The sequence below is a fragment of the Gracilinanus agilis genome, chromosome 1 (genome assembly GCF_016433145.1).
Source record: "Gracilinanus agilis isolate LMUSP501 chromosome 1, AgileGrace, whole genome shotgun sequence".
Classification (NCBI taxonomy): domain Eukaryota; kingdom Metazoa; phylum Chordata; class Mammalia; order Didelphimorphia; family Didelphidae; genus Gracilinanus; species Gracilinanus agilis.
The window spans coordinates 496,840,504-496,912,592 of record NC_058130.1 but is presented as its reverse complement, the minus strand read 5'-3'; the positions used below and the strand labels follow the sequence as shown (position 1 = coordinate 496,912,592).

At 36.7% G+C, this 72,089-nt stretch overlaps 2 protein-coding genes across 3 annotated transcripts in view; one reads left to right on the top strand and one right to left on the bottom strand.

Moving 5' to 3' along the window:
- Positions 1–17,903: 17,903 nt before the first annotated feature.
- Positions 17,904–58,521, bottom strand: LACTB2 (lactamase beta 2). Its single transcript, XM_044665909.1, has 7 exons — positions 58,363–58,521; positions 54,511–54,674; positions 44,337–44,463; positions 32,790–32,968; positions 24,289–24,437; positions 19,372–19,453; positions 17,904–18,218 (listed from the first exon to the last, which is right to left on the bottom strand). Exons 1-7 carry the CDS (start codon positions 58,482–58,484, stop codon positions 18,175–18,177), a joined length of 867 nt encoding a protein of 288 aa, XP_044521844.1. The 5' UTR covers positions 58,485–58,521; the 3' UTR covers positions 17,904–18,174.
- Positions 58,522–63,567: 5,046 nt separating this feature from the next.
- XKR9 (XK related 9) overlaps positions 63,568–72,089 on the top strand; it is a 28,194-nt gene continuing 19,672 nt past the window's right edge. For both annotated transcript variants that reach the window (XM_044657970.1, XM_044657969.1), the window contains exon 1: positions 63,568–63,839. In XM_044657970.1, the coding sequence (XP_044513905.1) occupies positions 63,568–63,839 (272 nt within the window). The remainder of the gene's footprint in view (positions 63,840–72,089) is intronic.

The window sequence follows — 72,089 nt, the reverse complement described above, 5'->3', positions numbered from 1 at the left end:
CAACCACTTGAAGGTTGGAAACGTAACTCAGTTTTTCAGATAGCATAACAAGCCATGCTTCTGCCATGATTTTTTTACCCTGACCCCTCAGGCAGAACTCCAAGAGCATTCCAAATCCTCTGCGGAGCTGTGGACCTGCTCTTGCCCTTTTTGTGCTTTTCTTTTTGGCCACTTTGCTCAGTTCTTTTGAGTGACTTTTTGAAAGGGAAAAGTCATTTTTCCAGAAGCCTATTCCTGCCTGCCCTTTCTTACATTCCTGCTCCCCATGGCCTTGGATCCAGCTGTTTCAGGCAGCCCCTGCCCTGCCTCCCCTTTCCTGGGTGGAATCTGTTTCTGACCTCGCCTGAGTGCTGATCCCAGATCCTAGCTGATGTTCCTGATTCTGACTCCCAATCCTCTCAGATGCAGGATGCCTGACCTCAGCCTAAACTCCAGCTGCTCTTACCTCCCCCCCTGCCCTCTCCCCCCCATGGCTGAACTCCAGCTGAGGTGCCTGGAGCTGCTGCTGCCTCCACTTGAAACTTGGGAATTATAAAACCCCTTCTTTCTCATTGTGCATACCAGAGAATTTCCCAGGTGTGTTTGAAGGGAGCTTCTATTCCCATGAGCCCCTCCACATGGTTTTGTCAAATCTGATCTAGCCATTTGTCTACTCCCCCCCCACCCTACCCCCATGAGCCTGCTCCTCGTGGGTTTCCCAGCCAGCACCTCTTTTAGTCCTTACCCCAGGCTTTTCCAGTCCTTACCACAGTTGGCTTCCATGCTCTGCCTTTGGGTTAGCAAGTGGGCCCTAGCATACCCCAGTTCTGGGATGCTTTTTTGATTCTTACCATTCCTTGTGATTATCTTGCCTGAGACTCAGGGGAGAGAGTCACCCTGCTACGCATGCTGGCCATTTGGGCCAAGGGAACTTAAATGGAATTTTTAAAACTCTGGAGGTAAAATTAGCAAGCCTCCTCAGACTCCATGGTTTTTTGAAAGTCTCTGTGTCTTTTTGTATTTTGCTGATTGTTTGTTTTATGATTTAATTTTGCTGTTTTAAGTTCATATATTAATCTGATCAATATCTTTTTGTTATACTAAATCATTTAAAGCTAATTTTTGGCTGCTAGATAAAAATTCTGTTTGTAATTTTATTGTAACTCCTTAATAGTGAACACATTTATTCTGACTGGTAGAAAGGTTTTTTAAACTAACTGCTTGTAATTTGTCATTCACTTATATTATTGTATTTCCTGATTTCTTTAAGGTTTAAAATTTTTTTTAAGTTTAACTGTATTAAGCTTAACTGATATCTATTCTGTTATATGATTTTTATCTGTACCATTTACCTATAATTTTACTAAACAACATATCATTGTAAAAAGACCATGAACATCTTAAACACATTTTTTTTAAGTTGTAAAAGCCCATAAATCCTATGTATACTGAATTTGTCATCTCAACTATAGGTTCACATATTGCCTCAACAGTTTTTATTCTATGTTGACAATTGTATACAACCTTGAAGATTATGTAATTCCTTAAGAATTTATATTGTATTTTTATAAGAGGTCTTAAAAATTGACTTTAGGATTTTATAGTAACTTCTGATGAATGATAGGTTTATATATATATATATATATATATATATATGTATATTATAAAGAATATTGTCTTAAAAAGGCAGAGAAAACAAATTGAAGTTTCCTACCCAAACTTTTTATATATTACACAGGAAGGCAAAAAGAGCTCCTGTATGCTTGATATTTTAACTCTTTATTTTAATTTACTTTATCATCAGAAGGAGCTAGAATTCCTGGTGATATTTTATACCCAGAAGGTTTTTTTTTTTAATCATATTTTTTTAGGCTCTGCCCCACAATTGGGATGGATGCAATAATAGATTTTGTTAAACATATCTCAGCTAAGGTTGAATGATTTGCTATACCTGTTGAATTTGTGACAAGTATACAATTTTAAAATAAAAGTATACATGTAAACATCACAGCTAGTGGTTATAATAATGGGTTCATTTGCTATTGCCTTTAAATGTATTATTGTAATTTTGGAAAATTTTGGTACTTTATTTAAATTGCATTATAAATTTCTGCTATTTTATGAAAGCCATTTACACTCACAGGAGCTCATGGAAAAGTTTAACAAGAAATGGATCTCATTTTGGGGTGAAAAGCCGTTCACTAATTCTAAATTATATATATATATATATATATATATATATATATATATATATTTTAAACATTCTTTTCCCTTCTACATACAATACGGTATTTGAGATTTTTTCCTCTCATTTTTGTATTTGACATTGTATTTTTTTCCCTAAATTTTTATTTTCTTATTGCTTTTTAAAAATTTTTAGTAGAATAATTGACTCTTTTCCCTTTTTCTCATTTTTTGTACTTAAAGTACAAAGTAATCAATATTAATCGTTTTTGATTTTACAGTAATATAATTTTAATGTAAATATATAAATCCTGTAATATTAATGCATACCCCAAAAGCCTTAGACTATGGTAACTCGTCAATTATTGGTAAATATTATGGGACTGTGATTAATGATTCTGTCTGATTCCAGGAGAAGGGAACAAAAGAGCCTCAAGGTCAAGGAGACCACACAGTCCCAAATGGGATTGGTGAGAAACTGCACAGTTCCTAGCAGCAAAAGGTCAAAGAAGACCATACCAATCCAGGTAGGATTGACAAAACTTTCTCATGCCAATATTGAAGGACTTAACCTTATTGTCTGGGGTTGCAGCTTTTTCTGACATATGTTAGAGGCCAGACTTCCCTGAGCTTCAGCCTAGTCAAGTACAAAAGGTTGGCTATCATCCTGGCTCACCCTATTCCTAAGAAATTCAGGCAAATCAAACCAGGGAAAGACACTTCCCTTGCACACAAATTTGGTCCTTTTCTTTTATAAGTGTGGCAACTTTCTGTAGTCATGGCTACTGAATGGGTAATTGCAAAATTGCTTAAATCACTTTAATTGGGCCTTGATTCAAGGACTTGTTATGCTTATTTTTCCTTACATTTTTTCACATGGGACTTTGATATTTTGCATTTCATTCACAAGTTGTTTTTTCTCTTTTATTTGGATTTTTTATTTTTTTAAATTTCTTTTGCCAATTGACTCATAGAACCCCATAACTCAGCCATGTATCCTTAGCTGATCTGGGTGTTGGCCTTAACCCTCTTCAGGGGAGAATGTGTTATTAATTCTCCTCAGGGGTGTGTGTATATTTTATAATCAGAATGTCTGTATTATAATCTATAATGTAAAATTTAAATTCTTTTGAGAGTAATTTCAGGGGCATGTAAATACCCTTATTTTTATCACCAAAACAGTGTTGAGGCTGCCATTTGTCCACTTAAAATTGGAGGTGGATGCAAGAAGTGACAAAATATGCTATCTTTTAAATATGATTGTAACTTCCTCTGGAGGCAGTTGGCACTTTGAACTTGGTGTTGAAGGATCTCTGGGGAGACCTCAGACTGTTTCCCTTTGAATTGTCATGTGGATAAATTAGGCTGACTCTTTTTCTTCCCTTGGCATTTCTGGAGGCTCTTGCCTCAAGGAGGCCACTCTTCTCTGAGGAGGCTTTGTGGCTAGAAGTCTTTTAAATTCACCTCTGTGCCCTTCTGCTGGGGCCTTTAAATTCCTACCTGGTTCGGGACTCTGACCTGGGCCAGAGTTTCTCCCTCTAAACTTCCTGTGGACATTTAGGGCTCTTTCAAACTACATTTCCCATGATCCAACTGGCTTCCTGTCTTACGTGGTGATGTAAGACAGTTATGTAATAATGTAAACAGAAGGATAAATAGTGAGTGCCTTGGTTGGTACTTCTTCTTTTCTGCCTTGGGAGCAGGAGCCAGGATGGGAGGAGGAGGCAACAGGAAGCAACTTTCAAACTGATTCAACAGAAACTTGGCTTTATTTTTCTAATGGATACCAATAAATTCTTTAAAACCATAATATTTTTAAATCTATCCTTTTATATCCATTTTATTTCTTACAAGGGTCAGTTCCACCTGTATGGGCAGAGCAATGAACTACAGCTAGGGCTTTAGGTAGCTGGAGAGCAGAAAGGGCTTCATTAATAATTTCTAATAATTTCTGCATTTGCTATAGTTTTTTCAGCTGAGGATAAAAATTCTCTCTGAAGATCTGGGTTGTCTAAAGGAGTGTCCAAGAGATTATCATGAGGCTTTTTAGCCATGGACATTAAAATATCACAACAACATAATGGTTCTCCTGAAACTGACAAATTGGGAAGTGAGGTGGCAGGGTTAAAAGTTGTACAAGGTTTTAAATTGATATTTTCATTGCTTAATAAAGTTATTCCATATCTTGTGAATCTTTGATCTGAGAATTCCTGTGTTCTATGTCTGAGCAACAATGCTTTTACTTTGTGTGGGCACATAACAGTTAATGGGCATACCAATACCAATTCAGCTGCCTTAGTTACTAATAAAGCTGTGGCAGCTATGCCTCTAAGGCATAGTGGTGCTCCTGAAGCTACTGGGTCTAGCTGGGCTGAATAGTAAGCAACCGGACACTGAACCAGTCCTAAACTTCGGGTTAAAACACCTGAAGCCACCCCTTTTCATTCATGTATGTATAAAGTGAATACTTTATTGTAATCTGTGATACCTAGAGCAGGGTCAGACAAGATAGCCTGTTTTAAATCTGACAGAGCTGACAGGTATTCTGGTTCTAATCTTAGCGGTTCAGTGACTGAATCTTTTGTTAGTGTTGTAAAGGGTTTAGTGATTTCCCCAGAGCAAGGGATCTGTTGTCTACAAAAACCTATTGCTCCTAAGATTGCTCTTAACTGTTTCTTAGTAGTGGGAACCCTTAATTTTTTAATATCTTAAATGTGTTTAGGAGAAACAGAATGGGAACCAGCAGTTAAAATGAACCCTAAATATTCCACTTTGGGGATACACCATTGAACCTTTGCCTTTGAGACCTTGTGGAATTCTAATAGAAGATGTTTGTTATCTTCTTGGTATGATGCTGCATTTGGTGAAACCAAGAGCAAATCATCCACATATTTAATTAAGTGACTAAGTTTAAATTGAATATTATCTGTATTTTGGGCCAAAATTTGTGTACTACTTTGCCTTCAAGGTCCTATAAAAAAGTTTTGAATATAGTCATACCCTTATCACAAACATAATAGTTATAATTGAAGGGTTTGAGAACAAGAAACATTAAAATAAAAATTGGAACTGCTTTGCAGTTATGAATAACAGTGTATTTTGGGAATATTTCTCATCTAGATGATTGCTTTACAATAGCTATCCCCCTGAAGAGTATATTTTTCTTTAAAAAATTAATGTTTGAAATCTTTTGTTTTTGCACTATCTTTGTTGTCCCAACTCTCTCACCTAGAGAGCCAGTCATTATAACAAAGAAAAAAATAGCTCTTTAGCAAGATTGATAGTATATGTAGTATTCCATAACCTTAGTCCCAACTTCTGTAAAGAATGGATGGAAGACAGGGTTAAGTTTGGCCATTATAATTACATAGCATTTTTTTAAATTTTATTTATCTTTCCTACATTGCTGTCTTTATATAAATTATTTTATCATTTTTTCTTCTTTCACTTTGCATTAGTTCCTTTCTTGTCCTATATTTCATGATCATGGCTTCTTAGAGCACAATAATTTTCCATCACATTCTCATCTTCTTGGAATACTATTGCACTCAAAGAAATAAAGAACTGGAGGAATTCCATGTGAACTGCAATGACCTCCAGGAATTGATGCAGAGTGAAAGGAGCAGAACCAGGAGAACATTATACACAGAGGCTGATACACTGTGGTACAATCGAATATAATGGACTTCTGTACTAGCAGCAATGCAAGAATCCAGAGCAAGGCTGAGGGACTTATGAGAAAGAAAACTAGCCACATTCAGAGGAAGAACTGTGGGAGGAGAAATACAGAGGAAAAACAACTGCTCAAACACATGGGCTGATGGGGAATTTATTGGGGATGAAGACATTAAACAATAACTCTAGTCCAACTATTAATATGGAATTAGGTCTTAATCAATGATACATGTAAAACCCAGTGGAATTGTGCGTCAGCTAAGAGGGATTGGGGGGGTTTGGGGAGAGGGAAAGAACATGAAACATGTAACTATGGGAAAATATTAAAAATAAAAATATAATTAAAAATTCTCATCTCTTTGGGGATAGGCTTGATCATTATAATTGTATGGATTTTTTTTTTGTACAGATGCAATTGTTCAGATATTTTTTTCTTTTTTCCATTTATATTATAGTTGTATGTGTTGTTTTTCTGGATCTGTTTATATTTTTAGTTGTTATACTTCTCTGAATTCTTCATATTCATTGTTTCTCTTGGTGTAATAATATTACATTAGGTTCATATATCACAATTTTGTTTATCCATTCCCCAAATGGCAAGCAGGAGATTACATTCTATCTGGAAAGGGAAAATATACAAATATAAATGTATATTAATAAATACAAAGTAATTTGCTGAGTAAGGTGGGTCAGTATGGGAGGAAATTAGGAAAGGCTTAATATAAGAGTTAGAACTTGAGCTGAACTTTAAAAGAAACTAGGGATTCAAAGAGGTAACAGAGGGTACAGACAGTTCTTGCTTTATGCAAATTTGACTCCCTGGCAACCCCATGACAAGGGTTCTCCATTTCTGCTGCTAGGGCACAGAGCCATGGAGTTCAGGGTAGGAATGGAAAGGAAAGTGACTTTCAGGTTCACTTATATTAAGGGAGAACAAGCTCTACATTCCAGTTACTGAGGAAAGTCTGTGTAGAGCAATATGAAGGAACAGCAAGAAGATCCATTTGTCAGGATTGTAGTATTTGGTGAAAGAGGAGCTAATATATGATGCAATTGGGACTGGCCCATGTGTAGAGCACTTCTGAAGGGCTCATCACATGCAGAAGAGCAAGGGAGTTAGCTTTAAGGAGAGTTGTAATGACATGTAATAGATTTTTAAATTTAATATTTGTTCCAGAAATAGAAATAGAATATTAGAAGTGCATTGGAGAGACTATGGAGCATATGTAGATATTCTCTATTGGTTCTAGATGGCTAACTGTGTAGTGAATAGGAGACTCCTTGGCTATAGGGGCATTCAAAAAGGACTAGTGATGAGCCATAGGTATCAGGTTATAAAACCCCATTGCTATGATGCCAGTATACCTAGATACTTGTTCTCCTGACCTTTGAAACTCAGAAGGTTAAAGGTCCTAATCCTTTTACCTAAAACAGAAAAGAATTAACATGAAGGCAGGTCAAGAATCCAAGAATATATTTAAAGGCCACTTTTTAACCTTGGAGGAATGAGGATGCAAGACTTTTCTCACTAGACATTGCCAGTGAAGGATAGTCCAAGAAATCCACTGAAAGTGCAACCAAAAAGAAAAATCATGAGGGCTCTTATAGGTAGTTCTTCTTGAATGACTCTATAGCCAATCAAAGAGTTTCTCATTATGAACTACATAGTTAGCTGATCAGGGCCAGTTATAGAATATATACACAAGTCTCACCTTGTCTCTAAAACATTTTCATTACATATATCTTGACTTTCCTGTGTTAAAGAGAGTTTTCCTAATCTCTCCCTCTGTCTCTTTAAGAGGCAAGGGAGCAGAAAAGATTTCTCAGTAAGAGGCTTTAACTGACAGACTTCTGTATCAGAGACCTGAAGTTTCCATTGCCTAGGAGATAAAAAGGGATATATGAGCACCTTTGAGAGTTTAAAAGGCTCTTTTGTCTTTGGAATCCTAGAGATCAGAGAGTCAGTCTATCTCTGTTTCAGTCAGACTGACAGTTTATTACTGACAGTTGGGATAGAGAAACTGAGCTAAGGAGGTGGTAGAAGATGAAGGTTTATTGATTAGGTTGGGTAGTTAGGTAGCTAGTTATCGAATATAATTTAGATAGACAGTGTAGAGAAGTTGGGCCTGAGCCTGGCTCAGGCAGAAGAACCTGCCCCTGTCGGCAGTTAGAACAGGGTTTCTAAGAAAATTTTAGTTAGGATTGGGATCTTAGGTATAGTTTTAAGATATCAGAGGAATAATCTCACCTGCTTCCTTCCTATTTCCTATATGAAGTTCTTTAGAAATAAACTAGGTGCTTTTGCATGTATAGTTGGAAAATCTTAAACCCCTAAAGACTGCATTGCCCTGAATTCCTTTCTGTATTACCTATAATGCTTTTCCTTTTGTTTACATTTGCACGGTCATGTTTTTATAAGTTCTGAGGTTCCCCCTTGTTCTTTTTTCTCTTTCGCTCCCGGGAGTGGGCTGGTTAGTAACCTTTTAGTTAGGTCTCTTTTGTTAGTTTATTATTAATAACATATTTATAAATGTAAGATTTAATATTTTGTATATTAATTTTAAAATCCACATGTGTTTTACTAAACTGCTCTCCAAACTTGTGTTAAACTCCTACCAAAATTTTTAACCCTTAACACCTGGAAGCAAGCTTCCTAGCCTTATATGGGAAAACACCATCAGAGACTCCTTTTGCATAAGCATGTTTGAAGTGCCAAATAGAGAAATTTGTATTTATATTAAGGTAATGTATGTATATAAAGGTAATGGAGAATGATTGGAGTTGATTGAGTTCCTACTCAATTAAAATGGGTGGCATAGTTACACCTGTGAGTTAGGAGTATTTCTTTGGCAGCTGTACAGATGTATAGGATAGGTTTCTTTTGTGTAAGAACAGATTGGAGATAGAAGATATAAGGCAAGGAAATCAGTGAGGAACTATGAGAACAATCCAGAATAGAGATGACAAGGGCTGGAACTAGGGTAGTGATGCTATAAATGGCAAAAAGAGTCAGCACAATTCAGCGATTGATTGATTACAATCAATAGGCTGATGGAAAGTGAGGAATAAGGATGATTCCCAGGTTGTAAATTTGTATTACTAGAATAATAATGGTGCCTTTAACAGAAATAGGATATTTAGAAGTAGACTTGTTTTCTTGGAAAACATAAATGATTCCTGTTTTAGAATCTTGATTTTGAGATATCTATGGAATAAGCATCCAATTAAAAACATTCAAAAGGTAGTTGGAGATGTGTGATTGGAATTCAAGAGAAGCTACTGGCAAAGTATTGGCACCCTTGCAGAGCCTGCACTGGGGGACCTGCTCTGTTCCTCCCTTCCCAGGACCCAAGGACATGTTTCACATGCCCAGCCCCTCTGTCTAGCTGCCCAAAGTGAGCACTTCCTCCCTCTGCACTCTGGGGTAACTTCGGGGCTCACAGGCAGCTTGAAATTGCAGTTTGGGCATGTGAACTTGAAAATCCTCATAAAGGCTGCTATGGTTTTGTGATCTTAGCATGGTGCCTTGCTTGTAATAGATATGTATGTATGTACATATGTGAATACATATGTATATATGTACACATATTTTTTAAATGAAAAAAAATCTGCTTTCTCTTTTTCTCATGTTAGCCTTCTACCCTCATCCCTGACTAAGGAGAAAAGAAAAAGAAAACTGTGACTACAAACATTTTTGAGTATTCATATTGCCCACGTCTAGGAAAAACACATCTCATTCAGCACTGTCTCATTCTCCACCTCTCTATATGAAAGTATGTGGCATGTTTCATCATTAGTTTTCTGAAATTGTAGTTGATAATTGCATTACTTGGTTCTTAATTTTTTTTAACAACTATATTTCTGTCACCATATAAATTGTTTTCTTGGTGCTGTTCATTTCATTTTCCATCAATTTATATAAGTTTTCTCAGGTTTCTCTAAGCCATTTCCTCCATTTTTTATGGCAGAATAATATGGCATTGCATTTATATATCATAATTTGTTCAGCCATTCCATGATATATGGTTAATGCCTCAGATTTCTATTCTTTGCTAACTTAAAAAGAGCCAAAAATATTCTTATTCATCTTAGAGTTGGTTTTAATTAGAATTCTGCTCAAGACCCTCTATTAAACTTCTACTAATTATTCCTTCTCTTATGTATTTTAATCCCACTTTGTGTGTAGGTGTGTATATTCTTCTTTGACTAGTTTAGATGAGAGTGAAGTTCACATGACATCTGTTTTCCTTTCCCCCACTGCATCCTATTTTTTATCAATGTCTACTTTTGACATCCTTCTTTTGGAGTTCTATGTTAGATAATGTTCCTTAAAATTTCTTTCCCTTCTCTCTCTATTGTATTCCTCATTCTATCATCAAAACATGCTAGAACTACTCTCAGATCCTCTAATTGTTGTTATTGTTTAGTCATTTTTTCTAATCCTGTCTGACTCTTCATGAACCTATTTCGTGTTTTCTTGGCAAAGAATGGTTTGCCATTTCCTTCTCTAGCTCATTTTACAGATGAGGAACTGAGGCAAACAAAGTTAAATAACTTGCTCAGGGTCATACAACTAGTAAGTATCTGAGTCTAGATTTGAACTCAGGAAATAAGTCTTTCTGACTTGGGACCTGTACTCTATCCACTGTGCCACCTCATTGCTTCCGTCTAGACTTCCTTTATGACCCCCAATGATAGGGTTCAGTGAAGGCACATTTATCATCTCTCTATTATCAATATTCAGTAAACATTTATTAAGTACCTATTTTTTTTGTCAGATGCTGTGTTAAGTACTGAGGATAAAAAATGAAAAAGACAGTTCCTGCTCTAAAGAACCTTGGAGAAGTCAAAGAAATCTAAAATCAGTACAGTTGGATATAAGTAGTTTATCATTGTTTAGACCTTTGTCACCTTTCATTGATGTTTATCTTTTTATGTTTGTTTTTTAACATCTATGTTTGAACCTTCAGAGCTTTTACAAAGTTCTGTTTTTTCTTCAGGAATTTTTGAAAGTCTTCTATTTCTAAAGTCTTCTATTTCTAAAAATCCACTTTTCATCTTTAGAATTATATCAGTTTTGCTGAGTAAATTATTCTTGGCTGAAAACCTATATCCTTATATCATATTAGCAGCAGAGTTGATGCAAACTTTTAATCATGCTCAAATAGTAAGACTCAAACATATTATTAGATATAATAATAAAAAATTTTCTGAAACAATACTATAAGCCAAATGAGATAAAATGCACTGAACTAAATAGTTAACAGCTTTTAGACAAGTCTTTAACAGTTGTGCTCTTTCTCTTGAGGAATTTTTCCTTTTTTTTAACTTTTAGTTCTCAACTAAAATTAAATCACTATGCTTTAAACATGATTTAGGATTATAAGATCTAAGAATTCTGCTTTTCATAAATAAGGACATTTTAAAGAGATTCCTGTTATGTCAAAAATCACAATAGAAATATTATCTATTGCATTTCTAAATGAACAATTGCAAACATTTTATATTATGCTTTGAACAACTGCATATAACAGCTTAATCTATAACCAAAAAGAATTTACTATTTTAATAATAGCTCTAACAAAGTAATTTATCAAATTCATGCTAGGTATTTTTATCCACAGTACAAATTGGTAAACTGAAGTAACCTATTTTAAGATTACACAATTAACACATTTTCTGATCCCTGCAATTTCCTAACACTGTCTTAATGCCAAATAGTAGAATAAATTCTGATTTCTCATAAGCATCCTATTAGGAGAGATACATTTTAATTTAAAATGAGATCAGAGTAAATTCAATGATACTTGGATCTGTTTTCCAAAAGCATCACACAAAATTTCAATTTGTGATTTCAATTATTTAGTATTTATGGGGACACTATTTCCAGTTAATCCACTGCCAAAGATTTTTAAATGGTAGTCTGATAATGGGTTTTAATCTACCCCAATCATCCCACTTAAAAGCACATTTAAATTTAATTCAAATCTAGCTGAGCTAATGGCACCATTTAAAAACTAAGAATATAGTTCCCATTGCTTTTAGTTTATCTCTAACTTTATATAACTTTAATCTATATACTTTTAAAGCAAGCTGCAATTTTAAAAATTACTATAGTTCCCAATAAAACAAACCCATGAAATTTCACACAACCTTCCCATTTAAACAGAAACAAAATGCCTTTCAAACCTTTCTGTGAATACACTCAAACCTTTTCCTTCCCTTAAACTTCCTTTTATTTTGTTCTAATTTTATGTGATGATTAAAAGACCCAGGGTTCTGGGTAAGAAAATAAATTTATTGATTAGGCCAGTAATAACCAGTAAATTAATTTGTCCATTATCTCTCTTGGTGATCAAAGACATCTTGAATTAAATACAATTTTGGAAGCTAATTATTCAGTCCTTCCCCTAGATAGCCCAAGACATCTCTAACTGGTGAATAATGAGGAAGCAGTCCAACATTCTCTTAATTTCTCCTCAATTCCTTGGTGATATTGGAAATCATATACTTAGGCTTAGGATTTCAATATCTAGTAGAAGAGATTAGCTCAAAGCTAGTTGAGTGACATTGTCTATTCACTCCAATGTGAGACTCAAGAGTGATATTCTGCTGCCCAATCTGCAAACCTGGCCCAAGCTGCAAACCTGGCCCACGCTGATTCTTATTTACCATCTAGGATAAAATTTACAATTTCACTTTTCAATTACCCTAAAATAGAAGATACTCTAGGGAATATGAAAAGCATTCCTAAGATTTGTTAGGAACAAAAGAAAAAGGAAAGAGGTTTGAAGGACAAAACTGAGTCTCTTTAAGCTTGGAAATTAGAAATAGAACATTTCAGTTACTCACTAAAAGATGGAAGCACCAAAAATCCTTTAAGATGCTTTTAGCAATTATAAAAAATCTCTGACACCTCATACGAACTTGGCCCATTCAAATAATAGTTGAGTTCTGATTTATTATTCACAGAAATAACATGAAGAATTTTTCAAACAGATATCATAAACATTTCAAGTTGTGTTCTTAAATAAGCTTCTCTTTTTCTGGGCAAGAAGCAAAATAGTTGTCAAAAGTTCAAATATATAATCTATTATAAAAAATGGGTAGGAATCTCAGGACTTATAGTAAAATTTTTCTAATTTCAAAACACACCAATTCAAAAAGTTATTCTATGACACCATAAGGAACAGTGAAGAGGAAAAGTTCAGAAAAAACTGGAAAGACTTATATGAACAAGAGCAAAGTAGGCAGAACCAGGAGAACAGTGTTAGGGACTCATGATGGAAATGTTATCCACAGCTGAAAAAGAAACTTTTGGAGTCTGAGTGCAGATCAAAGCATCCCCTCTTCTGTCATATTTCCTTCATGCGATATGTATTGTATGTACGATATGTGACTTCTATCATGACATGAACAATTCAGAAATATGTATCATATGAAAGTATGAATATAACCTATATTGGACTATTTATCACCTTGGGGAAGGTAGATAGGGAAAAAACGAATTCTAAAATGTGAGAAATAATTGTCAAAAATTGTTTCTACGTGTAACTGAAAAATTAAAAAAGTTATTCTATATCATTTTAATTTATAAAACCTTTAACTTTCCATTAGATTTTTTTTAAACCCTTGTACTTCGGTGTATTGTCTCATAGGTGGAAGAGTGGTAAGGGTGGGCAATGGGGGTCAAGTGACTTGCCCAGGGTCACACAGCTGGGAAGTGTCTGAGGCCGGGTTTGAACCTAGGACCTCCTGTCTCTAGGCCTGACTCTCACTCCACTGAGCTACCCAGCTGCCCCTTTCCATTAGATTTTCTAATAAAACTTATTCACCTAATTTATATAATCTTTTCTCCTTTCCATGAACCAGCAAAAAAAAAAACCACTTGTTCACACTAGAAAACTTATATTTTAGTAATAAATTCAGTTTTAAATTTAATTTGTGATATCAATCTCTGCCTTTACACTTCCCAAAGCTTCCCCAGATTACAGGGATGTAAAGAGAAAGAGAGACTTTGAAGACTTATAGAATTAAACATAAATAAATCAAAAGACAGAGAGAGATAGACTTGCTGGTAAAGTATTTTCCTTCTAAGCTCTGTGTACACAATTGCACATTCACCCCAATATTCCCTTTCTAGGCTTTTCTGTTACCAGCCTTTTGCACAAACATATTGCTACTCTCAATTTGGTCCTTACTAGTTGTCTCCAGAGGCTGTACTGTCTCATACACATATATGTAAACATGCACAGCACAATTAACATAAATAGCACTCTACAAAGACAGACAAAATCTGTATTAAACATATCCCCGACAGGCATCCCTTTAGGTGAACCAGTTAGAGTAGCTACTTATCTAGATTATTGCAAATTCTTTGTCCATAATTACAAATTAATCAGTTCTCCCTTTAGAAGGGCCTGTCTGAAAGGATCTGAAGTCATGGGTTATCAAACCCTTGATCAAAGAACTAAGAACTCAACCAAAAAGAGATGAGAGTTCAAGAAATTCAAAAGACTCATCCATTTTGAATTGCTCAGTCAAATCTAGGGCATACAAGGCATACACACCTGCTAGTACTGGGCATCTGGGTTTGAAAATGATGGATGCATCAAAACAATTAAATTTAGCAAAGTTACAGAATATGAAATAAACCCACATAAATCATCAAAATACCTGGGAGTCTACCTACCAAAACAAACTCAGGAACTATATGATCACAACTACAAAATATTTTTCACACAAATTAAGTCAGCTCTAAACCACTGGAAAAATATTACTTGTTTGTGGGTAGGTTGAGACAATATAATAAAAATGACAATTCTACTTAATTTACCTTTTTTCAGTGGCATACCAAACAACCCAAAATTTTTTCAGAGAGCTAAAAAAAATTAATTTGAAAGAACAAAAGGCCAAGAAAATCAAGGCATTAATAAAAAAAATATGAAAGAATGTAGCTTAGCTGTGCCAGATCTCAACTGTATTATAAAATGGCAGTCATCAAAACAATCCTGTACTGGCTAAGGAATAGAGTAGTGGATCAATGGAAGAGATTAGATTAAATATGCAGGAGTAAATGACCATAGTAATCTAATGTTTGACAAATCCGTAGATTCAAGCTTTTAGAAGAAGAACTCATTATATTCCAAAAGCTTCTGGGAAAAGAGGAAAATAATATGATAAAAATTAGGCATAAACCTCATGTCATATGCCAAGGTAAAGTCAAAATGCATACATGAGGTGCTCCTGCTGTTGGTGCTGCTGCTGGTGCTGGTGCTGGTGCTGGTGCTGCTGCCACAGCAGCTGCTTCTGCTTCCTCTTGCTTTCTCATGCCCTTTTTCCCCTCCCTCTGTCATCAGAGCCTCTTCTAGGCGTTGTCACTTCTGGCCGCTCTTTCTGGGGTCCAATCCTGTCTGGAAAATGTCTGATGACTTTTCATTGGCAGATGCTCTACCAGAACATTCACCTGCCAGAAATTCCACTGGGAGCAGTACAAAACCTGGTCACCCATCACAGGGCTGGCCAGATTCCAATCCTTAGAATAACCCAAATGCTCCGCCTTCTGTGCCATCTGGACTTCCAACAAGTGCATCACCCTCCAGTGTGCCTTTTGGACCTACGTCCGCAGGAATATACCCCTCAGCGCCCTGGACCTCCAGCACCCTTTCCTACCTCTGGACTATCTTGTCCTCCACCTGGTGGTCCTCATCTGACTCCATCTGTGCCAGGTCCTGGTCCTAACTGGGTCATATCCTACACCAAAAATGCCCTTTTCAGACCTTTCATGATCATATGGTACACCCACAGATCCAGCTACATCTGGTCTCCCAGGGCCATGGGGACCAACGTTGTTTTTTATCATCTTTACCTTCTGTCTTAGAACTGATGCTTTGGTACTAAAGCAAAAGAATAATAAGGGCTAGGCAAGTGACTTGCCCAGTTTAAGTGACTTTCCTAGGGCTAGGAAGTGGCTAGGAAGTATCTGGGGCCAAGATATGAACTGTCTCAAGGCCTGGCTCTCTATTCACTCAGCCACCTAGCTGCCCCCACTAAAAAAACTAATTATATATAACAATAATAATATAATTAATATAATAATGTATACTATATAACTAATATAATACTATAACTGGTGGAGTTGTGAACTGATACAACCATTCTGGAGAGCAATTTGGAACCATGCCAAAAGCACCATAAAACTGTAAGTGCGCTGTATCCCAAAGAGATAAAAGATAAGGACCTATCTGTACAAAAAATATTTAAAGCAGTTCTTTTTGTGGTGGCAAAGAATTGGATACTGAAGTGATGCCTATCAATTGGGGAATGGCTAAACAAGTTGTATAATGGAATTGTAATGGAATATTATTGTACCATAAGAAATGATAAACAGGACAATAAAAAAAACAAACAAACCTGGAAAGCCTTATACAATCAGAATACTGTACACACAGTAATAGCAAGCAATAAGGTACAATGATCAATTGTGAATGACTTAACTATCATGAGCAATACAAAGCTCTAGAACAGTGATGGTAAACCTATGGCACGGGTGCCAAAGAGGGCATGTAGAGAGCTCTCTGTGGGCACATGGGCCACCCTCCCCAACCCCCCCACCCTCCATCAGAGTTCATTGCTAGAAGGGCAGGGGGACTCAGGCAGAGCTGCTCCCCTCCCCGTCTCTACCATACTTGATGGCATTTTTTCATATCACTTGCCCCTCTGTCCTGCAGCCCAAAGGGAGCGCTTTCACCCTCCCCTGTGAGGGGTAAGGTATGGCAGGGCATGTGGTCTGGGGGTGGGGCATGGCATGACACTCAGTCTGGGGGGTAGGGTGGGGGCAGAGCCTGGCACTCCATCTCTAAAAGATTCACCATCACTGCTCTAGGATAATTCTATCCACTGCCATAGAAGGAACTAATGGAGTCTGAATGTAGATTGAAGCATGTCATTCTTCACTTTATTTCCTCCATAAATTAAGTAATGTGTATTTTTCTTTCACAACATGACAAACATAGAATTATGCATTGTATAGTTTTCCTAGGAATGAATCTAAGCTATAAATAGCCAAATAAAAAACAAATGCTCCAAAGCTATAATAGAGAAATGCAAATTAAAGTAACTTTAGTGATTTACATCCCACCTATTAGCAAAATTGGCAAAAGAAAATTACAAATGTTGGAGGTTTTGTGGGGAAATAGGCACATAGATCTGCTATTGGTGGGTTGAATCCACAGAACAGTGAATTGGTTCAACCATTCTGGAAAGCAGTAGTAATAGGTAGTAGTAGGTAGTAGTAGTAGGAGGAGGAGGAGTACCTGAGCTATGCTTTTCTTTAAAGGATTTGCTTTAGATATTTTGGAGCCATTCTCTTTTTTTTCTGGGTTTGTCTTGAATATCCTTTCACTCATGGTTTTGCGGTGTGATTCTTTTTTTTTTTTTTTTTTTTTTGTAATTCTAGCTTCTCAGGTCCAACCTCTGTTGCACTTCTTTAGGGAAGTCTGGGCTAAGTGGCTGCTGAGGTTGCCACGTGACATTGGACACGCAAATTAGGAGGGAGGAACAGGAAGTGACCCATAAGTGACCCCTTTAAAAGGAGAAGGTCCTCAGTCAGTGGAGGGTCTTTGGTGGAAGACAGCATCTGGCGAGGACCTCTTCTGGTTCATGGAGGAGTGTTGGAATGCTGAGACTCTGGTGAGACCTCTGACTGCTTCCCTTTGAATTGTCACGTGGGTAAGTTAGGCTGACTCTCTCTCTCTTCCCTTGCCGTTTCTGGAGGCTCTAGCCTTAAGGAGGCCTCTCGTGCCTCTGGTCCAGGCCAGAGTTTCTCTCTCTCAATTTCCCTACCTTCAACTTTCCTAATTGTAAATAAATCAACATAAAAGTCAATTTTGACTTGAGATTATTGGGGAAATTTCCCCTGGTGACCACCTTTTAATATATTGAACCCACAAACCGCCTATTTCCCCCTTAAAGAAGTAGGAAGGATTAAAAATGAGGTTGTGCTGTTTTAGAGGAAATTAAGGAAAAAATATTGTTACTTTTGTCAATTGACAACTTTCAAGGAAGACTGTTCAAAATAAACTTTTTTATTAATTTTAAAGTACAGCAGTCTTAATTAGTCCTTTAAGAACTCACAAATTATTACAATCTATTCATAAAGTCTTGAAATTAACAAAGTTAGATGTATTATAATTATAATCTATACCCTGTAGATTATAAAATTCTTATTTTTCTGATAATGGAGCAAAAGTAATTATTTGCAGCTAGTTTCTTTTTCCATATTCTATAGCATACATCTCAATAAAGATTTCATATTCTTTATTTATTGGCATAAAATTAGAGATTGGCTTTCCATTTCTTTTCAGGAGTCATTTGGCTTGCTGTGAAAAGAAAAAAGAGAAAAAAATTTAAATAAATTAAGCTGATTTAAAGAGATGTTAAGTACATAACAATATTCTATGCCTCATATGAAAACTTGCATCATTATTTTGTAGATGTGGATAATATATATTGCTTTAAGATTTTTACATTTTATGAAGAATTAAAGTAATCTTTAGCAATCTGAAACTTCCATAATGATGACTGAATTATTTTAATAAATCTTTTCATTTTTAATAAATACGAGAATAGCCATTTCACTATTTCCAGGGTAATTAGGGCTTTCTCCCATTCTTTTTCAGAAAATATACGCTTTGTTGACTTGATTAGGAAAAGCTATCAAAAAATGAAAATTATCTCTGTGACTGATCTGTTCTAACAGATCAATAATAATTTAACAGATCAATAATAATAACATCTATATAGCACCAGTCACTATATTCAGAACTTTACAAATATCTCATTTGATCCTTATAACAATCTTGAGAGGTGGTTATTATTTTCTCCATTTTATAGTTGAGGAAACTGAGCTAGAGTAAGTGACTTGCCAAAGGTCATATAGCTAGTTAAGTGTATGAGGTCAGATTGAACTCAGGTCTTTCTGACTCCAGGGACTGCTGGGGTCTGAAGTCAAGAAGACTCTTCTTCTTGAGTTCAAATATGGCCTCATTAACTGTCTGTGACTCTGGGCAAGTCATTTAACCCTGTTTGCCTCAGTTTTCTCAGCTATAAAATGATCTGGAGAAGGAAATGGCAAACCATTCCAGTATCTTTGCCAAGAAAACCCAAATGGAGTTAGGGGTTAGACAAAACTAAATACCAACTTCCACCAATTTAGTGTTCTATCCACTGCATAAGCTAGCTGCCTCAAAAAACCATTAAGAATGGCTGATTCCATATAAGTCTTTGTTCTGCCCCCACCCCTAACTCTCATTCTCTGTCTCTTTTGGTATCTCCCTCCCCAAATGGATTTTTTGGATCTTTGTAACTGGCCAGTTCTACCATCCATACCTCTGACATATAATGGATTGGGCAGATGGTCAGAAGCTGTATTTCAAGAAACATTTTTTTCTACATGAGTAGCTGATAGAGAACTATGGAAAAACTGACAATGTTAAAAAATAAAGTAGAATTGCACTTTTAAAGAATACTTACATACTTTTCCATCTTTTTCTAATTTGTGCAAATGAAGGGAGAGGTTACGTTTAGCTGCTTTATATAAATGCTCAGGAGTGTTCTAAGAAGAAACAAGAGTGGAAGAAAAATATTATTTTTGAAAATCCATTAGGTAAATTTATTTTATAGAACTTCTTGGAACAAAGTGATATCAAGAAAAGCTTTATCCGGAGGAACTCCTATAAGCGGTCATAAAAATCTTTTACATTGTTAATAAGCTTTATGTTTTAGGCTGACATACTCAATCCTTATAGTATTATTTTTGAGTAGATGGCCTAACCTATACATGAAAATATCTTTGCATACTTTTATAATTTAATAAACAATTGGGACTCAGATTTTACACTTAAATTTTTTTATAGGATCTAATATTTAATAACCACCTAACTGATTGGTTAGCATTAACAAAGAATATAATTAGGATTTATTTGTTCAGCATCTACTACAAAAAAATTAATTATGAAAAAAATTAATGTTCTCCCTAACCTCCCTTACTCCCCACCCCCAAACTCCCTAAAGAGGAAAGCTAGAGGAAAAAGAAGTGACTCAAGAATGAAATCAGAGGAAGAAGTGGTGGGATAAAAGGGAGAAGGCAAGGAAGGGGTCACAGAAACAAATATTCACAAATAGACATACTCACAAAGAGAAATAGGAGAGAACATGCAGGTATTTTACAGAAATGGCAGGACATTAAATTAATCAGAAAAGAATTTATCCATCTAGATGAACTCTGAAGAAACAGCGATGCCTAAAAGGAGGATTTCTGTTTGCAGCAGTACTTTGAAGGACCTGTGATCTCATTGATCTCATTAAGAGTAAACACTTCCTCCAGGCATGCAGATTGCAACACAATCACACTTTCTTATTTGTACAACTCTGGTCTAAGTTATCCCCTTATTTGTACAACTCTGGTCTAAGTTATCCCCTACATTTTCTCTAGTATCTACTTAAAGGCTAAGGATTTTCCTTTAGGTTTTCTAGCATTACATGAGTAATGAACAGCATTCAGAAACTGTTGTTTAACCTTTGGTTTCCTTACAGACTGACTTCCTTTCTCCTTAACAGTAAGTCATCCACATTTATTAAGTACTTGCTATATGCCAGGCAGTTTGCTAAGCATACCAAAAAAGAAAGAAAAAAACACAACAAAATAAACAGAGAAAAAATTTCTTTGCTTTAATAGAGCTCACAATCTAATGAGAAGACAACATGGAAACAGAAATGATCAGATGGGTATAACCAGAAGAGCAGTGCCTTGAAAACAAGAAATGTGAAACATTTTTCATTTTTAACACTTCTCCATAAGTATTTTAATATATAAATACCCTTTCTGTATAAGTGTAATAATTTTTGACTTTATTATTTTCAAATATGTCATATTTTGGTGGTTGTCATAGTAAGAGAGGTTTCGTGGAAAAAGTAGGAAAAGAAAGATTTCTAAAATAATTATTTTTAAATGTACAATCCAGACAAATAAAAATGCCACCAAACATTGATGGTAATGATTTTCCCTCTCAGAACTCAAATAGAATTTTGCTTTGTAACTCTAATGTACTTAGTGGAAAATTACTAATGCCAGCTTTCTATGTTGATAAATGTCTTATCCCTATTCTGTATTATAAGTTACTTGTGGGCAGAGTTCTAGCTCTTAGTGTTGTACCCAGTAGGAGAAAATAAATATTACATTTTGTAAATTTCATTTCAGATCAACTATTCTGAAATTTATAATTTAAGTGATTTTAATGGAGAAAATGTTTTCCCATAAAACAGGTGAGTTTATAATAAAAATAAATATTCAGAATTTCAATATGTAGAAGTTACCAAAATTTATCAAGTTAAATACATATCTCCTTGTAATAAATACTGTCACAATAAAAAAAGTTACGATAAAAACATACCAAAATATTTTCAACAATAGTTAATAAGATGCAATTTCAATAGGTTGAAAAACTGATTTCTTTCTTGATTTTTATTGCAATGAAATTGTGCTGAAAAATTTTAAATGGGGTTGAAAAACTATGAAAGCATGTGTTATCTGTATCTGTTAGTAATCTGGGGATGGTCAAATTTTGTTTACACCCATTAAATAATAAATGCATGAATAAATAAATGCATAATATATGTATTTATTAGTTACTTTCTTAACCAAATCAATAAATAGTAGTAGACATACGTTAATATTTTTTGGTTTACAGTTCATATAAATGCTAAGTTTTGAAATATACGTATTCAAAATTGAATATTAAGATTAATTTCACCACTGTCATTCTTTAGTAACCTATAGTATGCCTCAGTATTTCTTTGTTACCAGTATGCTACTTTGCCAGAATACTAATATTTATGATCAAGTGATAATTCTTTTTTCTTTAATTCCTAAAGCATTTCCAAGTAGATATGATACCATCAATAAGATATATGCTAAGTGATTCAAGAAGTTGCTGTTAACTTTTTTAGACTACTAGAGTACCTAGTGAGTTACAATGTATTAAACGGACTAAGTGAAAGTACACAGTTGCCTAACTTTTGAAGCACCTTAATAAAAAAGCGTGCAAATTATAGTGAAAGTGATATTGGTTTAGGAGCTAATAATCTCCCTAAGTATTCCATTTAATACTAAAGACTAAATTAGCTAATTGAGAGACTAGATCATCCAAAAGTCAGCATGGCTTCATCAAGAATGGATCATGCCAGAATGACTCATTTCCTTTTTAAATGAGGTTACCAAGCTGATAGGCCAGTCAATCAATAAGTAATTACTAAATGCTTACCAGGTGTCAGGCTCTCTAGAAAGCATTAAATTTGTAGATCCTATAGATATAATTTACCTAGATTTTAGCAAAATATTTGGCATGCTCTCATGCTATCGTTATAGGGAAGAAAAGGGGGGGAAAGTATGCTTAATTAATCATTAATGGGTAAAATGTTAATTTGGTGGAAGGTCTCTACTGCAGTTCCCCAGAGATCTGAGCTTTCCCAACATTTTTATCAGTGTCTTAGATGAATGTATAGATGATGAGTTTGTCTAATTTGTAGCTGATAGGAATCTAGGTTCCTAGTTTGAGATTCAGATAAAAGATCTTAATAGGCAAAAATGAACTGATTCTTATATGAAATAGGAATAAATTTGAAATCTTACAAAATTAATTATTTAAAAATCAAACATAAGTATAAGATTGGGAAATATTATGGTTAGGCAATATTTCTCATGGAAAAAATAAGTCTGAGTTTTTTTGGGGGGGGGATACCACAAAGTTAATATGAAGCTGCACTGTGACACTGCTGCCCCAAATTAATGCTGCATTAAGAGACAGTTGCCAGAACAATGTGATAGCCCTATCCTAGTCTAGTCTTATCCCATAGTGAGAATACTGTGTTCATTTCTAGGCTCCATGTTTTATGAAGGACATTGACAAGCCTGAGCACATCCAGAGAAAGATGAAGAGGGTTGTGAGGGTCAACCTCACAAGGGAAGGATGCTAATTGAGAGTTCTAAGGTATTTAACCTGGAAAAGAAATTAAATGGAATGGTAGATAATAGCTGCCTTCAGTTATTTTATGTTGGAAGAGGAAACAGACTTCTCAAATCAAGTGGAGAAAATCAGGAAGTGACCATGGAGTAGATTTTAGCACTGTTTCAGGAAAAAATTAAAAAATTAGAATGGGCTGCTTTAAGTAGCAGTGAATTTCCTCTCCCTGAAGGTTTTCAAGTAGAGTTGATATTGTAGAAACAACTGTTTTTCAGCTCTGGACTGAACTGAATTCACTAGCTGAATTCAATTCTGAAGCCCCTTCTAACTTTTTGATTTTCTTTTGAATGTCACTGTAAACATTGCAAACAACCACACTAAAATATTCCCATTTAAAAATAAGTGTTTTTTATTTTGTATTCATATTCTCTTCCTCTGTATCTTTAGGCTTTTTATTATATATTACAATATTATTATTTAAGATTTGATTGATAAATTTTTGTTAGTGGTTGGGTGGGGTAAGCTTCCAATTCCTCTGACTTAATTTAGTCTTTAATACTTCTGCTTCATGTTAATTTCTTTGTGATAAGAATTTCTTTTTTTTTTGTATGTTTTTTTACTCACTGATTACTTGCTAGTATCTTCTAGTTAAATCTGACAGGTAGTCTAGTTATATTATATAGGAAGGAGTGATTGTGATGACTCATTTTCTCAGGAAAAAAGTGTGAAAAAGTATAGCATCTTATTTACCTGACATCATGGAAAAATGAGATGTTCTACTCAAGTAGAACTTCCAGATGACTAAGGTTTACTTTAAAGTATCAAAATATTAACAATTAAAACTATTCTTGATGAAAATTTCTAAAATATATTACATATTCCTTTATCTTCTCAGAATATAATGAACACAAATCTTTTCTTGATCGGATGAATAATATTTATTATCATCATCATCAATCATTATTACAGTGCTATAATATAGTAATACTGTCAGGGCTACTAAGGCATTTAGGATGCTGGTATTTATACCCCTCCTAATGCTAGCAAGCTGCCAACAATAGCCACTTTTTAATGCTGTTACCTGAGTCCTTGCTTTAAGACTCTTCTAACTTGTAGCCTCTAACCTGTTGTAGGTTAGCTTAAGTTAACTGGATTCTCTCAGGGAGTAAAATATGTATGCTTTATTGTGCTTGGCTACATGACAGCTGCTTTTGTGTTCAGAGGCCTTTTCCCTCTTATTCCCCAATTAATAGCTGTGTTCTGGATGGCTGAGGCTATTAGAAGTTGTGATTTCTAGTGAAGGAGGTGACATTGTGTACATACATAATCAACATGTGGCCTCTCTATACTCTGCTAATGATATATAACAGTAATGAAATTTTGTCTTCAATTTTGGATCTGTATAAACCAGAAAATAAACTTGAATTACCTTATAAATAATCCTTACAAGCTCCATTTCAGTAAATAACTCTCCAACATTATCGTTAAAAAAATTAAGAATTTGACGTTCTCGTGCATTTCTGTGAGAAATGTATTCTCGAATTTTAGCTTCAGCATTATAGATGACTGGTCCATGTCCTAAATTAAAATATATTTACAAAACACAAACCATTTAGGTAAAAAGAGCTCATTTATTTAACCAATTCCTAACAGTTCTAAAGGATATGAATTTTTCTGACTGCTATAAAGTTATAATAAATAAAATTTAAGGTATAATCTTAAATAGAATTATATTAAAGTAGAATATGTACCAAATGCCCTTATGCACATTAAAGGCAATACATATAGAATGGAAGAATGAATAATGAGATTTGTTAAAATTTAAACTTGAAAGTAGTAGGAATGTAAGAATGATTAGGTGATGCTTCATTATTTGAACTTTACTAATTTGGAAGTTGTGATAGTTTTTGTATTAGCTGTGTTTCATAAGCCATTTCTAAATAAAGAAAACAAGCTAGCTTGTTACCCAATAGGTTGTAGGAGAGATGTTTAAAATAACAGAGAACAAAATAGTTTCAAGAGGCACAAATCATGGATGTGCTACCTCTATACAAATGGAACAAATTGTTCTATTTATTAAAATAGGCATAGTCTAAGCACCAATTCATTAGCCTAGTTTGAGTTCTTTAGGAGGCAATAAAACATTTCTTTACAATATTTTGTAATTTATATTGGCTTTCTTCCCCATTTGTTTAGTCTGGTTTTCCTTTAGCATAAAAATGCAAATAATTTTCCTTTACCATAAAAATGCAAATATATCCAGCATAAAAACCATCAAGTGAGTATTATGTAGTGTGAAGGTTACAATGTATGAACTGGTTTTTTAAAAGTAACATCTTAAAAGGTAATGAAAAACAGCCCGTTTCCAGAGAAAATACCCTCACACCCCCATTCTAGAACAGCAAGAAACTGCCCCCAAATAAATAAGTAGTTAGTAAGAGAAAAACCAATTGCTTTCGATAATTATAACTTTATAACTATAACTCTAGGCTTAGATGAATATTACTAAGCACTAACTGGCTGATGTTGTTCCTGAGCTATTATAATGCATTTTTTGAAGATAGCAGAGAATGAGAGAAATGCCACAAGCCTGAAGGCTAAGTGCTACACCAATTTAAGAAAAAAAAAGAGAGAAAGAACAAGAGGATGAAGTCTGTAAATGATAGATCAGGACATCAAATCTTGGCAAAATCCTATATGTTATGATCAAAACAATTCAGTATGACTCATCAAGAACAGGTCATGTAAGCTGGGTGGCTCAGTGGATTGAGAGATAGGAGGTCCTAGGTTCAAATATGGCCTCATATACCTCCTAGCTGTGTGACCCTGGGCATGTCACTTGCTCTCCATTGCCTAGCCCTTACCACTCTTCTGCCTTGAAGCCAAGTTGGAAGGTAAGGGTTTAAATAAAAAAAAAAATAGAACAGGTCATCATTTACCTTTTTTTTATGATAGCTATAAGATATAGTTTATTTAGATTTTAGAAGAGGATTGAAAAAAGCCTCATATTATTCTTGTGGAAAAGATAGAGAAATGTGGGCTAAAAAGTATCTAGTGAAGTGTTCTAGGTAGTTGGATGACAATGTATAGAATGCAGGATTTGGAATCAGGAAGATCTTCAAATGTTTCTTGAATTTAATTTCTTCAAAAGAACTACAAAACAGTTCAATTTCTCATACAAATCTTTCTTATTCATTATATATTAAAATATGTATTTGTTGATAATTAAATTAATAACTAAGTTCACAATAAAAAAGAAAATTTAAACAAATTAAATAGAACTTAATAAAAATGTTAAAAAAGAATGGGGGGAAACTGGCTCAGGTACCTGTAGTGCCTAGATGGTTTCCCATAGGTCTTTTATTTCTCTAAGTCCTAACATCCCTATTTTAGGTCGCTACTCCTGAATTCTACCCTTCTCTTAAACCTGGGCCAAAAGAGCTACCAACAGTAGCTTGGAGTTAAGAATATACCCCAGATACACTGCATACAGTTAAATAGGCTTTTACAGTTAGTATAGGAATCTAATTACCATTTATACTATTGTTTAAAAAGTAAAAATGTTCAAGTTCCAAGCAGTGAATTTGGGGAATGTAATTCTTATAGATTAGAAACTGTAGTTATCTCTTTTTGCAGCTTCTTGATACCTATGTGAACTTGGGCAAGTCAGATAAGATCTCTGGGCTTCAGTTATTTTTCTTCTTTATGAATAATTCATTTACCAAGTATGTATCAAGCACTATGTGCTAGACATTTACAAGGGACTGATAAGGAAGCTTCTGATTAGTTTGACTGGGGTCTCTTCCTTCTTCTCCTCCCTCAACTTGACAAAATTACATGGTAATGGATCCCATTAATGGAGGCAGAATAGTATACTGACTCTACTGACACTTCAGAGACTGGTGCTATCTTCTGATGACTGGTTAAAATTGAGGCTCAGGAACATGCACTCTTATCAAGGGAGCTGGTCTTCCCTCTGAGTCTACAAGAATAAGAAAGCATCTCCCACCTCTGCTTCCCTTTCCTTTCCTCTGTTTTCTTGCCATTGGACTTCTGGAAAGTCTGGTGGCTAAACTCTAGACTCTTGAATTTAAAGTGACCAGTGAAACAACTGCTACCCAGGAAATCTCCGCTATCTGTTATTGGACTGTATTCTGAGGAACCTGGGAAGACTTGTATCAATTGTTACATATTGAAATGAATAGAACAAAGAGAATAATTGATATAATAACAACAATGTTGTAAAGATAAAGAACTCTGACTTAGGAAGGTAGATAAATTGGATTTTCTTAAAAAAAAAAGAAAAAACTATATTCTGAGATTATACTGCCTAGGGAACTCAAAATTCGCTCTCTGGGTTGGGCTTTAGAACTATATATATATATATATATATATTTTAACCCTTACTTTCAATTTTAGAATTAATATGATGTATTAGTGCTAAGGCAGAAGAGTGGTAAGGGCTAGGCAAAGGGGATGAAGTGCCTTGCCCAGGGTCACACAGTAAAACTGTATTCCTGAACTGAACCACCTTCTTGGCTAAGTAGAAGGATGACTCTTAATGGTATGTGCTTTGCTTGTAAATTGTAATTGCTACTCTTGTTGCTGACAGGGAAAGAGATTTTCTTACTCTACTTCTTTTTGTATTTTGAAAGAAAATACAAGGGAAACGTTAAGGAATGAGATCTAGATGTAAGAGCTCTAGACCACAGGGCCAACTTGCTTTTATAGACAATGAAGGTAAGGATGTCTGATATTCAACCAATTAATGAGCTCTGTGTTCCATCAGCTGTCAGTAAATAATGGCCTATGCCCTATAATCTTACCTGTTTGACTGGAGAATTCCTCAATTTGGTCAGGGTCCCACATGCTATAATCACCCCCCACCCCACCAACTTCTTCCTCTCTTATATTATTCCCCTCCGCACCACCTCCTTTCTTATTCTCCTTTTACTTCTCTATGGGGTAAGATTCTATACCCCAATGAATCTGAATGTTCTTCTCTGTCTGAGCCAATTCCAATGAGAGTAAGGTTTAAGTATTACCCATTGCCACCTTCATCTTTCCCATCACTATAATAGTATTTTCCCCTCTGTGCCTCTTTATGTGATATAATTTATCCTATTTTACTTTTCTCTTCCCATTTCTCTTAGTGCAATCCTCCTTTTCATCCCATGATTTTTTCTGCATATCATCCTAAACTTACTAGCTAAGCTTTTGCTCTGTCTATGATACTTTTAAGATGATAATGAAAAAAATTTAAGAGTTATAAATATCATCTTTCCATGTAGGAATATAAATAATTTGACATTATTGAGGCCCTTGAGCTTTTTCTCTTTCTTATTTACCTTTCCATGTTTCTCTTGAAATTTGTATTTGGACATCAGATTTTCTCTTTGTCTGGTCTTTTGTTTAGGAATGCTTGGAAATCTTATATTTTATTAAATTATCATATTTTCCCCTGAAAGGAAGTTTTGATGGGCAGGTGATTATTTGTTGTAAACCCACTTCCCTTGCCTTCTGGAATATCATATCCAAGACTTCCAGTTGATCAATTTGGAAGCTGTCAGATCCTGTGTAATCCTGACTGGGGCTCCATGATATTTGAATTGTTTTTTTCTGACTGTTTGCAGCATTTTCTCTTTGGCTTGGGAGCTCTTGTCATTTGGGGATTTATTGCAGAAAGTGATCTGTGGATTCTTTCAATTTCTAGCTTACCCTCTGATTCAAGAATGTGAGGGCAGTTTTCTTTGATAATTTCTTGTAATATGAGGTTTAGGCTTTTTTTTTTTTTAAAATCATGACTTTCAGAAAGTCCAAAAATTCTTAAATTATCTCTCCTAGATCTATTTTTCAGGTCAGTTGTTTTTTCAATGAGATATTTCATATTTTCTTCTACTTCTTTCAATTTTCTTTTATTGTTTCCTGATGACTCATGAAGTCATTAGTTTCTATCTGTCCAATTCTAATTTTTAAAGAATGAATTTCTTTCACGACTTTTTGATTCTCCTTTTCCATTTGGCCCATTCTACTTTTCATGGGACTCTTTTCTTCATTGGATTTTTGTGCTTCTTTTTCAGCTGACCAATTTTGCTTTTTAAGTTATTTTCTTTTTGTATTGCCTTTATTTATTTTCCTCCATTTTTCTTTGAAGTTTTGTATGTGGTTGATTGATTCTCACTATCCCCTATTAACTCTGTGCTTTGCTCTTTGTTACCATATAAATTTTGTTGTTTGTTCAGTTTCTCAGCCTTTTTTTGGCCAATGGATAGAGAATGCTGAGAGCTGCTAATTCTGTCTCCTCTGTTGAAGGCTTGCAGGACTCAGTGCTTTGAGCTATTTTGCCCTGGGGCTAGGGCTTCATCCAAGTGTAGGCTTCAAAGCACCAAGTACCTTGGACTTCTGGGTTTCACTGCAGGCTGGTACCAGGGCTTGGGACTTCAAGGGGTGGGTATGTGGGTATGGGGTGCTCTGTTGTTGGTATAGGCAGGGTCCTGGGATCCCTAAGTTAACCTATGCCTACACTCAGAACCTGGCACAGTAGGTGGGGAATGGTTGGCTAAGCACTCCAATGTGTGCAGTTTTGCTTCTGGTTCCCCTTTATCCCATGAAAATCAACTCTCCCTGCCTACCTTTCACATTGTTTTCCACAGGAGACACCTCTCTCTCTTTCTTGGTGTTGGTTTTTGCTGCCTGTCATTTTGAGGCCCTTTTTAAAGATTGGTTTGGAAGAATTCTCAGAGCTCATTGGTACTAAGCCACCATCTTGGCTCTGTCCCCACATCCTATAATCTTATCAGGTTTTTGAAGAAATTAATTAATTTCACTAAGGTCTCCTTTGATTCATCTCCCTTAAAGTAGCTTGGAGGAAAAGCATATGGTAATGAATCCATGCTGGTTCATATAAGACTGAGAGGGGAGCTCTTGGACCTTGAATTCTTGGTCACTTTCCAACTTTTTTTCTTTTTCTAAGTATAGGTGAGAGTTCCTGAAAATGAAAGTTCTTGGATTCCTAAATCAAGAATTCCTGAATTTGAGTCAGGTATTAGCCTTCCAGAATGAAACTACAACCTTCACAGAGTTTTTCTCTCAGAAGACTATTTGCTAAAGAGGACTGGCCTGAAACTGAAGGACGAAGCCCAGAAAGGCTGGGAAGACAGAGAGAGAGAGAGAGAGAGAGAGAGAGAGAGAGAGAGAGAGAGAGACGGACAGACACAGAGAATTTAAACTACTACACCTCCTGCCTAAGAAGGGCAAGGGCTAAGCAATAGGGGATTAAGATATTTGCCCAGAGTCACACTTAGAAATTATGTGAGGTCAAATTTGAACCCAGGTTTTCCCAACTCCAAAACCTAGTATTCTATCCACTGTTAAATGAGGTTATATTTGTTCAACACTTAAAATGTTTTTACCTTCTAGAGAATGGGTGGGATTAGATGGAGTAGAAGATTATGGGATTTTTGAATATCTAAAATGCTCCTGTATTTGTTCTTGAGTTTATGCTTTAAGGAATTTCTGAGAGTAGTGATTTACTGGAATGACCCCAAGCCCTTGAGTGATATGTAAAATGAGAAGGTTGGACTAGATGACCTTTCAGATATTTTAAAATTTAAAATTCTTATGCATTTCCTTTGGTATTTGCCCTAGAGTCAGACCATGCATTTTATTTTAACATTGTTTTCAGATTTCTCCTCCACGCAGGGACTATCTTTTGCCTTTTTTGTGTGTGTATCCCCAGTGTTTAAAACAGTGTGCTTAATGTTTATTGGATGACTATAAATATACTTGTCAAATCTTATGTAAACTCTTACTTTCGGTTTTAGAATCATTTCTAAGGCAGAAGAGAGATAAGGCCTGGGCAACTGAGATTAAATGACTTGCCTAGGGTGCCAAAGCTAGGAAATATCTGATGTCAGATTTAAACCCAGGACCTCTAGTCTTCAGTCCTGGCTCTCAATCCTCTGAGCCTAAGTGTTTGTAATTGATTTATTTTTCCTACAACTAATTTGCACACTGAACTTAACTCTTCACCCCAGGGCCTCTATCTGATAGGCTGGTCCCTTTCAAAACCTCCATTTTAAGGAGGTGGCCAGACCAGCCATGTCTTCATTCCTCTAGAGCCTGTATTCTCAACCCTCTAGGACTTTTTCTCTCTAATGTCCCTATACCAGGTACCTTCAAAATTTCACCCCTCACCCCCACCATCTCCCAACCTCTTTCATATATATGTTGTCTTCCTCCATAAGACTGTATGTTCTTTGAGAGCAGGTACTATCTTTTTTGCTTGTATTTGTATTCTAACATTTGACACAGTGCCTGATAGAGTAAGGACCTGCTTAATGACTTCCTATTAATAAAAAACAATAATAATAACAACAAAAAACCACAATCCTTTTGAAAAACAAATTCTTACATTGACCATTTTCATGTCTTCACATTTTAAATCATTACCTGTCTTTGATATGTTAAATCTTCATTCCTTTTTGTTTTTTTAAACCTTTTCTTCCATGTAAGAATCAATACTGTATATTGGTTCCAAAGCAGAAGAACGTTAAAGGCTAGGTAGTGGGGGTTAAGTGAACTGCCCAAAGTTAACACAGTTAGGAGGTCTCTGAGGCCAGATTTGAAGCTAGGACCTCCTGTCTCTAGGCCTGGCTCTCCATCCACTGAGCCACCCAAGCTGCCCCTTAAATCTTCATTCTTGTACACCGATGAGTATTCTGAAGACTTTCAAAATTTTTCTCTATAATGTTATCAGTGTATAAATGATTCCTAGTTCTGCTCTCTTCATTCTACACCAATTTACAAAGGTCATTTCAGTTTTGTCTGAAATTGTCCATTTAATAATTTTATATGGAACTAGTAAATACACTTTGCTGCTTCCTGGCAGGAATGTTGAGCCACAGTGTGACATTTTGGCAAAAAGTTACTCTTTGCCTTTCACTTTATCCTCTTAGCACTCCCTGCTTGTTTCTTCTTCATTGTTAGTGGCAGGAGAATCATGAGGGCATTGTAGGGGGTGGCAGAAACTGTGTTTCTCAGTAGCTATTTGATGAAAGCCCTGTCTGGGAATAAGATTTTGTCTTCTTTATCTTCTAAACCATTTTGTTAGAATTCCCTTTCTCCCAGTCTTTAGGAAAAACGGAAAACAGAGTTACAAATTTGTCTGTTGGCTATCGTACCTATGAAACAAATAATGGGTTTCTTTTGAAGGGGTGAGAATATTTACAGATCATTTTTTTTTAACCCTTAACTTCTGTTTATCGGCTCCTTGGTGGAAGAGTGGTAAGGGTGGGCAATGGGGGTCAAATGACTTGCCCAGGGTCACACAGCTGGGAAGTGTCTGAGGCCGGATTTGAACCTAGGACCTCTTGTCTCTAGGTCTGACTCTCAATCCACTGAGCTACCCAGCTGCCCCCCAGATCTTTTTTTATAGGTCTTTGGCCTCACAGTCACTTTGTGTGTTGGCAAGACAGATATTATTACTCTATATTACATCTATATAGATGGGAAAACAGAGACTCAGAAAGATTAAGTAATTTGCTCAAAGTCAGAAGCTAATAAGTAGCAGAGCTGAATAGACCTCCTGATACCTGATTTAGTTCTCTTTCCAGTTCATTTTATAAAGCTCTAGAGAGTTTACAGAATCAAAATACCTGAGAAGTATTGATTTAAACCAGACTTCTTAGCAACATTATACTTTTTTCCTTATACTTTTTGAAACTGACAAGAATTGTCTAGTATTATTATCAAAATAGTATGTGAGCAGAAAGATATTAATTTACTCTTCAGACTTTTAAGGTACTTTTAATAAAATGGGGTATTCTTGGGATGGAATTGAATGAGACCTTTACTACTGTGTATCTTTAAAAAGCTTCACCACCTGTCATACCTGACAAATGGGTACACAAGATGAAATCAATTGCTTACCTGGATATATCAAATCAGCTTTAATATTTAATAGCTTTTCTAAGGACTTCATGTACTCATATAGATCTTCAAATATTGTTGATCCTTCTCCTAGAATGCAGTCTCCAGAAAAGATTGCATTTTCCTCTTCTAAGAGGAGAGCCATATGATCATCAGTGTGTCCAGGTGTGTAGAGAATTCTGGTTGACAGAAGAAACAAATAGTTATAAGCAATCATGCTCTTAGGGTTGGCAGCAATACTGAGAAATCAACTAGTAAATGCTTTTGTCTTCAGGTGTGGTAGTTACATCATTATCTGGAAAACCCATTTGGAGATTAGCAATTGCTACCATCTAAAAGAATCCCTCATGTGTGGTATAGGGATTGTGCTATAGTAAATTGGGCATTGGAATGGGGAGGTAGGCAGACTATCTTATCTTAAATACTTTGGTAGCCTTATGACTTGGGTAAGTAACTTAACCTCTTTGTACCCGTTTCCTTCTTAGATAAAATGAGCAGATTGGCTTCAATGGCTTCTCATCATCCTTCCAGCTCTAAATCGATAATCTTAAGATCCCTCTCTCCTTTCTTATATATAAGTGTCTACTTTATGGTAGGCATTAAGGAAAGAAACATTGTCTTTGCTCTCAAAAGGCTTAAAATAATAACAGCATTTAAGTAGCACTTTAAAGTATGGAAAGTACTTTACAGGTTATCTCATTTTGATTCCCACAACAACTTTGTGAGGTTGGTGCAATTTATTATACCCATTTTACAGATAAATGAACAGGCTGAGAATCTAAGTGACTTGACTAAAAGTCACACAGCTAATAAGTATCTGAGGCAGAATTCTAACTTTCCCCTCCTGATTGTGCTTCTGACTCTTACTTCAACATCATGGACTTCCGCGCTGTGGCATAGCTGCCTTCCCATTGGAGCACTGTATGGCCATGCCAGTTCTCTTCTTCCATTGGCAAGTTCTTTGTGGGAGCCTCCATTGTGTGGGTGGGCCAATGGCCCAGCCCTTGCTTTGTTCCCTTCTGCTTGTGTGGTGTTTCTGATGCTCAAGACTTAAACACAAGCCTCATGGGAACTTTCTTTCCCTGGTTTCTTTTTTCTTTATGCATATTTTCTCTCATTAGAATTTGAAATCTTTGAGAACAGAGACTGCCCAATGCCTGGCACACAGTAAGTGCTTAATAAATGCTGTTGACTTTCTGGACAATCTCAGCTCTTTTTGCTTTAAAATCCAGTGCTCTATCCCCTGCCAACTAATATAATAAGATTGTGCCTAACACTGTCTGTATCTTTTGTTGTGCCATTAGTTAACTTCATTTTGATGAATCCTAGTTGTAAATTCAGGATATCTAGTCTGCAGCCTATGTAAGAACCATACACACATATGTTTATAAGCCTCACTACATAACTATCCACAGCTGGCTTGGATCTCATCCATAATAGCTGACATACTAAAATATGTAAAGTACCACTTAGTTACAAGGCAGTCTCACACAAAGGATGCTAAGGACAGCATTAGAAAGCTTTTGTGTGTATAGCAAAAAAAAAAAAAAAAAATCAGGTCATTTGATCTTTCTGCTTGGCTAAACTGGTAAGCTGGTTTAGTTAAAACATCCTCTTCACCTCAGGGCCTACACATACATCTATAGGATTTGTGAAAATATCAAAATAGATTTTACCTAAATTACCTAGTTTAAAATTTTCTAGTCATCTTAGAAAACATTGTTTTTATGTAACTAGACAGTGTATACAGCCCCCACACGTGTATACTTGTGTGTGCATGCACACATATTTTATAAAATGTTTCCCTTCCTTCCATTGCCTTCTCTTATTGTGGAATCGTTCCTGAATCATTAAAGATATGGCAGCAAGGGCTGAGATCTAATAGGTTCTGCCAAGCTGGGAAGACTTCAAAGTGTGTGTCAGGTGAAAAACACTTGCTCTCTGAAAACTGAGCTTATATTGGAGAGGCTTATTACCAGAAAGTTGACCACCAGGAGATGAATTTTCTTTGGTCAAAACTCAGGAGACCGTTTTCTAAGGTTTTATAGGCACCTGAACAGATGAAATAATATATCCTTTAAGTACTGAAGTTAGTTTTTCAATGACTGAATATTTTTGATTATGTAACTATGTGGAGGTTGTTCAGTTGTTTCTGACTGTGACCTGCTTTACAGTTTTCCTGGCAAAGATATAGGAATGATTTGCTATTTCCTTTTCCAGTTCATTTTACAGATGAAAAAACTACAGGGTTAAGTGACTTGTCCAAGGTAACATGGGCTAGTTAAGTGAGGTTCGATTTGAACTCAGATCTTCCTGACACCAGGCTCTGCGCTTTATACATTATACTACTTAGCTGCCCTCATATAAACATAGGTTCATGCAATATAAAAATGTTTAACATTTATCTCTCTTAATTATGAAAAAAAGGTCAAGATCATGAAAAAGTTTATCATTTGTCTATAATTACCTTATTCTGCCTATCTAATGTTGTTATAATAAAATATGAACAAAAACACATTCTCATTCTTGGATTTTTAGCACAACCCTAGAGTCTTGTCTGACTCCCATTTCCAACTGTCCACACAGATGCCTGTGACATATTCCTCTCCCTCTAGGATTGATCTTGTTAAGTTTACTTCTACAACTTCTTGCATGGTCTCTTTTTTACTGAAATTACTCTCTCCAATGGGTTCTTAATTGCTAACTCCCATGACGTTGCTGATCATTCCCTTTTCTTGGAATTACTCCTACCTGGTGGGACACTTTCTTTTGTTGGTTTTTCTGGCTTATCATTCATCTCTTGCTCCCCAAGTGGGAATGCCCTCTGAGGTGCTGCTCTATGCCCTCTTCTTTTTCTACAATCTCTTAGCATCTTAATCATTCCAATGGAGTCAATGATCACATCTATGCAGATTCATCTAGATCTAACATCTTACCTGAACTCCAATTCATTATTTCTGTTGGAAGAGCATCTTTATCTGTATTTCTCTCCAGTTTCTCAAATACACCATGTCCAAAGGCAAACTAATTCTCTTTACCTCCTAAACTGTTTCCTCTACAACTCCCTATTTATTGATGGTATCATACCATCTTTTTCCTAGTCACTCCAGATGAATTTTACCCCTATTTCCTTCATTCCTGTTCAATCATTTGCCATGGCCTTTGTTTCTAACTATATCTTTTGAATCTCCTCCACTCATATTGTTGCCATGCTATTTCAAGCCCTCATTGTCAATTCCCCTGGTTTAATGTTAGAACTTCAAAATCTTCCCACCTCCAGTCTCTATTCTTTTTGTAATTCAAATAGCTGCCTAAACAAGTTTCCTCAGGCACAGCCCTGGCCTGATCTCTGTTTTACTTAGCCTTCAGTGGCTTCTAGGATGAAAAAGGTGTTATTTTTTTGCCTAGCATTTAAGGCTGTCAGCAATGTAATTCCAACCCGCTTCATATGTTCCCTTTTATGTATTTTACTTTCCAGATAAACAACTATCACGCAGACCATACTTTATTCCTACAATATACTCCTTTCTTGTCTTTGCCTTTGAGAGTTTTTATAGTCCTTCAAAGCACAGATAATCCCTTTTCCTAATTCTCCTCATATGAAAGTATTCTCTCTTTCCCTGAATACTCCTAGAATAGAGTCCTGTCCTTGGCCCTTTCTTTTCCACCTCTTACCACACTGATTTGCATATTTGTCATATCTGCCCTCCCCCCCCCTTCCCCCCTACTCTTTGGTTTGGTCATTGTATCTCCAGAACTTAGCTTTGGGGCTTTGTACTTAGTAAGTTTATCAGAATTGAATCCACTTCTGCCAACCACTAGCCCTTGTTCTCTCTCATTTGGATACTACAATGATCTCTTAACCTCTTTCCAGTTTGTTTACTATATTACAACCTATTTTGTACATTGCAACCAAATTAGTCTTCCTAGAAAATAACTTTTTAAAAATCATGTTCCTCCCCTGCTTAAAAAAAACCAAAAACTTCAATTGTTTACTAAATAAATAACACCATAAATGTCAAACAAGGAAAACCTTAAATAATCTGCCTCCAATGTACCTTTACAAACTTCTCTTACAATATTTTATTTATTCTACACTCTAATCAAATTAGATTGATGTTTCTTGAATATAGCCTGTAATTTCCTGGGGCTGTGCTTCTGCTCAAACTATACACTTGTGTAATTAGAATTGATTCTCCTGGACTACAATTCCCAGCATCCCATGTTCCTTCTCATGTTAACTCGCTAACACAGGGAGGATATAAATTTTGGGCAGCCCTGTCTCTCTCTCTCTTCCTGTAATCGTGGCTGCTGCCAGAGGGCTTTTTGAGCAGGCAGGAGAATTTACTCATGTGGTCTTATTTTTGTTAATTAGGTTTTTATATTTCTATTTCCTTTTTATTCCTTCTACTTCAAGTGATTATTAATAAACTTTATAAAATATAATATTTGGAGGTACTAGACATTAATTTAAATCTTATATCCTAGAGCAGCATTGGTGAACTTTTTAGAGATCATGTGCCCAAATTGTACCTTCAAGCCACTTGTGATACCTGCTCCCAACCCTTTTCCCATCCCACATTACCCCAGAGAACAGAAGGAGGAAATGCTCGAATTTGGCTCCTGGGCAGAGGGGCAGGGCATGCAAAAAATGTCCTGAGGAGCTGTGGAGAGCTGGGAAAGGAGCAGTCCTCCCCTTGTTACCCCAGCACCTGTCCCACACCTTCACCAACACAGCCCTAGAGCTTGGATGCCTTCTATTTTCATTGCTATTTGTTGAAATATCAGCCACTTATTAAAATTATTATTCTTTTTTTCATAAATTCTTTACCTTCTTAGTATCAGTTCTACAGAAGATATAGGAAAGGGCTAGGCAGTTGGGGTTAAGTGACTTGCCCAGGGGTCACATAGCTAGGAAGTGTCTTGAGGCCAGATTTGAACCCATGTCCTCTGAACTCCAGGCCTGGCTCTCTATTCACTGTGCTACATACCTACCCCTATTATCCACTCTTCAAGGTCCAGCTCAAATGTTATTTCTTCCATATGACATCCCTCTCCCCAATTTGAAGCATTCTAAATTCTTATTGCATTTTGTACTCATTCACCTACTTAGCCTTCTTTGTATTATTTTGTATACATAGGGCCATACATTTAGAGCTGGAAGGGATCTCTTAGGGGTTGACTACAACCCTTCAATTTTATAGACAAGGAAATTGAGGTCCTTAGAGGTTAAGTAACTTGTCCAAAGTCACACAGCTTGTGACTATCTGAGAGTGGATTCAAACCTGGGTCTTCCTGACTCCAAATCTAATGCTCTATCCACTATACCACACTGTCACGTTTCTTTTCTACAAGGAAGGAAGAGATAATTATATCACACAATCCTGCTACCTCTTAGTAGTGTCTTCATGAATTGCTGTGGCTAAATAAATAAATCATTCCTTAGTGGTCAACTTAGCTTGGCTGGTCCTTGGATAGGAAACATGTAAAACATATAAAATCACTAGGTTGCCCTTAAAAAAAAAGCCTCTTCCACACTTCCCCAGATCCAATACCCAGCTGAGGTTCAAGTGGAGGGTTAAGCACTCCAGAGAAGGGAGAGAGCTCAAGCTGTTGCTCATATTCAGGAAGAGTCCCCACAACAAAAAGAGCAAGCTATTGTTCTATTTACAAGACCAATGATGTCACTCCTACTGGGGCTCTCTGCCTGGACAATCACACCACACATAGGGATTTCCTCCAGGCCCTCTGGAAGTCAGGACTCCAGGTACCCATGCTGCCCTTTAATCATGACTTGTTGGCATCCTGACAATGCGCATGTTTGGGTAAGGGGTTACACTTTTATATTCATATCGCACAACATTGTGGGTCCATGTCTGAAACCTTTCCAGCTTGACAGGTTCAATCAGAGCTTTTGTTCCTTTGGTATAGGCTCAAGAATACTAGGTTATCTCAATGTTAGGATGCCTGCCTGGAACTTCAAGTGATGGTGGTTAGACTAGTTTAAGGCACCACTTCCCAAAGACAAAGGTTATCTCGCTAGACAGTTTTACTTGGAACTTTGTTAATTATGGGAGAAAAAAGCCTATGTCAAAAAGATCTTAGAGGCTGTTGACAAAACCTAAAGGCCTGTAAGAAACTTAAATGATTTAAAACGTGAAGTTTCTTCTTTGTTCAAATACTAAAAAATCATTCTAAGTATTTAATATGCCCTTTGTAAGATTATTTTAAAAAATTTTACACTTGAATATAATATGCTGAAGATGAAAAATAACACATAAATGCCAATGTAGTGTGAAATAAAAATTCTTTTTAGAACTGATGCCTGGCAAATACATGAAGCAAATTTTTTGGTTTATAAGAGAAATGTGGCATAGAATTACCCTGGGGTATGTATCAGTTGTATCCAGTGGAAACTGAAGAATAATTCAGGAGAATGTAGAAATGGCAAATATTGCCTCAGTCTTATTTAGTCAACTGCTAGCTTTCCTTAAAAATACTCAAAGTTATACTATTTCAGACACATTTTTTCCCATTATTTCTCTGAGCATTATCAGACACTTATACTACACTTTAGGAGAACAGATTTCAAAAAGTTCTAAAAAGGGCAAGTTTATGTCTGGCTGTAGACTGAAAATAATGCCTGTAGTACCTATTGTGCCTCTCTCACAGGGTTATTTTGAAAAGAAATGAGATAATGTTGGCTATTATTGTTACTAATAAGACGCAAGGTCACGTTTAGAGGCAGAGAGACTTATTTAGAAGCTTTCTGAGGGCTCCTAGTTCTTCAGGTTAGATTCCTATTATATTTTCCCAGTCACATGTAATATTAGTACAAGTACTACTACCTAACATTTGGGTAGTGCTTTAAGGTTTATAAAGTATTTATCCCCCAACAACCTTGTGAAATAGACAGTTCAAGTAGCATTATCTTCATTTTAAAGACAGGGAAACTGAGGCTGAGAATATGGTGACTTGTTTATAGCTACATAGGTATTAAGCATCAGGACTGAGATCTGATTCAGGTCTCCTGAATTGAAGTACAGTAAGTATACTTTCCATTAAAAAAATCAATGTAGAAACTAGTGGAATCTTTTGTTTTCTTTTTTATGAAACTTTTTAATCTATAGGGAGAAAATTTATAGTTAAAAAATTTAGCAAGATACACAGTCTTCTACCATTAGAATCTAAATTAATTTTTAAAAAAATTCCATTAAATTAAATTTCCATTAACATAGTAGGAACTCTTTATAATGCAGGATGATTGCATGTTTTTATCACATTTTAAATATGTATATATAGTATAATAATTATTGCTACTATTCAAGTAGCAAAGGTTAGGAGAGGTTTGTGAATATTTCCCACAATGCTGGAACCTAGCAAGCTTCCTTTTCTAGAACAGATTAAAATATTAGTTTTGCCCAGGGCAAATGGATAGATTAAAACCTCTTTTTGGTTTTGCTTACTTACTTATTATAGGAAGGTGGTTATTTCTAGTTGTTATTATCATTAAGAGGTAGTCTACTAGTACAGTGATTTCTTTCAATAGTCTCCTTTAGAAAGGATGCAGTGAAACACTTACTCCTATCCCTACTGGCATGTCAAGGCAACCCTGGGAGATTCTACAACTGAAGTACCAATATAACTTTTTTTTTTTTTTAAATTTTACCTTCCTTCTTAGAATTAATACTATGTATTGGTTCTAAGGCAGAAGAACGGTAAGGGCTAGGCAATGGGGGTTAAGTGATTTGCCCAAGATCACACAACTAGGAAGTATCTGAGGCCAGATTTGAACCCAGGACCTCCCGTCTCTGGGCCTGACTCTCAATCTACTGAGCCACCCAGCTGCCCCACCAAAAGAACTCTTGATGGAACACCTTAAGTCCTTATGTAAGAAGGGGCTGCAGGCCCAGAGATGGTTTACCCCTGAAATCTAGGGACTTGATCTGAAAATATTACCCTTTGAAATTGAAGTTAATAAGAAATACAAATAAATGAGAATTTTTGTACAATTATACTGCCTGGAGAGGACTTGTCAATAAATTGTTGAACAGATTAGGGTATCTCCTGACAAGCAATCATGCAGAGGAAAGCATATTTATGGATTTGAAGTCAGAAGGCTTGAGTTTGAGTCTCATCTTACAGTACGTATAAGGGGTATAACTAAGTCAGAACCTTCAGGTTTCATTTTTTTCATCTTTATAAGAGGTATACAAATATCTCTGCTTACATGACTGGATAAGCTATTGTGAAAATCATATATGATAAAGTATATGAAAATACTTTGAAAGCTTTAAAGTATTAGTCCAGTGATAGCAAAGAAGTATAAACAAAAGAGATATTTTCCAATTGGGGAACAGCTAAACAAACCCTAATAAATGAACAAATGGAATATCAGACCTCTTTGTCTCTGCTGCCCTGTTTTCAACTCCACAAGACAAGATCTGTGCTCCCCCCACTGGAAACCCCATGGTTTACCATTTCCTGTCTTATTTTGTATACTGACTCCCTTCTTTAGATTGTAAGCTCCCTGGAGATTAAGGGCTGTCTTTATTTTTATTATCTGTATTAATTGTATCCCTCAGTATTTGGCGCAATGCTGGGCACACAATAGGTGCTAAATAAATGTTTATTGGATTGGATTTATTGAATTATTGATGCTGTATGATATAATATGATAAATATAAGAATAGCATGGAAAGATATAAACTTTATATGTAAGCATAAACTACAATGCAAGGTAAAGCAAACTAGATATAACAATTATGATAATGCAAATAAAACAGTCACAAATTAATCAAAAATGAACATTGAAAAATTACAAAGAATAACCTTTGCTCCCAAAAAAGAGATATTAGGGTGGAGAGTCTACAGGGGTGGAATGCTGTACATATTTTCAGATTTTTTTAATGTATTGATCAATTTTACTGATTTTTTCCCCTCTTTTTTTCTTTTAAAAAAAGTCCTTGTTATTCTGTATGGCTCTTTGAGAGGCATCAGGGGAAGGAACAGGAGAAATGTAGGCTTTGTTGAAATAAGAGATATGAATAAAATTTTGTTTAAATTTAGATTAAATTCAATGATCAATTTTAGTTTTAGAAGAGCTACTGAAATATACTTGTCTACCTTCAAATAGAGAGGTGGTGTATTACATATGTGTAATTTTGCATCTACTGTTAGGTGCAGTAGATGTGACAATTTGCTTTGTTTAGCTTTCTTTTTATAAAGTTTTCTATGGGAAGTATTAAGAGGTGCCTGAGGTATTAAAAAATCAATAAAACTCTTTAAAAGAAAAAAAGGTCAAATGAATACAAAACATTATAGCCCAAAGGACTAAAATGTAAATGGAAGGTAAGCTCTAAATGAGACTGATTTCATCCTATTCCTCTTTACATTGTACATTCCAGCCAAACTGGCTTTATTGCTTCTCATACATGGCATTCTCTCTTTTTTAATCTTTACACAAGCTGTCTCTCATATTGGGGATAAAGAGCTGGAGATAGAATGCTATGTATTAGGGAAAAGTTCACTTTTTTTTCATGTTTCTCTGAATTTATTGTATTTGTCATTCCTTATGCTACAATAATATTTAATTATATTAATGTATTAAAGTTTGGGTAAGTTTTGTTTCTAGCTTTTTATTAACTTATTAAATACTCCTCTACCTTCTTAAACAGGGTTTGCCAAACATGATTTAATCTTTTCTTGATTATGTAGTATCATCAATAAGAAAGTGCTGTTGTATAATGAATGTCCTCAGGTCCTGATCTGTGTAGGACTGCTTACTCCTTCCTGATCTCACCTGCCATGTTTCTTGAGTTCATATGTTTGCTTCTTGCTCTGACTCTTTGTTTAGGAAGCAAACTTCTGATATTGATTTGGTTTCCCTAAGCAGATATTTCTACTGGGAAATAAATGCATTGATCATCCAATACCAATATTTCATTATCCTTGGTAGCTGTATTTTTTTTTAAACCCTTGTACTTCAGTGTATTGTCTCATAGGTGGAAGATTGGTAAGGGTGGGCAATGGGGGTCAAGTGACTTGCCCAGGGTCACACAGCTGGGAAGTGGCTGAGGCCGGGTTTGAACCTAGGACCTCCTGTCTCTAGGCCTGACTCTCACTCCACTGAGCTACCCAGCTGCCCCAGTAGCTGTATTTTTAAATGAAAATTAATAAAAAGTCTAGGTCAGTGATGGGCAAACTATGGCCCACGGGCCAGATGTGGCCCCCTGAAATGTTCTATCTGGCCATGTGACATGATTCCTAATCTGATGAAACTTCAAAAGTTGCCTTAGAGGCAAACTGACAGATGAGCATTTCCTTTCCTTTGGCCCCCTCTTTAAAAAGTTTGCCCATCACTGGTCTAGGTTATATATGTTCTAATTGGTTGTTAGTTTGGTTAACAAAGGCTAAGTCATACTTTGACCTGACCGCGCAGTTTAAAAATAGTTTCTGAACCTGCAAAACTGAAGGCCAGGACCTAAATCCATAGAAACTATCAAGATGCAAGTATCTTATTAGGCTAAGCCTGAACAGCCCATTCTCTTGACTTATCAATAAAGTGATGTCTAATTTTTTATGCAGAATTAGTACATGATTATTTCATATGAGAAACAGAAGCATTAACACTATATAAGAAAACCATTATAAGGAACCCATCCATATTCCCTTAGAAGACCCTATAGGTTTTATTTTGTGATTCACATAGGTGAAATAACATTGGACTAGAAGGGAGAAGCTCCAGGCAAATGCATGAGTACTGTGATAATTAGATTAAGTCTACACTGCTCATCTTTAGATTTAATCACCAAAGGTGAGAGCACCTTCCAATTATGGGAGGTCCTAACCCACGTGTGCTAGAGTGAGTAACAAATCAGAATCAACCGACCGCCCCCCACACTTTCTATGAGAAAGTGTCTATTGTGATTGGACAGCAAGCTAGGGGAAGGCACTGGAAATGACGCATATGTGACCCCTATAAAAGAGGGAGTTGAGTGAGTGAGGCTGCTGCTGGTTTGGTGAAGGGGACCTGAGGGAGCTTTACTGGTTCATGATCGAGACTGTTCCATGTGGTGAGTTTAAAGACTGAATCTTCCTGAACTTCTATTAAGAAACTTCCTTTTATAGACTCTGTGAATGAAGTTTGTTCCATTCACCTCAGGCCTCAGGTCCTTTAACCCTCAGCTGAGGGTTAAGATCTACCTGGACTAATTAGTGGGATAAATTCTTATCTCCATACTTCCTCTCTCTCTTCTCTCATGTAAATAAACTTGCATAAAAGTCCATTTTGATTTGAGATTATTCTTAATTGAGATTGATAATAGTTCAATCCTCTGGTGACCATCTTTAATATATTGAACCCATAAAACCTCTTTTTCACCCTTACATTCCTCATTCTTCAACTTTACTTTTCTGCTCAACAGATGACAGAATTGTATATCTGGGCTGAAGATAGATGGCCAGAAGTTGGCTTTCATAAAGTTTTTGTTGTCCTTGGGTAGAAAGTTATTTTTAAACAACTGATCACAAAAGTCAAGTATTTACCTGAGAGTGGCCCCTTCTGTTTTAATCACATCTCCATCATTCAGATAAACATATTTTTGTTCTTTATTTCTTATAAATTCTTCCTTGAATGGATTGCGTGGAAGCTTTTTAATGCAATATTCAGTGCCTGGTCACAAAATATATATCACATTAAAAAAAATTAAAAATTATGTAGTTTAGAGGGCCTTTAGAGTGGTATACTTGCAGTTATCAGAAGGAAAAGCTATTTCATTACATTCCAAGGAAATGATGAAGACCCACAAAAACAGGTGATAATATAGCCAGAGACAAAACCTAGAATGAAGCAACCAGAATTTTCTCACTGATTTTAGAGGGTATCAACAGTATTTCCTTAGCAGAAAAACAACAGGATTTATCTAGTTAGCAAAAATAAATTTAAAAATAAATAGGTCATCAATTCATCCTCTACTTACCCTAGTCTCCCTCAGTAGTAATCTTGCATCATCCTTACTCTAAGCAAGTTTGTGGCAATTAGGTGCCTTAAATGCAAAAATTCCTAATTGCAAGTCTGCATCTAGCAAGCAATATTTGTCTGGAATGCTAGCTGATTCTTGCAAGTTACAAATACTTTGCCCAGAAGAACTCTACATTTTTTAGCCTCCCTATTGTAAGAATGAAAATACATGTGTATATAAATTCCCTTTTGTTAACATAAAATTTTAATAAGTCCTCTAGAACCTTAGCCAGCCATGAAAACATTCTAGGTATTAATGAGACCATAATGCAGAATCCCTAATAAAATGTTGATACAGTGTGGTTCTGATGATGCTGACACTGGATAATTGAGAAATAATGTGATGTAACAGATATGATGTTGAACTTGGAGTTGGGGAGAGCTGGGTTTGAATCTCACTTTAGAAATTTATTAGTTGCATGAACTTGAAAAAGTCACTTGCCTTTGTAACCTCATAATAGTGCTACCTTGTAGGATTATTATGAAGATCAATTCCAGTTACATCAGATGAGATTAATACCTTTAAGTACTTAGCAAAACTTAAAAGCTTTATCTAAATGTCCACTACTATAGCAACCAGGGCTATGTTAACTCTGCTTCCTCCATTCATAAAAAAGAATCAATTAATTTGTAAGCATTTGAGTGACTTATCTGGGACAATAAAGAAATATAAACATTGTGCTCTCAACAGCCTGGGGGCAGTGATGTGGCTTAGCAATGTCAAAATACTGGGGGAAAAAAAAGAAGAAAATATGATGTCTCTTATAAGAAAAACCAACTGAAATGGAAAATAGATTTGAGAGGAGATGATTTTAGAATCATTGGAATACTTAAAAGTCACGATGATACCACCAACAACAACCACAACAAAAGCCTAGAAATCAAAACCATAAAAGTATCCAGATATTTTAGAACTAGAGGAAAAAGTAGAAATGGAAAGAATCCACTGATTACCTTCTGAGATTTGAAAAAGAAAATTCACAGGAATATTATAACCAAAATCCAGAGCTCTCAGGTCAAGGAGAAAGTACTGCAACCAGCAAGAAAGACTTCAAGTGCCATAGGAAGAAAATTAGGATCATATGAGATTTAGTGACCACTACAATAAAGAAGTACAGAGCTTAGAATATAATATTCCAGAAGGCACAGGATCTAGATTTACAACCAAGAATAACCTCCTCAGCAAAAACTGAGTATAATCCTACAGGAAGAAAAATGAAAATATTAACAACATAGAGGTCTTCCAAACATTCATGATGAAAAGACTAGAGCCAAGGAGAAAGTAGAACATACAAAGGAATTAAAAGAAGCATAAAAAGGTAAACAAATAAGAAACCATAAGGGACTAAACAAGGTTAAACTGTTTACATTTTTCTATGGGGAGATGATATATGTAGCCCCTTAGAACTTTATCAATACCAGAGGTCACTGAATGAGTTCTAATTAGATAGAGGGGTTGGATGTTGTGTTTGGATGATCTAAACAAAAGAATGAGAGGGGGCAGCTGGGTAGCTCAGTGGATTGAGAGTCAGGCCTAGAGACGGGAGGTCCTAGGTTCAAATCCGGCCTCACATACTTCCCAGCTGTGTGACCCTGGGCAAATCACTTGACTCCCATTGCCCACCCTTACCACTCTTCCACCAAAGAGCCAATACACAGGAGTTAAGGGTTTAAAAAAAAAAGAATAAGATGTGTGGAGAAGAGGAGTACACTAAGAAAGGAAAGAGAGAACTGTAAGAATGGGGAAAATTATCTCACATAAATGGGGAGTGCAAAAAGGAGTTTATGCAAGGAGGGAGCAGATAAATTCACCTGCATATAAGCAGGTTAAAAGAAGAAAAAATATACATATACACACAGTATATATATACACACACAGAAACATATCTTTCCCAAAAGGAAAAGAGGAAAGAATGGGGCTATGGGGAAAGGGAGGAATAAATGGGAGAGAGAATAAAAACAGACTCCTAAAGAGGGAGTCTGGGAGGAAAAAAGACGAAGGACAAATATAAAAAAATAGTATGTAGAGAAACACACAGCAATCATAACTGAATATTCATGAGAAGAATTTACTCATAAATCAGAAGAGGATAGCAGAATGTATTAGAAACCAGACAACAATAGGCTGTTTATAAGAAAAGTACTTGTTTTTTAACAGACACACAGAGTTGATCCAACCATTCTAGAAAATAATTTGGAACAATTCCCAAAAGGCTATAAAGTTTTGCATACCCTTTGACAATACTACTATTGGTCTGTATCCCAAAAATATTGAAGAAAAAAGAAACGTGTACAAAAATATTTATAGTACCTCTTTTTGTGGTGGCAAAGAATTAGACGTTGAAGAGATGCTCATCAGTTGGAGAATGGATGAACAAGTTGTAGAGTATGATTGTGATGGAATACTATTATGCCATAAGAAATGAGGAGGGAGGTCATTTCAAGGGGAAAAAACATGGCAAAAACTCTAAATTGATGTAAAGTGAAGTGAAAAGAACTTGGATATCATCATATACAGTAACAGCAATGTTGTAATGATGATCAATTGTAAAAAATTTGGCTACTCTGATCAATACAATGATCCAAGATAACTCCAAAGGACTCATGATGAAAACATGCCATCTAATTCCAGAGAGAGAACTCATGAACTCTGAATGAAATCTTAAGTATAATTTTCTTGCTGCTTTTTTTTTTTTTTGCTATATGGATAATATAAAATATGTTTTGCATGGTTTCATATGTATAATTGATAACATTTGTTTACTCAGTGGGTAGTATTGGGGTAGGAGATAGGGAGAGAATTTGCAACTCAAAATTAAAAAAACAGAATATTTAAAATTACTAAAAAAAAAGATTAAAAATTAAAGAAAACAAACAAGCAAGAAAGATATACACAGAGTTAAAGCACTGGAACTGAATGTAATGTATCTCAGGTTAAGTGAAAAAGGCAGGAGTAGCAATCATGATCTCAGACAAAGAAAAAGCAAAAATAGATCTAATTAAAAGAGATAAGGAAATAATATTTTGCTATAATGTTTACTATAGACACTGAATACCAATACTGAAGATATATGTGTCAAATGGCATGGCTTGTACATTTTATTTTATTTTTTAATTTTTTAATACCTTCTGTCTTAGAATCAACACTATGTATTGGTTCCCAGGCAGAAGAGAGTTAAGGGCTAGGAAATGAGGGTGAGGTGACTTGCCCAGAGTCATACAACTAGGAAGTCTCTGAGGCCATATTTGAACCCAGGACCTCTCGTCTCTAGGCCTGGCTCTCAATCCACTGAACCACTAGCTGCCCCTAGCATGTACATTTTAAAAGGTTAATATTAGCATAGGGACTATAATAATATCACAAAGATCATACATGACTAGGCTGGGATCAGCAATAGGAATGCAAGGCTGGTTCAACATTAGGAAAGTTATAAGCATAACTGACCATATTATAATGTATTATAGTATACTATAACAAGTTATATTATACTATATATATGCTATACATATTAGTAACATATACTACATACTATAATAATAAGACAAACAAAAAATCATGATTATTTCAAAAGGTGTAGAAAAAGGTTTTTGAAAAAATACAATACCTATTCCTGTTAAAAACAATAGAATGCATAGAAACAGATGAAGCTTTTATTAAAATGATAAAGCATATTTATATAAAACCAGGAATAAGCATTATCTGTAAGGAACATAAACTAGAAGCTTTTCCAGTAGGATCAGGGGTGAAAGAAGAATACCTATTATTATCATTAGCATTTAATACTGTACTAGAAATGTTAGTTATAGCAATAATACAGGAAAAATAATTGGAAGGAATAATAATGGTTTACTTAGAGAACTTTAGAGAGTTAATTAAAAAGCTAATTGAAAAATTAACAACTTCAGCAAAGTTGAAGGATAGAAACCCCCATGGGGGCAGGTAGGTTGTAGGAGTAGCCTGAGAGCCAGGCCTAAAGATGGGAAGTCCTGAGTTTAAATATAGCCTCAGACAGTTTGTGTCTGACCCTGGGTAAGTCACTTAAAGCCCCACTGCCTAGGGTCTTACTACTCTTCTGCCTTGGAATTAATACAAAGTACAAATTCTAAGATGGAAGGTAAGGGTTAAAAAAAAAACCACCTAAATTAGCTACATTTCAGTATATTATCAACAAAAACCAGCTGGAGGAGACAATGAGAAATTCTGTTTTAAAAAAATCACATACTGCAAGAGGCAGAGCCCAGATGGTGGAGTAGAGAAACACTTGGCTAAGCTCTCCCAAATTTCTTCCAAATAATTCTAAAATAATGACTCAAATCACCTTCTGGGGTGTCAGAACCAATAAAAAGTTGAGTGAAACAATTTTGTTGTCCACTACAACTGAGGAGATTATCAAGAAGGGCCTGTCTCTCTGGGATAGGGGTAGGTTGTTGTTGGGTTCCCCCCAAGAGCAGTGCAGAGGTTGCTTTAGAAGCAGCAGTTTTGGGGAATTGTCAGCCAATTGACCATGAAGGATTTGGACAACTGGTGAGAAGGAAATTGTAGAGGTTTCTTTGCTGATTTTGGGGTCAGGATCCTACTGCATTGTTCATATGCATTTCCAGGCAATAGCCCAGGGAGGGCCAAAAGGAGCACTAGCAATTGCTGCTTCATGGGAACAGGAGCTCTCATCAAGGTTCCTAGGAGAAGAATCTTTGTGGTCCCTCATAGAGGGAATAGAGGCCCTGGTCTCAATTCTAAGGAACACAAGTAATTATGGCTACAGAAGAGCAGGGGATCTGGTCACACAGTCCCAGGGCCAGGAAGAGTGCTAGTGCTGGTGGCTATAGGGGAGCAAGTTCCCTTTCTGAGGTTAAAGACCAGAGCACAGGTCAGGAGAGCAGGGACCCCACCTCTCCTTAGATAATACCATCTTGGAAGCACCAAAAACCTACAGATCCCCAGAGCAGCATGAAAGGTCTGAAGCTTGAGACAGTAGTACCCCCTTCTTCATAGGAGAAGAGCCCTAACAAACATAAAGGTAAAATATCAAGAAATAGGTTAGAAAAATGAGCAAAAACCAAAAATGGACCTTATTATAACAAGTTTCTATGGTAATGGGGATTATCAAGACACAAACCCAAAAGAAGACAATGATGTCAAAGCAACTACCAGAAAAGCCTCAAAGAAAAAAATATGAATTGGACACAAACCCAACAAAAATGCCTGAAAGATCTGAAAAAGGATTTTGAAAATAAAATAAGAAGAAAAATTAGGAAAAGAAATTAGAGTGATGTAAGGAATTTATGAAGACAAAATAAACAGTGTGGCAAAAGAGATATAAAAAAGGGGCGTAAAAATCCAAAAAAGATAAGAATGTCTAAAAAAAGAATGTCTTAGAAATAGCCAAATGTTCTCTAAAACCAGTGAAGAATGGTTACGTCCCAGTCATTTGTTCCAAATACCTCTCTTCAAGGCCTAATTCAAATGTCACCTTTTCTGTGAAGCCTTCTTTGGTCCCTTCATCTAGAAGCAATCTCTTCTCCATAGAATGGCTCCCTGCCTACATAAAGTATACACGATCTGACTTCAAAATCAGAAATATTCCTTAAAAACACATATTGTGATGTTCTCTCCCTCTTCTCCCTTCAACAACTCCCGTAGAGTCCTGGTATCAGAGATGGCCAGTTGTCTTCCTGGAGTGTCCTCTGAGAACCAGCCTAGATTTATGAAACTGCTGTTTACTTCTCAATTCTGCTAATTCATATAGGAATGAATGAAGCTTTTCAGGATTTTTTTTGGCAGCATTGCTAATGACTGGGATATTCTAAGCAGGATATTATAGTGCATGGGTGGTGTTTTTCATTTCTTCTGCCCACTGAAGGTGGTAGGTGGACCTTTCTTTTCCAATCAAGTTTCTGAACCCTGTCATAGTTTCTACCACTGCATTATCTCTCATATTCATCTCTGACCTTCCACATCCACTATAACCACAACAATTCAGGCCTTTATTACCTTTTGCCTTGGTTGTTGTAATATATTAATTGGCTTTCCTTTCTCCAGACTCTTTCCTCTCTAATTCATCCTTCGCAGTGCTGCTAGAATAATATTCTTAATGTAATGGTTTCATAATATGCTAAAAATTCTTCAGTGCCTACTATATCACGTATAAAATTTTGAATCTAGTTTTCAAAGACCTCTGCTATCTGGCTCAACCTACCTTTCCTGCCTTAACTCATACTGCTTCTTTCACACAATCCAAACCATCCTGACAATAAACTACTCAATATTGCCCCAAACTTCATGCTTTCATCTTTGCCTTCTGTTCATCCTGCCTCCTATGCCCTGAGTGAATTACCTATTTAGCCTCTAAAAATTCTTTCTTTCCTTCAAGGTACAACTCTGGTGACTGTCTACACAATGTTTTCTCTGATCTTTTCCTAAAATGTCTCCCTTTATTTATTTATTTAAAAATTTTTTTTAAACCCTTAACTTCTGTGTATTGGCTCCTAGGCAGAAGAGTGGTAAGGATAGGCAATGGGGGTCAAGTGACTTGCCTAAGGTCACACAGCTGGGAAGTGTCTGAGGCCAGATTTGAACCTAGGACCTCCTGTCTCTAGGCCTGACTCTCAATCCACTGAGCTACCCAGCTGCCCCAAATGTCTCCCTTTAAATTCTCTTTTTTCAATTGGTTTAGTTATCTCCTATGCATTTACATTCTAATTTGTATTATAACTATTTGTGTACATATCTAAATATATATGTGTGCAAATATAGTGTGGATATATATGTATACACACATATGCCATTTTATTAGTTTGCAATCTCTCTGGAGGCTGGGACCTTGCTTTATTATATTTTGTATCCCTACCCTATCATAGCGGACTCAATAAATGTTTGGTGAATTAATAAAGAAAAGAAGCTAAGGGAAGTCAACAGTTACCTCATGAATTATGTAAAAGAGAAGATTTGTTTTTTTGCACCACATATTATGGTAATAGAGTGATGTAATCCTACTAATGAAGAGAGTACTAGGTAAAACATGTTTGGTCAGAGACTTGATGATCTTATTAATAGAAGCACAGTCCCATGAAAAGAGTATCAACCAAAAGACTATGAAAAGACTTAAGACCTTTGGATTGAGGCTGCAATCAACCATAATTCCAGAGAATTGATGATGATCCATCCTACCTACTTCATGACAGAGAGGCTATTCAAGATACAGAATAAAACAAAGATTTTTTTGATATGAACAGCTGGCTATCTGTTTTGCTTGACTATTAATTCTAGTTAAAATTAATTGATTTTGTCCTGTAACTGCTTGTCATGATTCTTTATCTCTGAATTTAGTTCAGATATTTAGCTGGCCTGAATTAGGTTAAGTTTAGAAATCTAGTTCTCCTATTAATCACTGTTCTATTATTGCCTAAAGGAAATCAGCTATCCTTGAGGGATGCAGGTGGATAAGGATGTCTGGGAAATCTGTCAAGTGGACTCAAACAATGAACACTTTTTAGTCACAGGAGGCGTTGTTGCTAATCCTTCATTGTCAACTCCCAACCAGTCATTTTGTTCCCCATGCCTTAGCTATATAACCAATCATGTTGCCCTCATCCCTATGATGTTACCAATTCTATAACCAATTAGTTACATTGTCTCACCTACCCTGTTCTGTTCTTTGTTCAGTACTTCCCAAAATCTTTTATGCTCCAGATTTAATATGTCTTGATTTCAGTAAAACATATGACTTTTTTTTTTTTTTTTTTTTTACACCCTTGTACTTTGGTGTATTGTCTCATAGGTGGAAGATTGGTAAGGGTGGGCAATGGGGGTCAAGTGACTTGCCCAGGGTCACACAGCTGGGAAGTGGCTGAGGCCAGGTTTGAACCTAGGACCTCCTGTCTCTAGGCCTGGCTCTCACTCCACTGAGCTACCCAGCTGCCCCAAAACATATGACTTTTGATCCAAGTCACTGGCTAGAAATTGAGGCAGCTAATGACCTAATCTATTGGCAAGTAGTGTTCCTGTTAATAAAATAGTATCTTGCTTGGAAAAAATGTGCCTTGGCCTATCTTTGTTGAATTTTATTTGTGACACCAGTCACAGATTCTATGATCTAACAGCCTACTTGTTGTTGAACATGACACTGTCTCTGCCTTTTTCAATGCCTGAAATGCTCTGCTCTCTTTCCTTTCCTTTTGGTTTCTCTGGCTTCCTTCAAAACTCAGTTCAAAGTCTACCTTTTCCAGTTTCTCTAACTGCTAATGCATCCCCTTTCAGATCACTTTCCATCTAACTGTACATATTTTGCATACATCTAGTTATGTGTATGGGATTTCCTCCTTTAGAATGTATTTTCCTTGAGGTCAGGGGCTATTTTTTGCTTTTTTTTTTGTACCCCCAGTACTTAGCACAGTGTCTGGTACACAATAAGGACTTAATGGACTACTTGACTGACTCAGCTGTATTACTTGTGAGTTGGTCACAGTCCAGATGAATATGTGCTAAAGAAAAGCTGAAAATGTTATTGTAAAACCTCTCTATCTGTTATCTTTGAGGAATTGTGAAAAACTGGAGTAATCCTAGAAGACTGAAGCAAGGTCAGTGTTCTGACTTTTAAAAACAGGGAATAGGAAATCTAGAAAGACATAGAATTTAACAATACATTCCAGAATATATTATTTAATAGATAATTTGTAAGCAAATAGAAAATGAAGTAGTGGTCATGAAGAATTCACAATAGGCTCATTAAGAAGACATGCCAAACTATAGTAATGTCATAATTTGATAAATCAGTAGTTCAAGGAAATGCTCCAGATTTAATATGTCTTGATTTCAGTAAAACATATGGCAAGATTTTTTTGTAATATCTTTGTGGATAAGATGGATAAATGGGTCCAAAAGATGATAAACCCAGATGGATATGTAGCTGGTTGAATGATACCCCAAAGAGTGTTGATCACTGGCTTTTAAGAATATCTAGCTTCCTTTTTAAAAAAAACAAAAACAAACAAAAAAAACCCACTTACCTTCCATCTCAGAATCAATATGGTATTGGTTCCAAGGCAGAAGAATGGCATAGGAGTTAAGTGACTTGCCCAGGGTCACACAGCTAGGAAATGTCTGAGGCCATATTTGAACCCAGGACCTCCCATCTCTAGGTCTGGCACTCAATCCACTGAGCCACCTACCCTAAAAGCTCAACTCAAACTCCAAGATTATTCTTAGCCTAGCATGCCTCTTTCAATATTTTACTATTCTGATGTCTCATTATGGCATGAAGGCAACACTGAATTCCTGTAGTCTATGTTGGTAGAATACAAGCTATCGAAGGTTCTATCCTACTGGAAAGTCATAGAGTACAGGCCTCGTGATAGGCTATATGCCCATGATTCAAAGAGCAGCCTAGATAAGTTTGGAGAGGCTTAGCAACAGGTTGATAAATCTTTAGTCTAAACTAAATGGCAAGATATCTTCCTTTTCTGCAAGGGGAAAGGGAGAGAAAAGGGTCTGAAGAAGTAAATAGTATTTTTTCTCTTTCTTCTATATGAAAATAAGAATAATATTGAACAGGCATATAAATATTAAATAATACCTAGAAGCCATATGCAAAGAGGAAAAGCTTAAGTAAAAACTTTAATAGTTTATTTAGCATTCCATATCTAAAACAAGACCTTTAAAATCAGTTTTCCAAAAAGAATTAATGAGCATTTTCTGCTTACCTGAATTGATGCTATTACATATGTCTGCTATGCCTCCAGTATGATCTTGGTGCCAGTGAGTCACTATAATTTCTTGGATTGATGTGTTAAATTGAGCCAGTGCTTGTTTTAAGCAGTTGATATACTCTGGAATTGATGGTTCGCCAGTATCAATAAGAATTCTCCTAAAAAATGATGTAATGGAATCAAACAATAGAAATATACATAGAATCATGAAATATGAGATAATAGTAATATGCTGGTCATTCAAACAATTTAAGCCAAATTTTAGAAAACATCACTAAAATCAAATTCTAGTGATTTATCATGGTATTGAGGTAACCTTGAATTCTTGAAGGCTCTAAGAGGTGCATGGGTATGAGGTAGTTGGATGGTATAATAAATAGAGCACAGGACCTGTGATCCTGGCAAGGGACTTCATCTCTCTTAACCCCAGTTTCCTCACCTGTAAAATGGGGACATTATTCATAAAGCACTTAGTACAATGTCTGGCACATAGCAGGTGCTATATAAATGGTGGCTATTGGATAATGTTTGTAAAATGCTTTCAAAATGTTACATGATATTATTATTATTAAGTTTCTAGAAACTTTAAATTCTCTCTCAAAATGCCTCCTAGCTTTGTGTGTCCATTGGCAAGTCACTTAACCTCTGCTCAGTTTTAGTTTCTTTAGCTGTAAAATGGAGATACCAGCACATACCTCAGTGTTGTCATGAGGATCAAATGAAACAACATGAAAAACACCTTGTAAACCTCAAAATGCTATCTACATTAAAGAACTTAGAAACTTCTCACAATAGCCTTATGTCCATCAGGTACCAAAGGATCTGAGAAGCCTCTTTAAACAATTTTATTACTCTATACTAGGCATAGTATCAAATTTATATAGATTTGTTATGAACTATACTTTTATTTTCAGGTGTGAAGCAGATAACAAGAGTAGAATATATGAATTTTCTCCACTTAGGCTAAAAACATTTTTCTCTCTGATTTTACTAATGTTTCTGAACTTTCTTAAGAATAAGTCCTACTTTAAAATCTACTTTTCTGGGGGCAGCTGGGTAGCTCAGTGGATTGAGGGCCAGGCCTAGAGACGGGAGGTCCTACGTTCATATCTGGCCTCAGACACTTCCTAGCTGTGTGACCCTGGGCAAGTCACTTGAACCCAATTGCCTACCCTTACCACTCTTCTGCCTTGGAGCCAATACACAGTATTGACTCCAAGAAGGAAGGTAAGGATTTAAAAAAAAAATCTACTTTTCCATCACAACAGCAAGGAAATACTGTTGTCAGGATTCCATGAATAATTATCTAATCATGAAGGATGACTTTTTTTGGGGAAAATGAAACTTTTTCTTAAAAAATTAAAAAAAAAACTTTCCCCACATTTACAGGAAGAGATCATGAAATTATCTAGAATTATCCTTCATAAGGGATTAGTTTCTACCAATAGATTTTTTAAAAATTTAGAGGAAATACATCATTCCCTTAGTAAAAATATCTATTTTACCTACAAAGTCTGTGGTTGGTTAGCAATAATGCTAGTGTTAAGAAGCTAAATATAAAAAGGAAGAGGTTCTGCTCTAGACTTGTTAGATTTGTTTTATTCCACTGACTAAACAATGTTGTTAACTTAAATAGCCTTCTTACAAATGTCTGTAATTGGTTCAGTGAAGGGCAAACCACAGCCCTCGGGCCAAAATGTTCTATCTGGCCACACATTCCTAATTATTCCTAATCTGACGAATACAATGAGTAACAATACAATGAAACTTCGAAAGAGTCCTTAGAAACGGACGGACAGATGAGCATTTCCTTTCCTTTGGCCCCCCTCTTTAAAAAGTTTGCCCATCACTGGGTTAAATGGTTTTCTTGAAGAGCAAATCACTTAAGCTCTTAGTGAACATATAATTCTTTAATTCTAAACTTCAGCACTCCTGCCCATCTACACTGTTAAAAGTTGCCTTACAGAAAACTCTCTCTATCAATGAAATCACAGGTTTAGACAGATGTTTTATTAACACCTATTATGTAACTGAATAAAATTCATCATTGCTTTTAAAAAAAACCAAAACCCTCAATCCTCTCTAAACATGGTGAAGCAGCAGTAGCACCTTTCTATACAGACACATTAATACTCATTGAAATTACTCCTGTCAATTCCAACTTCTTTCCAAAATTTAACATTTACCATAATCAATAAGTATTGAGCATGATATAATTAGTGCTTTAGAAAATCACAAAATTGCAATAAAACCATCAGTTCCTGAGCAAAGGAGTTATATGTAAAAGCTGTGCTCCAGAAAAATTGTCTGACAGCAGTATGTATACAGGATGGAATGACTGGCATGGTTAAAGATGGTATAATAAGATCAGCAAAGAAATTATTTCTGTAACAGATATGAGAGGAGTTAAAAATGCCCACCAAGAGCAATGAGCATAAAAACACATCTTTCAGATTAAAGACACTACCCACCTAGATCTAGCCCGTTTGGTATACTTTTTGAAGCTGACTCCTCTGGATTCAACGGCTGGCTTGTTTGATCTTACTGTACCTTTTGTACTCCTGACCTTTAGTCAGACTTCTGTTCCTTCCATTTGTCACACAAGTTCAGTTGTAACAGGCAGGGGGAAATCAAAGAGACATTGAGGACTTGGTCTTAAGATATCTTTAGACTCATATGCTAACTTTTACTGTTCACAGTGTCACCACACTCTACCATAAGGGTTTACTGTGTGAAAAATACATAGTTTATATTGTATGTGCATTGATCCTACATTTAGATTTTAAACTTTTTAAAAGCAGGGCCTCTATTTTATGTATTTATTTTGCATTCCTTCAGAGTCCTCAGCACAGTACTAAAGTACACAGTAGTCAGCTCAATAGCTGATCCATTAAAATGCCAGCAATTTACTTGTCACAAGTACACAAAGATTCCACAGTAACAAAATTTAACAGTTCAAGGAGACTCTATAAAAGACTAAGAGAATGTTGAAATTTAGTGAACTTTTCATATTATTTTAAGGTGGTAATAAGGATAGCTTTACCTTTTCGTCTAAAGTTCATTTTTTTCCTGGATTTTAACTAATCTAGATAAAACATTTAGACCTTACTATGTGTTCTAACATCAGGCTTTATACTTTAGTACCGATTATCTACAATCTTTATTAATATTCCTTTCATTTGACGCTCAATTAAAAACGCGTCACAATCAAAATATGAGACTACAATATTGACTACAAATAACAAAGAGTCAAAAGAGAAAACTCTTAGAAACAAGGGACATTTACAAAGGAAAACATGAGGAGGTTCTCCTTTTCCTTCCTTGGAGCAGACACCGAACTTTTCAGGTTTACACTCAAGTAATCATGGGGAAGTCTGAGGATCTTGACCTCTGGCGGGAGGTGTGGACAAGGACCTCCTCTAAAGTTTCCACCACAATCTCACCCCTTCCGTGACCGAGAAGCTAGGGTCGTGAGAGGCCAAGTGCGCAGAGAAATAGAAAGTGAGGGTGGTCCGGGGTGCAGCTCAGGCGGCGGAAGCTCCCAGGGCCCCCCTTTCAGCAGCTTGAAGTGGGGATGTCTTCTTCCCCCTCTCAGCAGCTGGAACAGTGAGGCGAGGGGTCCTTTGGCCTGTCAGCGGTAAAACCCACTAAAACAAAACGCATTTTAAAAAGTGACTGGGGGTGGGATGGGGTGGAGGGGAGGACTCCCGGACATTTCTTCGCGCAGGGGCTGAGACCTGGTGAGATGCCAGAGCCCTAGGTTGCGCTGCCCTTCCTTCCCCGCGGGGTAGGAGAGCAGGCCTCGGCCCCGCGGCTCATGCAGCAGCCTGGCCCAGGAGGTGTTACCTGGGGCCGGTCCCCACCAGGTAGGTGTTGGTGCCCTGGAGCGTCATGGGTCCTGGGTTACATCCCAGGACACGCACCACCCGGGAGGACAGCTGCTCGATCCGTGGTATTATCGCCGTCATCTCGTCCCTCGGATAAGCTCTGGGGACCCGAGACCAGCAGAAAAAGCTTTGGAGCAGGGCGCCGCCCAGCGGCAGGGGCGGGAAAATCCGGCCTGGAGGCGATCAGTAGGCCAATTACCTCCTGCGCCGGCGCACCGGCCGAGCAGCGATTGGGTAGGCTAGGAATCGCAGCTGATCATACAACCGGGTGATTTCTTCCTCCCTGTACGGTAGGAGGCGGAGAGGGGTGGGTCCAAAAGGCTCGAGGCGGGGCAAGAGAATGAAAAGGGGAGGAGGGAGCGAACCGGACTGGGTGATCTTGGCGTTTAGTTGGATGCGGCCGCCAGCATTTGTGGAGAGTTTGAGGCTCTCTGTTTTTCTTCTGTCTTAATTTCCCCTTTGGGAGGGATCATTTGGTGCATGTTTCAGAGAACAGAATTGCATTGAATCCTAGAACTGATAGATACTCTCCCTCTCACTTCCTACTCCCCAACACTTCTCTAGGCGATTAGTAAACGCTTATTGACTACTCCTCTGGTGTCCTGGTCACTGGCATTGTAGAGATATCGGGTGTTAAAGAACTCACAGCTCCAGGAAGTGTAGGTGTGTAATGTGATCCTGCCAAGAAGGTTCTGCCCCTGCTGTTAATGACTCTGAGAGACGCACTTTTCTTCTATCTACTGAGTGAAATCCATGAGTCTTGTCCAAAAACCTTGCAGAATCATGAGAATTTAGCACTGCCTCTTTGTACGGATGAAGCAAGGGCATCTGTTCAGTTTCAGAAAAATTCCTCCTTTGAATTTTTATTTTTTGCTGAGAAGGTATTTTTAAAAAAATCTAGATGGGCACGTAGGTATCGTTAGAGTGGTTAGAGCGACAGGCTTGCAGTTGGGAGGACATAGGTTCAAACCCCAGACATTTCATAGCTATGTGACTTAACTCCAATTGGCTAACCCATGTCACCCTTCTGTGTCAGAACTGATCCTAAGACAGAAGGTAAGAGTTTTTAGTTTTATTTTTAAGATATAGATAGATACTATGGTATGCCTAGAATGCTGGATGAGGGAAGTCAAGACGAGTTCAAATCTCACTTCTGATACTGTAGGCAAATCATTTAAATCTTCTAAGCTTAGAACAACTGATAGAATTGTTGTGATGGTAAAATGAGATAATTTGTATAAAGTGTTTGAAAGCTGAAAAGTCCTCAAGAAAAATTTGTGACAATGATTTCACAGGAGGGGTTAAAGTATATGTAAAATAATATTTCTTGGCACTTGACTGCAAAGTAAATAAAAACTTGGTATAAATTTAAGTGTACGTTAGTACTGACCTCAGCTGTGGTTACAAAGGAGTATATTCTTTTTTAAAAAAACCTTACTTTTTTTTGGCTTTGAATTAATTTAATTAATTAATTAAGAATATTTTTCATAGTTATATGATTCATGTTCTTTCCCTCCCCTCTCCCCCCCCCCATAGCCAATGAGCAATTCCACTGGGTTTTACATGTATCATTGATCAAGACCCATTTCCATATTATTAATATTTGCAATCGTGATAATTTAGAGTCTACATTCCCAATCCTATTGATATCGAACCATGTGATCAAGCAAATATTTTTCTTCTGTAAAGCCTTACTTTCTGTCTTAGTGACACCTCTAAGATTGACAGGCAAGGGCTAATCATACGATATTAAGTGATTTGTCCAAGGTCACACAGCTAGGAGGTGTCTTTGAACCCAGGTCCTTCCGAGAGGAGTTCCAAGCCTAGTCCTCTATCCTCTGTACTACCTAGCTGCCCCACAAAGGGGTGTGTTCTGAATGTTATATGTTAGATATTATGTCATCAGTAGATTAGATAGTGAAACACATGACTAACAGGTGATTTGAGTTTCATTTTGATGTTCGATCTTAAAGGCTTATGTATCATTTAAATACAACTGGTTTAAATTCATGGGAAATCAAATGTGGCCAGGATGATTTTTTTTCTGAAGAGACTTTGAATTAAAGGAAGATTTGTAGTGATAGAAAACATTTACATTTGTGATAGGTAAGTCTACTTTTAATATATTTTTAAAAATTTGTTGAACTAGTGAAGATCCTGGTTAGGTTTTTTTTTTTTTTTTTTTTTTTTTTTTTTTAAAAGCCAGTGTTGCACTGTGTTGGGGACAAAGGTTATTTATTTTGGCTGGGAGCCACTTAGACTTATTCCGTAGTAGAAGTGATATGTCATTAAGAATCCCAGAAAGGCCCTATGCCATAGAATTTTATTACTGGTTGCATTCTTCCTGACTAAGGAATGGAATCATACTTTAATATTAGGGATTAGGGCTTAGGGCTTATTGGTAATGCCCCTCACACAAGTTGTACAACTTTATGGTCATCACTTGTTCCGGTGGCACTTCCAGCAAGAGAACCATATTAACTTTGTGTATTAGCTTATTTCCAATCAGGTAATTACTTTCGGCAAAACTGAATTAGAAACCCAAGAGTCATCATATTAGATTAGTCTCCTACTTCTGGTATTCTGCCAATACTGCAATTTCCCCTATAGTTTCTAAGAAATTACTCTTATCTAGAGTGGCTCCTATTTTCTCTATCAGGATGAGGCCATGAGAATTCTTTTTAAGCATATAGAGGTTAAAAGAAATATACTTGGCAGACCTCAGTCTCCCATTGGATAGAAAATATGTGATATACAAGTTGAATTCAAGTATATGTGAAAATATTAGTTTTATATTTATTGCACTTTATGAAACTGCTCTTCTAGATTTGTTTCAGATTATATAATTTAGAGAGGAGAAGAAATTAGAGGTAAAGGAATTTTGGGGGGCTGTTGTCAAGTTGAACAGTCTGAGTAGCTCCTTCCCTCTGAAAAGTTGATTTTTCCCCATATTGTTCCTCCTTAGGGGTAGAAAACAAACCACACTATTCTCATTTTGGCACTATATACATATTGTTTTGCTCATTCTTATACTCTGGAAACTGCTATTAAAATGATTTATTTCTACTTTAAAAATTTTAGAAGAACATTTGCTCCTTTCCTATTAGATAAGCAATTTAATCTTTCCGATGCACAAAAGGAGCTGGATCCAAATCCAACCAACTTTAGCATTAAGGTACATCTTGGATATGATGATGGAGATGGCCTTCATGTTTTCCACCAAGCTATATGCTAGACATTGGAATACAAAGACATAAATGAAACAGTTCCTGCTCTCAAGGATCTTAGAGCCTATCTAGGGAGACAAAATGTACATACATAAGAATAAACATAAGAAATATATGTAGAATAAATACAAATTAAAAGTTAGTTAAGGGGCAGCGAGCTAGGAAGCTCAGTGGATAGAGAGCCAGGCTGGGAGAAGGGAGATCTTGGATTGAAATTCGATCTCAGATACTTCCTAGCTATACAACCTTGGGCAAGCCACTTAACCCTGCTTGCTTAGCCTTGACCTCTCTTCTGCCTTGGAACCAATACTTAGTATTGATTCTGACAGAAGATAAGGGTTTAAAAAAAAAAAAAGGTATCCAGAGAAAGGACTGTTGGAGTTGGTTAGATTTGGATCAAGGCATAGTACTATCTTTCACGTCAGTGTATTTATGGTTTTATTTTGGGGGTTTGGTTATATATGAGTGTGTGCTCTTACAAGCTTTCTAACTTAGCTGGCAGTCATGACACAGGATCTCTGGAAAAGCCCAAGTTTCAGGATTCCAAAATCTCATCATTTTACTACTATAATCCACTGTTGGAAAGATGGGTGTTTCTGAACTTCTGGGCTGAACAGCATCTCTCTGGAAGTGATGAGAATCCCTTGTAAAATTCTTCATTAAGGACTCACAAGTAAAGCATTATGAACAAAAAGAAAAAAAATCATAAGAAAAGTAGATGGGGGCAGTGAAGTGGTTTAGTGGATTGAGAACCTAGAGATGGGAGGTTCTAGCCTCAGACACTTCCTAGCTGTGTGATCCTGGGCAAGTCACTTAATCCCAACTGCCTAGCCCTTACTGCTCTTCTGTCTTGGAATCAATTACTTAGTATCAATTCTAAAATGGAAGGTAATGGTTTAAAAAAGAAAAGTGAATGTATTAATTTGTGTTTTTTTTAAAGGTAAATACAGGCAGGAAAAGTTAAAGAAAATGAAGTGATTTTTCTGAGACTTTCATGTCAACGATTTGCCATAAACCTGGGAATCCTTCATTGCAAGAACGATTTTATTTTCTCTCTGTCTCTCTAGTACCAAGTATAGTCTCTGGAACATAGTTGGAATTAATGTGTGTTTGCTAATTGATTGACTCAATATATTAATCCAGCATGAAGGAGGTGTTCCCCGCTCAAGTAGCTGACTTCCAAACATTGGGCAAGTGGCTCAGCCTTTATGGACTTCCTCAAGTCTGTAAAATGAAGTCATTGGCCTAGATCAAATTCAAATAGAGAACATTGTACCCAGTAATAGCAGTATTGAGGGATAGATGATCAATTTAGTATTGGTTCCAAGGCAGAAGAGTAGTATGGGCTAGGTGGTTGGAGTTATGTGACTTGTCCAGAGTCACACAGCTAAGAAATATCTGAGGCCATATTTGAACCCAGGACCTCTCAGTCTCTAGGCTTGACTCTCCATCCATTGAGCCACCTAGCTGCCCCTCCAATTACATTTTAATTAGATTCCTCTTGTTCTGGGGAGTGAAGTAGGTTTTGATTGCCTCTAAATTGTATGAGCTCTGAAGCCCCTTCCTGCTCTGGTGCTGTGATTCCATGAATGATTGGCATTCTAAGTTTTTAAGCATTTTTTGTGTTATGTTCAAGATTCTCATGAGCTTTCTCTTCTTTTATTCTTTAGGTGCCATTATTTGGGACAAAGGAAGAATATTTTGTTTATTTTGAAACAATTGAATGCTCCACTTTCACATCTAGTGTTATAACATCAGTTCTTTAGAAAAAATTATTGCAGTTAAAGTCACTTTAGATTCAGTTTTCTAGTTTTATTCACTTTCTTATGAGAAGCTTTGAATCAATAGAAGTTAAAAATTAGTTCTATAGTGGAGAATGCATTAATATGAGATAATAGGAAGCAGGCAGCCAAGAACTATATAGTTTTTGTCTCATCATGCGATTTACAAAATGGAATTTTCTGATGTTAGTTCTTGGCATTCTAATCTATATATTCGATTTAATAGCGGATATCTGGGTGTCTGTGAAATTTTTCTGCAAAGGACAGCATATTTTTGGCATTTTAACAATGAGCTTTACACTTATTGCAGCAGGCATAGTCCAGTGTTTTAGTTTCATGTGGTACAAGGAAGATTTTCAGAAAACAGGTCAGAAAGGACCCAGTTGCAGTCTTCTCATTCATTGTTTTCAGGGAGGAATTTTCACAAGGTAAGTTTAAATTTTTAATCATTAGCAAGACTCTACCCGCCCCCCCCCCCAATTTTTTTTTTTGGCTCATCTCTAATTAATGTAGAAAAATATTCATACGTGTCCATTATTTGCATAATGTGCAAAGGTCACTTATTCCAGGCAATTATTGCTGACAACGCAGTGTGGTATCTATAGAATTTTCAAGGTATGTTTATACAACATTTTAATTTATATTTGAAATTAGGTAATTTCTTAGTGTGATCAGTTGAAATGTCATTCCTGTTCTGGAGCTTCTTGCAGGAAGGAAATTATAACATCTTTCACCTGAGCTATAAACATTGCTTTTTTTATATTCAGCAAGTAAATAGGCTACTATTTTGAGGACGGTCTAATCATCTATAAAACAAGGACCCCCCCCCCCCCCCCCCAGCTCACCTTTGGTCTTAGAATCATTACTATTTATTGGTTCCATGGGAGGAGAGCAATAAGGGCTAGGCAGTGGGAGGAGGGGTAAGGGGTAAGTGACTTGCCTAGGGTCACCCAGCTAGGAAGTGCCTGAGGCCACATTTGAACCCAGGACTTCCCATCTCTAGGCCTGGCTTTCCATCCACTGAGCCACCTTGCTGTCCCCAAGTTGACTTGTAAGGTACATTCCAGGCATCATGATGATATTGTTTACTAGGGATTTTATTCTGTTAAAAATAAATTCAAACCACAAGAATAGGAGTAGATTACAATTGTTGATGTGGAACATCTCCTCTTGGAGTCTCTTTCCTTTCTGGGTTTCCTGTCACGGCTCCTGTTTGTCCAGCCTGTGTCTCCGCTCCTCCTCGGTGCCCTTTGCTGCCTCATCCCCCGCATGTCATGCATGCTCCAGGCTCTGTCCTCTCTCTTGGATGGGCTCCTGTGTGCTGACTAATCTTTGCAGTGCAGATGATTCCCACATCTAGATATCTAGTCCCAGACTCTCCCCTGAACTTCGCTCCTCCGCCTCCCACGGCCTCGTGAGTATTTCAGCCTGCTCAGCCTAGAGACACTTCTAACTCGGCCTGTCTAAAGCAGAACTTCGTGTTTCCCCCCAAACCCGCCGTCCTTGCGAACATCCCAAACATCCCGACTTCAGGCTCTCAGCTCCTCACTCTCCCAGCCACGGAGCAGTGACCAGCCCAGCCCGTGCAAATGCAGCTACCATCTTGGTTCAGGCCCTCATCACGGCTCCTTTGTGATGGCCTCCTGATGGGTTTCTCTTCTCCAAGTCTCTCTCCACTCCAGCCATCCTCCACAAGTTGTCAAGTTACTTCAGTACATTTTTATTTTTTGGAATGCAACAACTTTATTGAAAGAAAAGTACAGTGAAATGACTCAAAAGCTTGAAAGAATCCTGAGGGAATTTAGACATCTCCCCTCAAGCACAGGACCAAGTGCAGGATGGCTTCTTTCTGGATGTTGTAGTCAGACAGGGTATGACCATCTTCCAGCTGGCAAAGATCAGTCTCTGCTGGTCCAAGGGATGCCTTCTTTGTCCTGCATCTTTACCCTGACATTCTAAAGCTTCTGCTATGTGCCAGGCCTTGTACTAAGTGCCTGGGCTACAAAAACAGGAAAAAAGAAAGTTCCTGACCCTTGGAACTGCCATTAAAAAACATTTATTTAGAATATTTTTCCATTGTTACATGAATCATAATCCCACCCTCCCCAAGCCGACAAGCAGTTCCACTGGGTTATACATGTATCTTGGAACTGCCATTTTCTAAAGGGGAAAAAACCAGATAAAAGGAAGATGCAAGAAGGTTGGGAGGAGGAGCTGCTCACAGGAGGTATGGTGGGAAAAGAAGGTCTGGGCCTTGGAGCAGTGCCCAGAGAGGAATGAAGGGGTGAGCATGGCTGGTCTGGGCGCTGTCCTCAAAAACCAGGGCGAGGGGCTTCAGGGCAGGAGGGAACTCCCAGGGTGAGCCGCTGCATTGGGGAAGAAGAAAGCTCCCAGACGGAGGAATGGGGCCTGAGGAGGCCCGAAGGAGGGACTGTGGCTGCCTAAATCATTTCCTTGAAAGCAGATCTGATCAGGCCACCCTGCCTTTTAATTCCAGGGGCTTCCTATTCTGTTTAGGTTAAAAGAGAAATTCCTAAATATGACTGTTAAAGCCTTTCCACAACCTGGCCCCAACCTACTTCTTCAGCTTTGTTCTATCCGATTCCCCTTTGCGCACTTTACAGTGCAGTTGGACTGTCTTCTCTCTTCCTCAGATGTGAAATCCCACCTTCCCACGCCTGAATCTCGGTGCTGGTTGAAAGACGCTCCCCACTCTGCCTCATCGAATTCCTTTTTCTCTTCAAGATATACCTAAGGCTCAAATGAAGCTTTTAACCATTCTCCTCAGTGCTAGCGCTCTTCCTTCCTCACTGTCGGCGTTGAGTCGTTTCCGTCAGGTCTGACTCTTTGAGACTCCTTTTGGCTTTTTCTAGGCAAAGATACTGGAGGGGTTTGCTCTTTCCTTCTCCAGCTCATTTCACAGGTAAGGAACTGAGACAAACAGGGTGAAGTGACTTGCCCAGGGTGACCAAGGCAATAGGTGTCTGAGGCCACACTCGAACTCAGAACCTGACTCCAGCCTGGCACTTATTCATTGTGCCATCTAGCTGCTCCACCCCACCGCCTTTCCTAACTCCCTCGCATTTCAATGTTTGCCACTGATTGCTTGATGGATTGCCTCTTGGATTCCAGGCTTTCTTTTAGACCCAGCTGCAGTCTCACCTTCTTGTCTGCTGCTAGTGCTTCCCTCTGAGATTAGCTCCGATTTATCCTTTCTCTGTCTCTGTCTCTCACTGTCTCTCTGTCTGTCTGTCTCTCTCTATGCTTATTTGTTTATTATATGTTCTTTGAAAAAATCTTGTATGGACATAGTTTTCATGTTGTCTTTTCCATTAGAATGTGAGCTCCTTGAGGGAAAGGACTGTTTTCCTTTTTAATTTTTTTTGGTATTCTTAGGGCCTAGCACAGTACCTGGCATATAGTAAGCACTTACTAAATGTTGTTGACTGATTGTATATATATGTACATATATATATACACACACATGTAATCATATGTACATGGTGTCTCCCTCAATTATTCTAATAGTAGCTGCTTTAAGGGTCCCAAAGTGTTTTACAAAGATTATCTCAATTGATACTCCCTACCAAGTGGGGCGATAGGGGCTATTATTATCCCCATTTTACAGATGAGGCAACAGAGGCAGAGGTTAGATGACTTGCTCAGGGTCGAACAGCAGTAAGTGTCTGAGACCAGACTGGACTCAGGTTCAGGACTCCAGGTCCAGTACCCCATTCACGCAGCCACCTAGCTGCCCCTAGTCATGCCAGTCTTGTGAGTAGGCATTGTTTCTTTGTGTTTTTATTCTAGTGCTTGTTGGGAAAGCATTGGAGATTTGAGAAGGCTTTATGTTGTGGACGATATTTAAATTGCACTTTAAAGGGTTGGTAAGAAGCAGAGAAGGGAGATCATCTCAAGGATAGTAAAAGGTGTGAACCAAAGTACAGAAGTAGAAGGTATAGGACATATTGGGATGCAGTATAGAATATAGAAGAGTACAAAATAAAGCTGGGGTGGCAGGGTAGAACCAGACTGGCAGTCCTTGGATGTAGGCACAGAAGTTTGAAATGTTAATAAATAAAAAATAATAGAATACATAAAAGAACCACTAAAGAATTTGGAGACATAAGAAAGTTGATTGTGGCAGAGGTAGGAAGAGTGCTTGGAGTGAGCAAGAAAGTGAAGGTGGGATGGATGATCTATTGCAGTAGTCCAGGCAAGCCGTAATGATAATCTGCTGTGGGGTGATGGAAAGAGAAGAGGGGACAGTTGTGAGAGATATTACAAAGACAGAAACATCCTAAATTGGTGACAGCTTTAATATGAGAGAGGAGGGAGAAAGGGATATTAAGGGTGAACACCAAGGTGTTAAACACAAGGTAGTGAACATTTAATAGAATATGAGATCATCTGCAGTGTAAACATTTCATTTATCCAGCAAGTAGAGATGTGTCTTTGAGAATATTTTACTGTTTTGTTTTTATATTGAATGAATGGGAGGAAAAAGTGTTAAGTGTATACTATGTGCCAAGCACTGTGCTAAGCATCAGGGATAGAAATAAAAAGCAAAAACAGTTCTGCCCTCATGGAGCTTACATTTTATTAGGTGGAAACAACACACATAGGAGAGTAATGGCCAAGGAGGAGCATTGGTGAGGAAAGATGGTGACTGGGGCGACAGAGAAGCAAATCCCTTTCAGGATCGATGGTAGATTTGATTTGATCATAGGTGCCAAGGAGCAAAGTGAATTATGATTGAGACTGAACTGACAGGGGGCCAGGTGAGCTTGAGTCACACACTCAATTTGGGAGCATGGGCTCAGCACAGAAATTTCAGGGGAATAATCAGGGGATTTTTCTTCTTTGTTTTTTACTCTAAGAGCAACTTAAATTAGATTCCCTTTGAAGTTAGAATTTTCAACATGCTGCGACAAATACTGAAGCTGTAGATAAAGATGTAGATCTTTATGGCCTTTTCAAGTATGAGCAAGGGAAAAGAGCACCAAAAAGCACCAAATTTTTAAGAGACTCAGCAAAAAAAATTTTTTTTTTGGATAAAAAAATCTATAGGAAACTAAAATTAAGGAAGATGGAGGAAAACTTTTTGCAGAAGGTAGGACCTTATTTGAGACTTGAAGGAAGCCAGGAGAAGGAAGAGGTGAAGATAGCCAGAAAGTCCAGTGGAGTGCTGTGTTTGAGGAATAGGAAGGAGGCCAATGTCATTGGACAGCAGAGTCTATGGAAGGGAGGAAGGTATAAGAAAACTGAAAGACAGGAAGGGGCCAGGCTCTGAAGGACTTTGAAAGATCTGATTTGATCTTGAATGTAATAGGGAAGTTTATTGAATGAGAGGTAAGGTGGGGCCTACGAACACATTTGCATTGTAGGAAGATTCTCCACATATTCTAACATCTCATAAGAGTGGCAGGAGGCAGGCTTCATTGGCAATCCTCTGAAATTATGATTGTGATCACTATATTGAATTCTGAAGTCTTTTAATGTTGTTTTCCTTTACATATTACATATTTACATATTCCACAATAAGAAAGCCCAGTGGAGAGAACACTAAGCTAAAAAAGATAATTTAAAAATGACATTTCAGTCCAAAACATCCCTTCCACCTTCATGATTCTACTGCTTCTTGGGAAAATTTCTAAGATAATGCTTAATATGCTTAATAGAATAGATGATTTTTTAGGGTACATATATGTATGTGTGTACAGATATGTGTGTGTACATATATTAGCCCAAGACATATAGTGCTTTGTTTAGAAACACCATTTTAAATTGAAATTGCAAATTAATTGGAACAGTGCAGATGGGAGAAAAGAGGTGTAATATTCTGTTTTCTGTGCCTCATTGCACTCTGATAATTATTCCAGGTGCTCTCCAAATATGGCTCAAGCATATTACAATTATGCAATTAAACTATAAACATGTAAGATCATAAAGGGATAGGTCAAAGAGAAAAGTCCACAACCTGGAGTTCAAACATAACTGGATGAAATAAATATTAATTTAACTCCGGTCTCAAAGACTTTCCCAATCATACAAGGTCCCAGATCTATTTTGGGAGATGGTCTCACTCACTTGGCTTATGATGCTACCCATGATACCTGTAAACATATGTGTCGACCATTACTGCATTGAGATTGACTTCCCATTTAAAAGCATGATGTTCATAATATTTCAGAGGAAACTTCTATTAAAAGAAATGAAATATAAATCATAAATGAGCACCCGTTAATTCTAAACATATAAACATAAACGATATAGAAATTTTATATTTTATTTATACTTTTAAACCAAATTATTTCATTTGTATTAAATATTAAATATTTACACTATTTATTATTAAATATTTATTTATACTATATATTAATATTTAAATTTATATATTAAATTTATTATATATTATATTTATGCATATGCAATTTTATATAAATTATATAAAAAGATGTAAACTTCAAACATTATTGGCAGTAAGAGAACACTTTATACTTGCAGTATGAAAAGCAGTTAAGTGGATAGTGGAGGGTGCTAGGTTTGGAATCAGGAAGACCTGAGTTCAAATTTGGGCTTATACATTTCTTAACTAAGTGGCTCAGGTAGGTCACTTTACCTCAATCTGCTTCAGTTTCCTTAACTGTAAAATGTGCATAATAACAGCATTTGCCTCTCAGGGTTGTTGTGAGGATCAAATGACACCATAATTGTATATAGCTTAGCACAGTGCTTGGCACATAATAAATGCTTATTTTCTCCCTCTTGTGGAGGCCACTTTTTCACATATCCAGTCTTGGTTCTCTGCTGTTCAAAATAGAAGGGGTTGTGGTTCTGACTTTTCTCTCTTGCTTGTTCAACCTCATGGTTCCAGTAACAGCTCTAATTGTTCAGTTTTTTTCTGTTATCATAGCTAAATTTCTCTTTCCAGTTTTCATCAATTACTTGTAAAGCTCTTAGCACAACGATCAGCACATAGTAGGTACCTAATAAATGTCTGTTTCCCATCTTCCTTTCCTCCAGCATTAAACAAAAAAAGTGTAACACCTCTACCATTTGATGGTTATCATGCCCTCCTGAACCTTCTCCAGGATCAATATTCCCACTTCTACAGATTCTCCTTTGGCTTAGATTCAATGCTCTTCCCTGATCAATATCCTTATCTTATCAATATCCTTTTTAAATTATGACATCCAGAACTAAATATAATTCTTAAATGTGGTCCAACTAGGGCAGATTGAGGTATTATAATCCCCTTAGTCTTGGATTCTATACATCTTATTGGAGTACAAAATTACAGGAGCATTTTTGACTGCCATGTCATATTTGGTTCATCTAGAGCAATTCACTGAAGTTCCTAGGTCTTTTTCAAGCAATCTGCTACCAACCCAGGTTTCTCTCATCTTGAGGTTGAGATTGATTTCTTGTATTCAAGTGTAAGACTCTACAATGTTCCCCAATAAATTTAACCTTATTAGATTCTGGCATGTCAAAATCTTTTTTTAGGTCCCTACTCCTCTTAATTCAAACGCCTTCCTTCTGTTTGTTAATTATTTTACTCCTCTTAATTCAAATGTCTTCCTTCTGTTTGTTAATTATTTTCTACTTATCCTGTATATAGCTTTCTTTCTATTTATCTGTTTTCACGTTTTCATGTTCATGTTCATGTTACTCTACTAGATTGGAAACTTCTTTTTTTTTTTATGGTTCACAAATTTTTATCTGTATATTGCCTATATTAAAGCATCATGGTACAATGGATAGGTAGTTGGTCTCACAGTCCAGAATACTTGGATTCAAGTTGTGCCTCTGACACAAATTGGCTGTGTGATTCTTTTTTATTTTTCTGGTACCAAAAAAAGGCATTCATTTTATTCAGTATCCTGCCTCTTTTTTTTTTTTTTTAACTGAAAACTTTTTAAGGGCAGAGGCTTTATTTCTTTTTTGAATCCCTAGCACTTAGCACAGTGCCTGGCATATGGTAATACTTATAAATGTTTATTGGTTGATTGATTGATTGTACTTCCCTGTTGCATATTGTGGTAAGAACAATATTCTCTCTCCTTTGCCCAAGCACGTTAGGCTGGTTTTTCTCTGAAAAGCAACAAAGCTGCGCCTGGAACTTGATCTGCCCTGAGGGCTAGAGACACAAGCTGGATCTCCTGCAGCTCACAGTTGGGACCTTTTATACTTAGCAGATATTCCAGGATCATAAGAATCACCACACCTGCCCTGCTAACCATAAGAAGAGATGAGTGGAGATTCATTTATCTGAGCCAAGTGTTAAGATTGGCCCTGTGCTATCATGTAACACATATATCCATGTTTGTCATTTTGTGAAGGAAGACGCATATTGCTTGTACAAGAAAAAAACTCATGAAGAGAGAAAGCGAAAAATGGCCTGCTTCAATCTGCATTCAGACTCCATCAGTTCCTTCTATGGTGAAAAGTTTTTTTCATCACGAGTCTCTTGGAATTGTCTTGGATCCTTGCATTTAAGTCATTCACAGTTGATCATCATACATTATTACTGTTATCATGTATAACCTACTGCTTCTGCTTACTTCACTTTTCATCACCTCATATGTCTTTCTAAGTTCTTTATGATCATCCTGTTTATAACTTTTTATAGCTCAATGGTCTTCCATTAAAATTACATGCCACAACTTGTTCAG

Bases quoted from the DNA above. Each gene is read 5' to 3' on its own strand.
- LACTB2 (XM_044665909.1), bottom strand. From the start codon at position 58,484: ATGACGGCGATAATACCACGGATCGAGCAGCTGTCCTCCCGGGTGGTG. The intron at 44,464-54,510 runs GTAAGCAGAAAA...TTTTGTGACCAG, and splicing joins ATGTAATAGCATCAATTCAG to GCACTGAATATTGCATTAAA. The intron at 24,438-32,789 runs GTAAGCAATTGA...ATTTTAATTTAG, and splicing joins AGCTGATTTGATATATCCAG to GACATGGACCAGTCATCTAT.